Source organism: Castanea sativa, chromosome 8, assembly GCF_040712315.1.
Source record: "Castanea sativa cultivar Marrone di Chiusa Pesio chromosome 8, ASM4071231v1".
Classification (NCBI taxonomy): domain Eukaryota; kingdom Viridiplantae; phylum Streptophyta; class Magnoliopsida; order Fagales; family Fagaceae; genus Castanea; species Castanea sativa.
Window position 1 is genome coordinate 24,998,925 of NC_134020.1, and position 72,089 is coordinate 25,071,013.

The following is a 72,089-nucleotide window of genomic DNA, read 5'->3' on the forward strand; positions in this document are numbered from 1 at the left end:
TTGTTTACATATTTACGTATATAGTTTTGTAAGTGTAATACAATTAATTTGTTTAGTGTTTGCAGTTTCAAATAAATTATAAAAATACATTAAAAAAGGATTAAGATCCTCTAGATTTTTTAGGGTACTTTACCAATAGATTTCCTTAAATCTTAACCACTCTTTAATAATTTCATGATTTAGATTCTGTCATATCAACATTCTACTAATAATATTCTTAAAATAATAAAATAATGTTGCAAAAAAAACAATTAAGAATATAGTTAATGGAATGTTGACAGACCACTAAATCATTAAGGAATAATTAGAATTCAAGAAAATCTATTTGATAGAAAACCCTAGGAAATCTAGAGGATCTAAATTCATTAAAAAAATAATCATTTCCCTTTAGAATATGGTGAGATTTTTCGTAAAATTTATACTTGACTCAATAATAAATTTAGCTAAGAAAATTCAAATTAATTTAAAATGGGCTGGGTTAGTTTTTGTGGGGAGTAAAAAGACCCTGATGGGGATGTGGGCCTTTGGGCCATGCTAAGGAAGGCCGACCTGCTCTTGGGTTTAGAACTTGTTAGTGCTACGGGTCGGCCTATGCGCCGAGGATCCGAGGATCTAGCCGAGGGTGGATTTCCCTTCGGACGGACACTGGAGAACCCGGGACTTCATGGTAAAGGTTGGGGAATGACACGGTCAAGACCAATGGTTAAAGGAGGGGAACCCTTGAATGTCCTAGAAGCACCGATGTTTGAGAAATACCAAAGGTAAAGGCTGCCACCTCCACATTAAAGACCCTGCACCTACCACCCTGGCCGCATTAATGGGGAAGTGACACCTGAACGGTGGAAGGGAAACTTCTGGTTACTATTCAAAGGCACTGAGAAAAGAAATATCTAGGCTAAGGGGGAGTTGGGGCAACACGTGTACAAAGTATCAAAAAGAGGAGTATTTAAGGAGCAACCTAGAACAGGAATATGGGGTCCCTTCTTTGTAATCTAAAAGAAAAAGAAAAAAGATAAAGAGATAATATAAGAACAGCTCTCGGCTTACGTCCGAGCAGGTTGATTTACAATATTCCTTGTTGTTTTCAAGTATTTGCAATCTTTGGCTTGTCACTTAATCCTCAGACACTTCTAACCTGGGTTTCAAGCCCATACTCTACAAATTCATATTGTTTAAGGCTCATTGGGCCTGAGTCCGTAACTGTTCTTGGGGCCAGGTGCAATTGTGCACTTACAATTGGCGCCGTCTGTGGGAAAATCTAGTCTAGAAGAGGTAGGGATACTATGGCAGGCTTAGGTGCTCACCATGCAGAGTCACAGGGATCACAACCGGAGGATCATTTCGAGCGTCTTGAACGTCGAAGGGATCGTGAGGGAAGCTTCCATACAGAGTACCCAGGCGCCAGCCATACTCATGGTGGGGGTAGCGCCCCCCAGGAGGACGGTTCTAAAACCATGTAGAAGGAGATCAACCGTTTAAAGAGAAAGCTACGCCGCGCCAGACGCAGGCCTTCATCATCCTCACCTAATCCTTCCTCGGAAGAGGATAGGCGAGCTGGCTACAGTTCGAGATCGTGCTCACCTGCCCGGCTCGGTGTCCTCCGGTGAGGAGGACGGCCACGGCTCACGACGCAAGAATCTTCCTTCTAGGGGCTTAGGCAACGACGCTGAGTAGGGCGTTATACCAACTCTCCAAATCTCTGTTTTCATGGAGGATTGAGAGGGGAGGCTTCCGGGAGGTTCACCCGGCCCACCTTTACCATCTACAATGGCCGGACGTCCTGGAGCACGTGAGTCACTTCAACCAGAGGATGGCAGTGCATTCTCACAACGAGACTCTGATGTGTAAAGTTTTCCCCTCCAGCTTGGGACCTGTGGCTATGAGATGGTTTAACGGTCTCAAATCGGGGTCTGTAGGCTCATTCGGGGAGCTAACTAGGGCATTCGCTTCGCGGTTCATTACGTGTAGTAGAGTCCTTCGGCCATTGGACTCGCTGCTATCCATGGTCATGAAGGAAGGGGAGATGCTGAAAGCATACTCCGACCGATACTGGGAAATGTTTAATGAAATAGATGGTGATTTTGATGAAGTGGCGCTTAATACCTTTAAGGTAGGTCTTCCTACTGACCACGACCTAAGAAAGTCTTTGACGAAAAAGCCCGTCCGCAGCGTACGCCGCCTTATGGATCGTATTGATGAGTACAAAAGGGTAGAGGAAGACCGAGCGGCGGGGAAGGGAAAGGAGAAGGTTATCCCGCGGGAGAGAAGGGATTTCGGGTCGGACGGATATCACAACAACGAGCCGAGGAGGGATTACTTCGGGCAATACGGCTCGGCGGCACCTCGGTTAAATACCGTGTTCCGAGAACCAAGTGCATCGATTGCTAGAGAAAGTTCGTAAAGAGCCTTCCTTCGGATGGCCCGCAAGATGGCAGGGGACCTGCGAAAAGAAATCAAAACTTCTTTTGTCGGTACCATCAGGATGTGGGCCACACTACCGAGAATCCGGACCACGTGGAACCATCTGGAGCGACTCGTCAATGAGGGAAAGTTGAAGCAGCACTTGTGTCGGCCCGTTGGGCGGCCGGTCGATCTGGCTCAAACAACAGGAGGAACAATTCATCTCGGCTAGCATTGGGAACAATTAATGTTATCTTCGCTGCACCTGGTAGGACCGGCTCAGGTCCCACTAGGGTGATGGCGGTTTTCCATCCTCAGGCCGAGGATGTGGGTAGCAGGCCGAAGAGGTTGAAAGGCACTTTGCCCGTCTTAGGTTTCTCCGAGGAGGATAAGGACTATCCAGCCCCATGACGATGCTCTTGTGGTCACCCTCAGGATAGGGAACTATGATGTGAGAAGGGTGATGATAGACCAGGGCAGCGGTGCAGATATCATGTACCCTGATCTATTCAAGGGGTTAAGGTTGAAGTTGGAAGATCTTACTCCTTATGATTCGCCGCTTATAAGTTTTGAAGGGAGAGCCGTTGTGCCGAAGGGACGGATTCGTTTGCCCGTTCAATCCGGCTCAAAAACGGTTGAGGTAGACTTTATTGTGGTTGACGCGTACTCTCCATATACAGCCATCCTTGCCAGGCCATGGCTGCACGCTCTTGGAGCTGTCTCCTCTACCTTGCATGTTAAGGTTAAATTTCCCTCGGGGGAATGTGTTGAAGAGGTCCTCGGCAGCCAATCGGTGGCCGAGGCAATGCATATCGAGCTGCGTCCATCGGACGGAAGCCGACTTCGGCTCGATCACCAAAGGCTTATAGCAATTAACTGCTCTTGGTTCATCTGGGATGGTGACAGGAGAGGAGACACATTGTGAGGAGTTAGAGAAGTTTCCAGTAGCCGATGACCCAGAGAGATTCTTCCAAGTCGGTGTACTTTTGCCACACCAAGAGAAGATGAAATTGTTAGAATTCTTGAAGGACAATGTTGATGTTTTTGCGTGGGATCCTTATGAAGCTCCAGGCGTTGATCCGAGCTTCATTTGTCATCACTTAAATGTCAACCCAGCTATCGTTCCGAGAAGGCGGCCCACCTCGGCGATCTTCCGCAGAACATTCCGAGGGCTGTGAAGGAAGAGGTTCTTAAACTTAAGAGGGCTGGGGCTATCAAAGAGGTTTTCTACCCCGAGTGGTTGGCCCATACGGTTGTTGTTAAAAAGAAGAATGGAACGTGGAGGGTATGTGTGGACTTTACCGATCTGAACAAGGCCTGTCCCAAAGATTCGTTCCCAATGCCGCGTATTGATCAACTGGTGGACGCCACCGTCGGACATCCCAGGATGAGTTTTTTGGACGCTTTCCAAGGTTACCACCAGATTCCCTTGGCATTGGAGGACCAAGAGAAGACTGCCTTCATTACCCCGATCGGGAATTATCATTATAAGGTCATGCCATTTGGTTTGAAAAATGCTGGGGCTACTTACCAAAGAATGATGACCAGGATGTTCGAACAGCAGTTGGGGAAGACTATTGAGGTGTATGTAGACGATATGGTGGTGAAGAACAAAACGATACCTTCACACGTGAGAGACCTGGCTGACACCTTTCAGGTGTTAAGAAAGTATAAACTGCGCCTTAACGCCTAAAAATGCTCGTTCGGCGTTGGGTCTGGAAAATTCTTGGGGTACATGATCACTCATAGAGGCATAGAGGTAAACCCAACGCAGGTTAAGGCTATTTAGAACTTGCAGCCTCCTCGGAACCCAAAAGAAGTCCAGAAATTAACCGGAATGATTGCCGCCTTGAACAGATTTATATCTCGGTCGGCTGACCGATGTCGTCCTTTCTTTCAGTTGTTGAACAAATGGAAAGGGTTCCAATGGACCGAGGACTGCGCGTTAGCCTTCCAACAACTCAAGCAATATCTTTCTCGGCCGCCCATTTTGTCTCGTCCCGAGGCGGATGAGGTCTTATTTGCTTATCTGGCAGTGGCTGTCCATGCGGTCAGCCTGGTCCTTATAAGGAACGATGACGGGGTCCAAAGGCCGGTATACTACGTTAGCAAATCTTTAAACGAAGCCGAGGGGCGTTATCTACCCTTGGAGAAAGCACTTTTGGCCGTGGTTCATGCCACGCAAAAGCTTCCCTATTATTTTCAGTCTCACACAGTGGTTGTTCTGACCCAATTGCCCCTTAAGGCAGTGCTGCGTAGCGCCGACTACTCAGGAAGGGTAGCAAAGTGGGGAACCATCCTGGGGGGCTTTTGATGTTAAATACAAGCCTCGCACCTCGGTGAAGGGCCAGGTCCTCGCTGACTTGGTGGCAGAGTTTGCTGAACCATTGCTAGAAGAAGCTCTAAAGGAAGCACACATGGATGCAAAATCAGTTGGAGTGATCACGGCCGCAGTGCCCTCGGCTTGGAAAGTGTATGTGGATGGCCCTGCCAATCAGAGAGGGTCTGGTGTTGGACTTGTTCTAATGTCCCCTGAAGGAATTGTCTTCGAAAAATCTTTAAGATTGGCATTCTCGGCTACTAACAATGAGGCCGAGTATGAGGCAGTCTTGGTAGGCATACAGATGGTACGTAGAATGGGTGGAAGGGAAGTCCATGTGTTCTCGGACTCTCAGTTAGTGGTCGGCCAAGTCATGGGAACCATGGAGGCTAGAGACTCCAGAATGCAGGAATATTTGGTCCAGGTCAAACGTCAACAAGCTGAATTTGACTCCTTTTCCTTAGTTCACATTCCTAGGAGTGGAAACACCCATGTAGATTCTTTGGCCACATTGGCAACATCTTCGGCTCAGGGTTTACCCAGGATTATCCTTGTGGAGGATTTGCTAAAGCCAACTCTTACCCCCATCAATGTGGCTCGCATCCATCTAGTAAGGCTTGGACCTAGTTGGATTGACCCCGTCGTGTCTTTTCTTAAGAATGACATCCTTCCCGAGGACAAATCGGAAGCAGATAAGATACGTCGAAAGGCGCCACGCTTCTGGTTGTCTGAGGATCAGAAACTGTATAAACGATCCTTTTCAGGACCGTATTTGCTGTGTGTGCACCCTGACTCAACGGAAGCACTTTTGGAAGAACTGCATGAAGGAATTTGTGGTAGCCACACTGGGGGAAGGTCCTTGGCCCACAGAGCTCTGACTCAGGGTTATTGGTGGCCCAATATGCAAAGGGAGGCTCAAGACTACGCCAGGAAATGTGATCAATGCCAGAGGTTCGCCCCTAACATCCATCAACCTGGAGGAGTTCTTAACCCCCTCTCCAGTCCTTGGCCCTTCGCACAGTGGGGATTGGACATAGTGGGGCCGTTTCCGAGGGCAGCAGGTAACAAAAGATGGCTGCTTGTAGGAACAGATTATTTTACTAAATGGGTCGAGGCGGAGCCCTTGGCAAATATTAGAGATGTTGATTCCAAGAAGTTCGTGTGGAAGAACATCGTCACCAGATTTGGAATACCACATACACTTATATCAGATAATGGAGTTCAATTTGACAGCAAAGCTTTCAGGAAGTATTGCGGTGACATGGGTATCGTAAATAGGTACTCCACCCCATGTTATCCTTAGGGAAATGGGCAAGCCGAGGCTGTTAACAAGGTCATAGTCGGTGGGCTTAAGAAAAGGTTGGAAGATGCGAAAGAAAAATGGGTAGAAGAGCTCCCTCATGTCCTGTGGACGTATCGGACCACACCGCACAGGTCCACTGGAGAAACGCCATTCTCTATGACTTATGGGGCCGAGGCGGTGATACCTTTGGAATATGGTTTCCCCACCCTAAAGACAAGCTCTTTTAGCCCGGAGAATAACAAGGGACTCCTGGAGAAAGGTCTTGATTTACTTGAGGAACGGCGCGAGGCAGCTATGGTCCAAATGGCTTATTATCAACAGAAGCTAAAACGGGGATATGATGCCCATGTGAAGCTAAGGCCGCTTGCACCTAGTGATCTTGTACTCAGAAAAGTCGTAGGGACTTCTAAGAACCCAGCTTGGGGTAAACTAGGACCCAACTGGGAAGGCCTTTATCGCATTGTTTCAGTAGCCGGCATAGGGTCATATCGGCTAGCTGACCTAGATGAAAAAATTGTACCACGCCCATGGAATGTAAACAATCTTAGAAGGTATTATTATTAATAAAATGTGCTTTTGTCAGTGAACATTTTAAAGTTATGAGTATCTCTGACATTAGAAGCTATCGTTCTTAAGAATCAAACAGAAACTTGGTTAAGTGTAGTCCTCGGACCACAAACCTTGTGGAAATTGATGTCTTGTCATTTGTTAAACAGAACCTTAGTTATACCGGGTCCTCAGACCTCCTACTTTGGGAAAATTAACATTTGAAGTTATTATTCTTAAGAATCAAACAGAAACTCGGTTAAGTGTAGTCCTCGGACCACAAACCTTGTGGAAATTGATGTTTTGTCATTTGTTAAACAGAACCTTAGTTATGCCGGGTCCTCAGACCTCCTACTTTGGGAAAATTAACATTTGAAGTTATTATTCTTAAGAATCAAACAGAAACTTGGTTAAGTGTAGTCCTCGGACCACAAACCTTGTGGAAATTGATGTCTTGTCATTTGTTAAACAGAACCTTAGTTATGCCGGGTCCTCAGACCTCCTACTTTGGAAAAATTAACATTTGAAGTTATTATTCTTAAGAATCAAACAGAAACTCCTGCTAGTGTAGTCCTCGGACCACAAACCTTGTGGAAATTGATGTCTTGTCATTTGTTAAACAAAACCTTAGTTATGCCGGGTCCTCGGACCTCCTACTTTGGGAAAATTAACATTTGAAGTTATTGTTCTTAAGAATCAAACAGAAACTTGGTTAAGTGTAGTCCTCGGACCACAAACCTTGTGGAAATTGATGTCTTGTCATTTGTTAAATAGAACCTTAGTTATGCCGGGCCCTCAGACCTCCTACTTTGGGAAAATTAACATTTGAAGTTATTATTCTTAAGAATCAAACAGAAACTCGGTTAAGTGTAGTCCTCGGACCACAAACCTTGTGGAAATTGATGTCTTGTCATTTGTTAAACAAAACCTTAGTTATGCTGGGTCCTCGGACCTCCTACTTTGGGGAAATTAACATTTGAACTTACTGATCTAAATAATCAAACAGCAACTTGGTTAAGTCTTGTTCTCGGACTGCAAACTTGATTAAAGTTAATTTCTTATTGCGTCTGGAAATTAATGCCTTACTGTTTGTTAGATCGGATCTTAAAGTTCCATATCTTTAAGTGTAAAGTAAATTTATGTAAGGAATGGTTTTTGGATCTTACATCCTACTAAAAACAAAACCACACATTATAAGGGTTTAACCATTATATGAGGTTTTTCTTTTTTATCAAGGCATTGTTTAAAATATCTCAACCATATCATCTGCTGTTAAGTTTTTAATACTAAAACATGCGAATGACTGCGTGGAGGTTATGATTGTGCAATACTTGGAGTCAGACTTGTTTGTCCTGTCCCTTTTTGACTATATACTGTTGGCAATCTTTATGACAAATACAAAAAGAATAAAGTAAGATGGATGCAACATAAGTGAGAATTAAATGAAATTGTTCTTCATTAATCATTCGAATATACATTTCATATTTAATTCAAATGTGGAAAAAGCGAAGTCCTAAGCTAGGTCCTAAGCTTTTGGAGGGGGATCTTGCTGAGAGGTACTGGTGGCCTCGGTCTTTCTCAACTCCAGCTCAAAGGGAGTCAGGACTTGCTTTCCTTTGTCTGCTGTCTTCGTTGGAAGGACTTTGGGTTCCACTTTCTAGCTCAAGTTCTTCTCTGCATCCCCGCCTCCTTCCTTCTCTTTGTTGGAACCTGAAGGTTCTGTAGGATCTGGAATTAGCTGTGGGACCATCGGAGGCGGAAGCGGGGAGAGTTGACTGGGGGTAGGAGTAGCGGCGGAGCCTCTTCAATCTCCTGTATCTCCGGGGAAGCCAAACGTTCTCGGATTTCCTCGAATCCGAGGGATAGGAGGAACTCCGGCTACATTTAGGGCTTCCCCCGAGACTTTCGACAGTACTCCCGGCACAAAGCCGCGAAGGCCTCCTGTCGTGCTCGCTCCGTGGTTGCTACCCCGCCTCATAGCCTCGTACGCTTGCGGCTGTAAAAGTGTTGGAATGAGCCGCTTCTTCCTTCATCGGCGCAAGTTCCTTTTCCAAATCCGAGCGTTCCTTTTGGGCTTGGGAGAGCTCATCATCTTTTCGCGAAGGAGCTTGCGCCGCCCTTCTATGCGGGACTTCATGGTCTTCGATTCACCTCGACCCGTTCTTCTCTCTTTAGGTCAGCCACCTCCGAGGTAAGCTTCTCATTTTCGACAAAGTGTGCCCAAGGACTTCTCGAGTCTCCGACTTCGAACTTCGATTCGGCCTTCTTCCGAGTATCTTCTATAAATTTCTCGGCTACGAAGACTTCTTGAATGGCCTGCAGTAAAGTGCGAGGAAGTCAAATATAGCAAGGCACTTATGAATAATTTGATATTGTTAAAAATTGGAATCTTCCTAAAGGGGTTAAACTTACCAGCGCTAAGTCCCTTTTTAAAGAGAGGAATAGTTGTAGCTGGCTCATTTTCTCCAAGGTTTCCATGTCCTTGGGCAGCAGAAGGGGGCGTTCCAACACTTTGGCCAAATGGTGGGCATGGCCTTGTTGAACCGCCCTTATACTGGATTGGCAGGAGATGGGTGCACCGTCCAGCCTTAAGTTAGGGGACCAGGTGGTCGGTGCTCGGCGCACTTCGGCCTCGTCCCTGATCTCCCCGCTTTCAACTGAGCGGGCCCTACCCTTGCCTTTGTCCAGCTTCTGCTGCTGAACCGGTGGAAGTTGTTGTCGTGGTTTCTTGGGGTCCTTGCTGATCGTCCCCTCGGCCTCCCCCTTTCTCTTCTTTTTGGGATCCTCGGCTGGAGGAGGGGGAGGTGGCAAAGATGGAAGAGCTTGGGTTGCCCCCGTCTTTTTCTCAACAACCTTCGCAGCTCTATTGGTCAGGAGACCCTTCATCCTGTCCATTTCCTCCTCGGATTTGTCCTCTGGTTGGGCAACGATCAATCCTGCAATTCCAGAGGCCTCAGTGGCTTTTTCTTCCTCGTCAGAGAGTACGACGAACTGGCTCCCTCGAGGTCTTTCGGTGTCTTCAAGTTGGAATTGATCTATCTCTTCGTCTAGTGTATGTGAAGAAGACACCTGCTCTTCTAGAACAACAGTTGCCTGAGAGTGCACGGCGAGGGGAATTGCCGCTATGGGCTGGTTGTACAAAACGGTGTGAGGGGCGTTAGGGAGCTCGTGGTCGTCCAAAAGGTGGGGTCGGGCTACGTTTATTCTCCTTCGTCTTCGGTCACCCGCAATTATGGCGTTTTCTATCTCCTGGAAGTCCGAAGAGATGAGAGTGTACCCCAGAATCAGATGAGCAGCTCTAAGTTGTAAGTCCTCGCTAACAAACACCTCGGAGCGAAGCACTCGGTTTAGATCGGCAACGCTGCAGTGGCTCAAGCGTGGACGCACGTGTTGCTTATCTGTAAAGAAAGACGTGAAAGTAAACAACATGGTCAGATTCACATAGCAAGTGATAAAGTTAAACAAATGTAAATACATGTTAGTGTGCATGTTTGTGAGTATTAAGGGAAGTTGTGAGTTGGGGAGGTTAATCCTAAGGTGTCGCACCTGGATTTCCCCACTCAACTGGGTAGTGGAGGCCGTCGTGCCAGTTCCCAGAGATGATCAGGTAGTCATCCTTCATGCCTTTGTTGAATTTGGGCAGACAGGAGATTAGCCTAACGACGCTGGAGCGGGATTTAATGTAGTAACCTACGTTGGAGAGTTTATGGGATTCGTACAAAAAGACGACATCGTGCCAGGTGAGATTTAGACCCATTTGCTCGTTTAAGGCATCGACGCTACCCAAAACTCTAAAAACGTTTGGGAGGCACTGGTCGGGACACAACTGGTGGTTGCGAAGGTACTCCCTAGTTACAGGTTTCATTGGGAGGGTCATCCCACCCTCTATAAAGGCTATCATCGGGATGATAACCTCTCCCTCTTTTCTAGAACCAGCCATGGTTTCTGCCGGGCAATATTTTAAACCTACATCGCCGGGAATGTTATACTTGGCTCTGAAGCCTTCCATTCCAGCGGCGGTATCAACTAGACACTTAAACCTACCCATCAGAAAAGAACGAAAGGCTAAACTCTGAAGGGGAGAATATCTACGAGGACAGCGAGGACTCTATCCGAGGAGAAAAGGTTAAGAATAGAGAGAGAGCAAGAACTTACAAAGTTGAAGGTGTGCAAATTTCCACGGTTTTCTGGGCAAAGTATGATTGCTGATGTTTTGATGGGATTAGCCCCTGGGGAATTAAATGAAGGCGCAGGTTCCCGAAGCGTCACAATGTGCGGAAAAGCGGCCTCAAAATTACATTCGTCCCGCCCAAATTTTCGTGGAGTAACGAGGACCGTTGGATACCCATCTCGCCGTTGAACGTGGGGGACAAAGTGTAGCTTACAGCAATAAATGCGCGCGTTTTTGAAAATAAAACCGCCAAGTGGCATCTTCTGGGACGCGAAACGATTTCCACACGCGCAGTCACTCACAAAGTGTGTGGAGTAGGTTCTCGTCAGATCAAAACCCTATTTTTCTCCTCGGACGTTGAAAATTAGAGTTTTGAGGGGCTATTGTGGGGAGTAAAAAGACCCTGATGGGGATGTGGGCCTTTGGGCCATGCTAAGGAAGGCCAACCTGCTCTTGGGTTTAGAACTTGTTAGTGCTACGGGTCGGCCTATGCGCCGAGGATCCGAGAATCTAGCCGAGGGTGGATTTCCCTTCGGACGGACACTGGAGAACCCGGGACTTCATGGTAAAGGTTGGGGAATGACACGGTCAAGACCAATGGTTAAAAGGGGGGAACCCTTGAATGTCCTAGAAGCACCGATGTTTGAGAAATACCAAAGGTAAAGGCTGCCACCTCCACATTAAAGACCCTGCACCTACCACCCTGGCCGCATTAATGGGGAAGTGACACCTGAACGGTGGAAGGAAAACTTCTGGTTACTATTCAAAGGCACTGAGAAAAGAAATATCTAGGCTAAGGGGGAGTTGGGACAACACGTGTGCAAAGTATCAAAAAGAGGAGTATTTAAGGAGCAACCTAGAACAGGAATATGGGGTCCCTTCTTTGTAATCTAAAAGAAAAAGAAAAAAGATAAAGAGATAATATAAGAACAGCTCTCGGTTTACGTCCGAGCAGGTTGATTTACAATATTCCTTGTTGTTTTCAAGTATTTGCAATCTTTGGCTTGTCATTTAATCCTCAGACACTTCTAACCTGGGTTTCAAGCCCACACTCTACAAATTCATATTGTTTAAGGCTCATTGGGCTTGAGCCCGTAACTGTTCTTGGGGCCAGGTGCAATTGTGCACTTACAGTTTTTAAATGGGCTTGAAGTATGATGGAATTTTTAATTGGAGGACACTTGACACAAATTAAACTAGAGCATATAAAATATAGTTTGAATGACACTTAACACAAATTTCATGTAATTAAAATATAATTGAAATCGTTTATTGAGATTCCACTTTGCCTTGTGTTTGAGCGGTTTGTGTAAGTTTGGGATGGAAAATTATTCAATATTATGGAGCAATGCTCCATTCTTTCACATTAATGATAAACCTTATAATGAATTAATTAATGAAACTTATTATTATATGAGAAAATGGAATAATGCTCGTAAGATACTGAATACTTACTCTTTTGACATTGTCAAAGGCCAAAGGCCTTGTAGCTAAATTGACACCTCCTCATGTACAAAGTGCTTGGGGGTTTATGGGAGAAAGGGTTCGAGTTGCAGGGTTAATAGCATGTTGTAAATATCTCTCTCTAAAAAAAAAAAAAAAAAAAAAAGACATTGTCAAAGAGCCTTAAAAAAATCCACCATGATATATTAACCATTTTATGTTACCTCAACATCTACTTTTTTTTTTTTGATGAACGAAAGGACCTCAACATCTACTTCAAATAAAGTAATTTTTTTTAGTTACTATGTTCAAGATTACAAATTCTAATTTATTCTGCTCATCTTAAATGATAAGGTACCTTAGAAAACGTGAAACGCTATTATGTACATATATTATACACTTTATTGTGCTTTTTGGTAGATAAATACATATGGTGTGTCCAAACATAAAAAGCCTATGACCAGTCCCACGGTCACCCTGTATTATTAATAAAAGATGACATACAATTTGATGCAAATAGTATTTTTAATTGGAGATGAAGTATTGATAATACATTGTATTTTTGGGGCAATTCTAAGAATCAAAAACAAAATGCTCTCCTGATCATCTAGAAGGGAGAAAACAAATTCTCGGTTCATCCAAATAATGCATGCATTCAATTATGAGTGTGGAAACTTGAAAGGCTTTCTAAAAAAAAAAAAAAAAAAAAAAAGAGTGCGGAAAGAGAATGGTGAAATTATTATGTGTGAGGTTATTCAAATCAAAAGTTGGATTAATGCAAATAATTTGTCAATGGCCTATGCACTCAACTGATACTCTGTTAGTTTAGGTTTTTATTTTTATAATTTTTTAACTTATTATGTTTTTTTTAAACCCTTAAAACTATCGTCTTTAGCAGCTACTTTTCTTTAAATAAAAACTGATCTTTTAAGATCATTATATCAAATTTAAGGGTAAATTATAGTTTCAATCATATATTTTAGGGGGTTTAAAATCAAACCTTACAATTTCAAATGTTTTTCAATTAAACCTACCACTAAGATTGTTATAACTTAAATTGTATAATTTCGCCAGTGGCGGCTCAAAGCCCATGCTACTTTGGCCCCACTTGTCCCAATTTTTTAAAAAAGGTTTTAAGGCCTCCATTAATCAAACAGATTGTACACAAAATAATCCCAAAATTAGAGAATGATAATATATATGAGTTTTGCATTCTTTCCGATCTACAGAAGGTCTCCAAAATATTAGGCCAATAGAAATTAAACACATATGAAACCCTAAGTTGTTTTTTTAAAAAAGGGTTTTAAGTTTGTTATGAATATGTTGAATAATCATTGAAAATCAATTTTCTTAAAAACTTGTAAAAAGATATTAATAAAATCAAAATACAAAAAATATTAGCAATCTTGTTTCTTACAAAACAAGAACAGCTTTTAAACAAACAAATATAAAAAAAATTAAAAAAATATTATTGTCTTAAGTCCCAAACTATATTGAGTTGGAATTTCATTAGTCAAATTGAATCATAGAATTTTAAAATCATATTAATTTAAATCATTTTTTTTTCCGCTTTGACTTTGTAATAATTTTTAGGTTTGATGGAGGTTTTAATTGGTATGATCTTTAAAGTTTAGATTTCAATTTTAAGCTGTTAAATTTGTAATAGTTGGTTCAACTTAATATAATTAACCCTAACCTTTTAATTTGATAACTACTTTTCCAGCTTTCTCCCCAACTTCTTTTCTTTCCTTTTAGGCTTTGACTAGTGTCTTTTCTTTTTTCCTTTATCTCTCTCTACCTTCTCACTAAAATAATCATCAATTTTTTTGTTATTATAATAAAGCCACAGGTTCTATGATATTTCCTCAAATGACCAAATCTGCCCTGGGTGGGAAAATTCGTTCTTACCATGTAAAACTGAAATACAAACTCGCCTCCTTTTAGATACCAATAAAAAATAAAAAATAATTTTATTATTTAATTTATTTTTGCTACTAATTATGTTTTTATTACATTTTTGTATTATTTATGGGCTTATTGTATTATTTTAGCTAACTTTTACCTTTATGTACAATACTTTCAATAATAAATTTTCTGTCTCAACAAAATAAATAGTATCTAAACAGACCTTTGTTGCCATTTATGAAAAAACTAAAAAGAAAAAGAAAATATAACGGTATATATGTTTTTTTTTTTTTTTTTGGTGAACAGCGGAAATTTCGGTTAACCTGGTCCTTAATTTCCTTCAGCCTATTTTATATATATATATATATATATATATATATATATTATGCATAATAATAATAATAATAATAATAATAATAATCCTTGTGGCACGAGAAGATGCTCCTAGTTTTTCTTCATAAATTTGAGAGAAAGCCGAAAACTTTAACCAAATCTAGCAAACCTCAAAAAGCAAGGGAGAGCTCCTCTCTCTATGGAAATCTAAAAATAAACTGAGAAAGAGATACTGTGTGTGTTAAAAGTACCAATGTCTATGTCTTTCACTTCTCTTATCACATTGTCTTAAACCATCACCAACCCACATATGTAGCAACACAGTTTTTTTTTTTTTTCCTCTCTCTCTCTCTCTTTTTTTCCTCTTCCTATATTATCTAGCTCTTTCTTTTTTATTTTCTTCTTGCATGCTTCAAAGTTCAAACACCAATACATACAAACACACCTGCTATTACCACACTTGCAAGTAACAGTCTTCTATGCATGTTACGAGCCACTTCTACTTGTGTCATCATTCTTTCATGATCTTGCTGTGTTTGTGGTAAATATTAGTGTAATATCTCTAATGGGTTTTGGTTTTTTTTTTTTTTTTTTTTTTCTGTGATTCTTGTACAGTTTCTTTGGTTCTGATTTTATGGTTGTTTTGAAGCAGGTAGGTTTCTGGGTTTTGATTCAATTGGGTTGTTTTTAGTGATGGGTCCTGTAAGAGGGTTCAGAAAGAGGAAAAAGCCAGAGAAGAAGCATGAAGAGAATGCTTCTGCTTCTGGGTCCCCAGAGGAGGGACCTCTAGATTGGTGGGATGAGTTCTCAAGGAGAATTAATGGTATGTCTCATTTAAGATTATGTTTGTTTGTTTCCTTGGTTTACTGTTTCTATTTTGTTCTTGTTCAGCTATGAAAATGTTGATGTTGTTCTTAATGATCATTCTTGGTATAATGGGTATGTAGTTTTTTGATGAAATTTTGGTTCATTGGATGAATTTAATTTTGGCTAATTCAATTGGGTTTATTCTTTCTTTTCTTTTTTTTCTCATACAAGTTATATGCTGAAATATCACAGATACATTTAGGTATGTAAGAAGGATCCCTAATCTGACTTTGAGGTCGTCCCGTTTGCCTAACATTCTGGTTCTATTGTCTTAGTGAACGTGGGAAAGGATAAGGCTATATTATATATATATTAATGGGCACGCATGGTATCTTTGTTATTGAAGAATGCCTTTGGATTATTTGTTCTTATTGTTTTATAGGATATATAATTTTAGGTAGTTTATTTATTGGTTTTACGAAAGAGTCAAATTATATAATTTATTTTGAATATGTCAAGCAGTTGAAAATTTGAGAGTAACTGAGATTTTATTTTTTATTTATTTTAATAATCTTATTTTACTATGAAACAAATGTAATTCTCTTATATGGTGCTTAGGAAAAAGCAAAAGAAAAAAAAAAAAAAAAACTCAAATCCATATTTGGATGATTGCAGTTTGAATTTTTACTTTCGGGGAGTCATTACATAAAACTCTGCAGATACATGTTCAGTTTAATCTGCTTCCATTAAATCCCCTGCCCAAGTCCTGGGAGGTTTGAAATTAAGTTGTTGTTGTTGTTGTTTTTTTATATTTTTTATTTTAATAAAAAGGTGTCCAAATTATCAAATTGTTGTGTAACATCGTAATATATAGGTTTAGTGTTTATGTTTTCAAAACAAATTTGATAAACCACTACCATTAGGTCTTATGTCAAAAACCAAAATAAAGTTCTCAGATATTTTGCCTCTGAGCTGCAAGTAAATATTATTATGACCATCACTTGCAGTGGCAAATAAATAGACACTCTGCTACTAAATGGTGGAACTGGTTGTAAAGAAGCAGTTGTAGCAATTGGAGTAGGAAAGCATAAAAAAAAGAATGAATGGCTTATGTAGAATGAATGGCTTATGTAGGCAAGAGAAAGTCTTTGCTAACAATACCATCCAGAAGTTGTTTGTTGGTGATATTCTGGTCTTGTTCCCTAAAGCATGGTATAATGGTTGATTATGTTATGAGGCATATATAAAATAGTGTAGTCCATAGTATACAACAATTTCGATGTTTACCATAATCTAGGATGCTCCCTCAAACTCTTTGTTGGTTTCTGTTCTTCTATGTGTTGAGGTGATGGTTGAGAAATCAAGAATACATCATACATATTGGTTTGATCTATTAAATATTTCATCAAATTTAGACCTTTGCTTTTCCAAAAAAGAGGAAATTTTATCATATAGAAATTTGATTTGGAATATTAGTAGTTTCCATTAGGCCTTTAAGCATCCAATCATTACAATAAAGTTGTGAAAACTTGTAATTTAATCTTAAGTCCAGAGGCAGTCAGTAACTAGTTAAAAGATTGCAAGACTTAGACCTACTTGAAGATTTTCTAATGAAGAGGATAGAGCAGTATTTGCCTTTCTAGTTTCCAATAGATCAGCCAATTTGTTTATAACAGTGAGAACAGCATCATTGAGGTCACAACTTTGATATTATTGATTTGTATTAACATGGAACATTTTACTCATTGAGGGAAGTTCAGTTCTGATGCACAAAGGGATATCAGGCTGGCTAAACAAAATTTTCTTTCATCTTCACTTATTCATTAATGTTGTGTCAAAAATAAGCCACCTTGTTTGGTGTAGTAGAGATGGTAGGCCCATTCATTTTTGGGTTGTTTTGCTTGGAATTTTAGCTGTTGGTTTATTTATATGCAGTTATGAGGTCAGCCTCTAAAAGAATATTTATAATGGTATTTATGTTCATGCATGCTGTTGGAGTCTAAAAATTTATTTATCTCTGATATGTATTCACTGGTTAGATGTCCTACTGATCATATCTTAAGAGTTGTATCATCAATGAAAATGCTCATTCATTAGGCACATAGGGCAGGAAGAGGCATTTAGGAACAACTCTTTTATATGCTTTACATTTGCTGATAAATATCATTTTTTTGATAAGTGCTGATAAATTACATTTTAAGGTGTCTGTAGCATAATTGTCAAAATTATATTAGTCTAATTTTTCAAGAACCTAATTTTTCTTTTGAATATGTTTTCCTTGCCACCATTTCTTGGGTAGCGGTTTGGAGAAAGAACACATCATCATCATCATTACAAACCATAGGAAATCAGTATGCACTGCGCCCCATTTACATTCTGATAAGTGATGACTCTAAAAGCCCATTACTCAAACCAAAGAAAGGAAGAAAAGAAAAACACCACGAAAAACCCAATCCCATTCCAGTTCAGGTGAATCCTAAGTGTAGATTCAGATAAAACCTAAAATAGTCTCTAGAAAGAGAAGTGTCACATATGTATACATAACATGAGTGAATATGACAAAGCAGCTGTAGACATTATAGAATGTTGTGTGGTATATCACATTTATAGGACTTGTAAATTTTAATACGTCAATTTGGCATTCAGTTACTTGCTGCTCACTGATGAGGTCTCAATCAACCTTCAGCTAGAGTAAAATTCTCTATTGAGTCTATAACTAATTCAACATCTTTGCTCTAATGTTCAAGTGCAGCCCTATACTGTATTTTTTTCCCTTAGTGATAGGTTTGGAACTTAAAAAATTGCTTCAAGGATTTACCAAAAGTTAAGATTGTAAAGAACTTCAATGTATATTTATGGGTTTTTGATTGTGCTTGTACTTGAAAAGAAACTGGTGGTGTTCTAAAATTTGAAACTTTCAATGAGCCATAAATGGCAGGTATATAGGGCAAACTGCTACATGAGGTTGATGAGTTAAATTATTTGCAATTGAATACACACAGAGGGACATTTATGCACAGAAATCAATGAAATCAAATGAACAATTAGAGAAATTTTAAAAGACTTTAGGAAAATATAAGCTTATATAAATTAATTTGACATGGAATAAAAAATTGATATAATATACATGTAAGTGTTTAGTACACTAACTGATGGTTCCAAATGAGATTAGTTCTTGGCATGCTAGAAATGAGCTAGCTCCTACTCTGTATTGCTTGATGTTTTTTACCATTAATAATTCAAGTCTGGTAATCTTAAAGTTGGTGCACATATAGGTTATGAAACTTATTTGCTATGTTACTTTGTAGAAGAAAAGGGGAAAACATGGTGGGAAAATGAGGGAGAGAGACTTTCTTTTAAATCTCTCTCTTTCTTAAACTTTATTTATTTATTTTTTTGTCTGTGCAAAGTAAGTGTACCCTCTGGGAAATGGTGTGCATAACTCATTGTAAGAAAATTACTGAGGTTTTATTTTTGAAAATTTTTAAAGTTTTTCTTTCATGCTTCCTTCTCGTCTCCTTACCTCTGATTCAAATAATGAGAGCCAAAGAAAATCTAATTATTTCTCATCCCTTCACTTGCTTCCAAAACAGATTTGGAGCCTTTTTTATGATAATGGACAATATGGTGGGTACTTAGAAAAATAAAATAAAATAAAAGCTAATGAGATAGGTGGTTCTCTGATTTGGATCCTCTGCCCAAGAACTGTATGGGTATGTACTTGTACCTCTAAAAGTCATGTAGTCTTTAAACAATATTGAGTAATGATCCTTTTGATTCATCATGTACAAGAACTGGAATATTCACAGTAACCCAGGTATACTTGATTATACCACATTGGTTGTCAGCAGCCAGTATGCATGGTTTCACCTTACGGTATTCAAGTTTGAATTCTTTTGAAAGAAGCTGTTTAAAAATCTCTCCTTCAATGTTTAGAATGGAGGAGAATTTCACCTTGGTGAAAAAGAAAATGAAACCCATTCAACCTGCATCACACGTTTTATACTTTTGTAGATGAATATATGTTTCTCATCTATTGATCCCTTAACCTCAGAGCAGCCTAGCATGAGAGCTGGCACTTATCTGTATGTTTAACTATTTCTTTATTTTTGGAGAAGTTTGGGCTGGGTTTGCGTAAGTTGAAATGAATTCACTATAGAAATTTGGTTAGTCCAGAGTAGCAGCCAAATGTTATACCTGCAAGTTTACCTTGGAATGAATGTCAACTTAGTTGTTGAGTGATGAGGGGAAAAAATTATGTTATAACATGCCTCAACAATCACACCATGTCAATCTTCTTTATAATGCTTTCTTAGTTGTCTGCACCTTTTGTTGTTTTGCATGCTCAAAAGTCAAAACAAATCATGTCCGAATTAATCCATTAATTGATTATACCAGCTACATCAGTTTCAACCAGTTTGTTTGTTTTATTTTACATTAATATCAGTTCTGGGAATCCCTTTTGGTGTACCTAGCATACAAACTTGTACACTTCATTTTAAAATTCTATATATATGTGTTACATATGTTCTCTTAGTGTAGTTGAGGACAATGTTGGTTGCATGTGATTTACTGTTAATTTCTACAGAGGGCATTTGAACCAAATTTAAACACTGCTCATTCGAAAATAGTAAATTTCTCTCTTCCTTGGTCCTCACTGCAGGTCTTCAATCTCCGTCGAAGGGTTTAGATAGGTTTGAATCTGTTTTTAAGATATCCAGAAAAACCTTTGACTACATATGTTCACTTGTGAAGGAAGATATGATGGCTAAGTCTGCACATTATATGTTTACAAATGGCAAGCCTTTGTCTTTATGCGATCAAGTTGCTGTAGCTTTAAGAAGACTTAGCTCTGGTGAGTCACTAGTGACAATTGGTGATTCATTTGGGCTGAACCACTCAACTGTCTCCCAAGTGACCTGGCGTTTTGTGGAATCCATGGAAGAGAGGGGGCTTCACCACTTGAAGTGGCCTTCCACTGAAATTGAAACGACAGAAATAAAATCTAAATTTGAGAAAATACGTGGCCTTCCTAATTGCTGTGGTGTGATCGATACAACCCATATCATGATGTGTTTGCCTGCATCAGACCCCACAAGTAATGTGTGGCTTGATCCTGAGAAGAATCATAGCATGGTGTTGCAGGCAGTTGTAGACCCAGACATGAGGTTCCGAGACATAGTCACTGGATGGCCAGGAAAAATGAAGGACTGGTTAGTGTTTCAGAGTTCAAACTTCTGCAAACTATGTGATAAAGGAGAGAGGTTGAATGGGAAAAATTTAGAGCTCCCCGAAGGATCAGAAATAAGGGAATACATAATTGGGGATTTAGGCTATTCTTTACTTCCCTATCTTATCATCCCCTATGAAGGGAAAGAACTCCCTGAGTCAAAAGCTGAATTCAATAGGCGGCATCATGCCACTCAGATGGTGGCACACAGGGCATTGGCAAGGTTGAAAGACATGTGGAGAATTATTCAAGGAGTGATGTGGAGGCCTGACAAACATAGGTTGCCGAGGATTATTCTTGTTTGCTGCCTGCTTCATAACATTGTTATTGACATGGAAGATGAGGCACAGGACGAAGTACCTTTGTCTCATGACCATGACTCAGGTTACCACCAACAGGTTTGTGGAACTGAGGACATAAAGGGTATTCATATGAGAGATAGGTTGTCTCTCTACTTGTCTGGAAGGTTGCCACCTTAATCAACTTTCCATTTCTGATTTCGGACTTAGTTGGTTAAAGATTGCTGTCTTTTAATTTATGAGGAGCTTCTGGGTCAGGATCTCCTGAAAAATATAAAGTTGAATTCATATTTATTTGTTTTTGTCCGAAGTTGTAAATTATTTAAGGAAGACAGCGCATTACTGGTTAAGACTCAAGAAGGAACCAGATGGCAGGCTGAGACAACCAAAGTGAGAGCTCGAGATTTTGTATTAGAAAAAAAAAAAAATTGCTCCATTATTGGACGTGTCCAATAAATGCTGGAGAGATTTAGCACTCCCCATGTATTTTTGTTATGACCATCTCATATCTTTATATTTTTGAATGTGATTTTCTGTTTCAAATATTGGTGCACATTCAGTTTCTTTATCTTTTGTTGATGCTCTTAGTCCTGGAAGTATTAGAATTCATTAACCATGCCGGAGCAATTTTACTTGGGAGGCTATGGTTCTTGTGCCCAAATTTGTCCCCATTTTCTTTAACAGAAGTTGCTTTCACCTCTGCACTGATGGAAGTGACCAAGCTTCAATTGGAAGTTGCAGCATCAATGCTCAAAGCACGAATGATTAAAGGGCTGATAATTCCTTGACAATATATATTGTTGCTTGAAGGGGAAGGGAAGAACCGTTGAGCTAACTCAGATTTGCAAATAGAAATATCCACTTAGAAGAGAACATCGTGTGTGCGCGTGTGTTTGTATATACAGGCATATTCTGTGCTATGGCAATCAGGAAAATTCATATTTAAAAATTGTGAACATTGGGTTCAATAAAGGCTTCTCTTTTTTTGGAGCAAAAGAACCCTTAGAGCATTAGCAGTGGGCCCGGTATATGTCAAATGTAATTTACATTTGGCATTCAGGCCCAAAAATTGCTCAGCAACGGGAAGGCCAAATTGGAAAAGGCCAAATTTTTTTTGACATATAGCTATAGTACCATCTTAAATGTAAGATGATACTGTAGCTAAATGGGATAAAATAATAATTTTTTAATACTCTCTCCTCTTTTTTAACCCAGAAATTTCTCTCTCTTCTCTCATTATTTCTCTTCTTTTCTCTCTCTTCCTTCTCTCTTTCTCATCTGCTCTCTGCTCTCTTTAGACCCAAGACTCTCTCCGATGCCCTTCTCTCTCCGATAAGTTAGATGCTTCTCTCTCTCCGATGACCCTCTCTCTCCGATAGTGATTCCGATGAGGCATTGTTGCTCCGATCCCTTTACCGATTCACTCAACCGACGAGGCATCGGTGCCCCGATGACCCTCTTCAAACCGACATTCTTGCATGTGTAGATGACCCTTTCTCTTCAAACTGACAAAATCAACTTCCTTCAAGCTTCCCAGTGGCGAATCTGCTTCCTTGAAGCTTCAATAAAATTGAGCTACCTAGTGGCAAATTGAGCAATCCGGTTTTCATAAATTTTTTGTTGTGTTTGTGGGTGAAGATTATGTGGCTTTGCAGTGGTTAGCAATGGAGATCACGATGGGTTTGTATTGGGTCATGTGGGTCAGGTTGGTTGTGATTTGTGTTGGAGTGGGTTTTGGGTCGATGGGTGGCGGTGGGTTGATTTCAATAGGTGTGATTTTGGTGGGCAATGGTGTGGTCAGTGGATGCAGTGACGTGGGTCTGGTGGTGCAACGACTTGGGCAGTAGGTGCAGCGGCAAGGGTCTGGTTTTTGACCATGGGTTGCTGTGTTTTTTTTTTTTTTTTTTTGTGGTGTTGATGGTCAGAGAGGGTGGTGTTGATGGTCTGGTTTTTATTTATTTTTTAATTATTTTTTATTGTGGTGTTGACAGTAGATTATGGGTTGCTGGTGGTGGTAGTGGTGTGTAGTGCAGCGGTGGTGGTGATGGTGGTTCTTGAACAGAAAGAAAGAGAGAAAGAATAAAAAATATGTTGTATTGTAAATGATGGTGATTGTGGGATATATTATTTTATTGTGTAGAAATATTATTTTAATGAGTAGAATAGGAAAATAAAAGTTGAAATGTTGAGAGTATTGTAAAATTGTATTATATAATTGATAAAGTAGTTTTTTGAGATGGTAAAATAGGATGAGATAGAATTCCCAGCTGTGGAGACTCTTAGAAGTAATATTCAAATTTAAGAAAAGATAAAATGAACATGTGTGATATATATATATATACACACACACATACACTCACGGAGCATGAGCTTTGGCTGTCGATATAATTATCATGTTTACCGGCTCTTACCATTAGTTTTTAAAGAGAATAAGAGCATCAGTATCAGGTCTTTTCAAACTTATAATATGTTATATTGTAGCATCAAAGCACAAAATGAGTGCATTACCCGAGAGGCCAAATGTAAAAGTTTTTACAATCTTCCTATTCCCTACTTTGGCCCACACTTGCTTCGGTTTTTTTTTTTTTTTTTCTTCCTTACTTGTCCTACCGGGCACTTGGGGTACCCGCTCCACCACCCTCAAATTTTTTTTTTTGTATGATTTATAAAAAGTTTATTTAAAATATATCATAAGTTACATCCAAACTCATAAAACACAAAAAAAAAAAAAAGTTCTAACATTAGAAAACATCTTCAAAGTATAACAACACAACAACTCAAGTATAAAAAAAAAATACAAAAACAATTCAAACATAACAATATGGCAATATAAACAATTTAAATCTACAACAAAATATAATTTTAATAATACAATACCAAGCACCATAAATTTAAAGCTTGAAGACTAAAAGCACATATATATGCTTTATTAAGTGTCCGTTTAGCAAAAATTAATTTTGCTAACTTATTTTACTATTAATTTGCTTTTGCTATTATTCACGGGTTTCACTGCAATTTTTGATACTATTCATGGATCCCATTGTACTATTTTAGCTAACTTTTACTTTTATCTATAGTAACTTTTACCTTTTCATTTTAGCAAAATAAGTGAATCCCAAACATACCCTAAAACTTATAAAATTATATATATATATATATATATATATATATATATATATATATATATTTTAATTGTTATGAGGGGGGGGGGGGAGGTTTAAATTATCATCTCTAGTATTTTCTCTTCATTAATGAGGGGAATGGATCATTTATTCTACTTACAGAATGCATATATAAAAACAAAATAGAATAAGATTCTCATGCGCATTCCTTTTTTTTTAACAAAACTTCAATTAATGAGGGGAATAAATCACTTATAAAATTATATATATATATATTTTAATTGTTATGAGGGGGGGGGGGGGAGGTTTAAATTATCATCTCTAGTATTTTCTCTTCATTAATGAGGGGAATAGATCATTTATTCTACTTAGAGAATGCATATATAAAAACAAAATAGAATAAGATTCTCATGCGCATTCCTTTTTTTTTTAACAAAACTTCAATTAATGAGGGGAATAGATCATTTATTCAACTTAGAGAATGCATATATAAAAACAAAATAGAATAAGATTCCCATGCGCATTCCTTTTTTTTTTTTTTTTTTTAACAAAACTTCGAAACAAGAAAATATTTCATATATTTTCTAAAATCCATTTTAATCTATTCCGTTACATTAATTTTTTCCATAACAAAACTTTTCCAATTCAGGGTTTACACAGTCACGATCATGGATCAAATTAGAGGAACTCTCCCTTCAAAATCTTGAAAGTTTTCTATGTGAATTTGGTGTCCTACCTACATTACAACTAGGTGTAAAATAACTCTTACATGCATGTTTAGTCCATTAGTATGGATCTCACCTGGACGTGAGAGAAGTGTTGCATGTACCAATTGCATGAGATTCATGATCAAAATCCATCCTCTACTTTTTTATTTTGACAAAAAAAATTTCAGCATATACTCACACTCTAGAAAGTATATTAGGCAATGGTTATATGAAATATAAATTTTAATTTCTTTTCTTTTTCCTACCAGGTAGGAATGAAGCCATGATCACTTACTTTATTGTGATAGCTCGACCTAACTAAAATTGTTATTGTTGTTTTTATTTTTAATCAGAGATTAATTGCACATATGGGCCACACAATGCTTAGTACGTAGGCCACTTCCCTTAAAAATTAAAATCCCTGTTTTTCGATACTGGAGAAAATTTGCTCTCATTTCATTCTTATCGATTTTTTATTTTAGAGAAAATTTGATCCCATTTCACTCTTATCAACACGAAGGAAATTTATTGACTAAATTAGCTAACTTCCAAAGTGTTGGACCAAATTTAATGCCAAGGGAGTATCTTAGAGCATCACCATTAGCTATTCTATAAAAAATGTCATTTTGACATACCAAAAGCCTACTTTATTATTTTACCACATCATTTTACAATACACTATTCATCCCATGTTCTATTCTTTCTCTCTAAACATTAAAATAATATATTCAACATATTAAAATAATATATTTACTTAAAACCCAGCAGCATACAAACACACAACCTAGTGGCAGTTACCACCATCCAAGAACCAACAACCACCGCCACAACAACAACCACTACCACAAACTACAACAACAATCACCGGATCCTCTAACAAATTCCAAATCCAAAAACCACAACAAAAGAAAAAAAGAAAAAAACTCAAAATTTTCAACAAAACCCCACCATACACAGCACAGGCCGGCACCACCATACCCAAGCACAGCCCATAATCACAATCACATGGAATCCACCACCGAAGGGAAAAAGAAAAAGGGAAAAAAAAAAAAAAAACAGAGGGAGATCAGAATAAGAGACCTCCACGGCGGCCAATCTCAATGACAACAGCCTAGGTGGAGAAAAACAAAGACAGAGGAAGAGTGATAAGGAAAAAAAGAAGATAGAGAAGGTGCACAGAGAAAGTGACAGAAAAGAAAAAGGGGGGGGGGGGGGAAGAAAGAAAAATGGAGAGGTGGAGGTTTTGGAGAAAGAAATAAGAAAAAAAAGGAAGAGAAGAACTGAGAAGATGAAGTGAGGCGGAGAATGAAAGAAGAAAAGAAAGAGAGAGAAGAAAGAGTCATAAATGAAGAGAGAGGAAATGAATAAAAAAAAATTTAGCACATTTGTCCACACCATTCCAAAGAAAAGAAAACGGGGGTGGGGAAGGAAGTAAGAAAAATGGAGAGGTGGAGGTTTTGGAGAAAGAAATAAGAAAAAAAAGGAAGAGAAGAACTGAGAAGATGAAGTGAGGCGGAGAATGAAAGAAGAAAAGAAAGAGAGAGAAGAAAGAGTCATAAATGAAGAGAGAGGAAATGAATAAAAATTTTTTTTAGCACATTTGTCCACACCATTCCAAAGATGGAACGGTACTGTTCAAGTATGTCAAAATTTATAGAATTTAGAACACCTCTGAGAAGGGTTTTTTTTTTTTGGGTGCCAAATGCCAATTATTTTACATTTGGCACACCTAATGGTGATGCTCTTATGAGACAGTTTTATAGGACCCCCCCTCTTATGACACATTTAAGTCTCACATGCTGTGAGAAAGAGATGTCTCATAGCATTGCCTCATAAGATAATTTTCCTTTAATGACACACTACTCCTTATGCCGTTGATTTATAGCATTGAGTTTTGGGCTATAAGGGCCTGAACCCAAGGGAAGTCAGCCCATTGTGTAGACCAGGAGACCAATAAATTCTAAAAAAATTGATCTGCATCAACCCACTCTTGTAGTATGAGGAAGTACCATTTGAACTAGAGCTTATTAACAGGTTGGTTACTGGGCAATACAACTGGTGGAAATCAGCTCAAAATTCATCAAGAATAAATTAATACATTATCCAGTTAAAGTTGATAAGGGTTTCCTCATATTTTCCACTTTTGATCCATAGGTATTGCTCTATCTAATGGTTGGGAGAGTCCATCAGGATTTTTGTTAAACTGAATAAGAATCAAGTAGAATTAGTGGAAGCTCATCACAAGAAGCTCTGATATAACTTTTGATAGTACATCCAATCCTACTATGGATCCATGGACAGGCATGCTTAACATTTCTTTGCTCAGAATTTGTTTGAAGTCACACCAAGCATATGATTATCTTTGAGATGGATAGAAACATTATCACTACCTTCAGCAAAGGAAACAGCCAATTTATACAATGGTTGGCATAGTTAGAAATTTAATCTACACACTATATTAACACTGATATTTAAGCTTAAGATTAATCTGGACCTGGCTCATCAAATACTTGATAACCAACTTTCCTGCATCATGCATTATTTTTGTATTCCTCCTCTGCTAGTCATCACTGCAAAACAAAATAAATAACTGAAGGAATAAGAGATATTGTCATCCCATGAAAAATGAGTTTCTTAAAATCTGAGTTGAAAATTATTGTTATTTAGATATGCTCATAATTAAAATTTGTACTGTATATAAGACAATTTTTTTTTTCCCCGATGATGTAAAATCTCATAAAGGCAGGGCCCTTTGGACCCATTCCTGGGAGGTAAACCAAAATTAATTATAAGACAAGACAATATTGTATTTATGTTTAATCATTTAAAAATTTATACCATTGATAAATATACTAGCCTCATCGTAATGAAAAAATGCCCTTCAACATTGATAAACATTGATAACTTTGTGGTTTCTTTTTGAATGAAAAGTACAGTTTTAAGTGTCATATTAGTAATTGTCATGAAGACAAGACATACAAAAATCTAACCTTTTGAGAGTTTCATATGGATGAGGATATTTATAAAAATTGTATTCCCAAGAATTTTGTTAACAAATTATTGAACTTCCACGAATTTCCAAGAATTAACAATACGCATGAATGTGTAAAGGAGTATGCCACAAGAGGCAAAGATAGCAAAAGACATTATACCATTATAAGAACTCAGCTCTATTAAAACAGTAATACCTCAAAACTGCGCATTAAAAATTCCTGTCTTGAAAGGTTGTGATGAATGTCTCAGACCATTTTTGCTTTTCAGATTCAGGAACAATAGACTCATCCATGAAAGCACTCCATATAAGCCCCCCAGGACCAGACAGAACCCAATTTATCTTTTCAGGTGGGCTGGCAGAAGTACTAACCCCCTTGCTAGAATTATTGTTCTTCCGAGAAGCAGTTTTTTTTGAAGGCTGCAAAAGGCACAAATTTTTCATACAGAAAAAAATAATTCAACAGCAACAGAATTTTTGTTTTACCATAATTAATCCTTAAACTCACTGTTGAACTATTGTACAGTTTCAATGCCTTGAGTGTAACTGTATCTTCTTCATCTTCTAGGTCCTTGCTAACAACATCCAAAGAATGTATATCACTGGAAATATTTTTTTTCCATAAACCACAATAGTGTGAAGTCTGAAAAAGAAGCACAGATAGACACAGTTATGAATTGCAGAAGTGAAAATAAATTCTTGTTTAAGCAGTAACAATAACTAAACCCACACTAACCTGATCGCCTGGTTTCAATGCCTTGCGTGTTGCTGTATTTTCATTTGCTTGTGTTAGGTACCTCTCAACTGCTACTAAAGAACGAAACCGCTGCCCAGTCCCTGGCTCAATATAATACTGCATAAAAAGATAACATTTTCCATTTTCATGATTAAAGAAGTATGCTTATTAATGAAAGGTATTATGGACAAAGTAGCTGTGAAGCCTCTGAGTGCAAGCAAGAAGAGGAAGGTATGCTGGAACCAAACTTATATAGTTTCCTTTCAGGACAATGGATCATCCAAAAGTACAATATGCCATAGATTTTGGAGGAATACATGTAATAACTGTTCAATATAAAATAATTGGATAAACAATGCATGTTTAGCATAAGAAGGCAACCTTGGTATCCACCCTCAACTATTGAAAGGCCCAGAACAGGATTTATTAGAAACTCATCATTAGCAAGAATATTTTATTATATAAGGATGACAACTCCTTTATTGAGACCTTTAAAATTTCGGAAATGACATCACTTTCTTATCTTAAGCCCAATGTCATTGTTCTTGACCCTAGAGATTACAACCCAGGATAAATAAAGAGGTATTTAAACCTTATCTTACATTCATTTTTTTTTTAAAGGAAACAGAAAACAATGGTAAGCAAAACAGCTGTTTTTGACTTCAAATTTTTTCCCTGGGGTCCATTGGAAGTCAATTCAGGCACAAATCTAGATCCAAATTGTTAACATTCATTTGCATATTTGAGATATTCCCAGCAAATTTTTTTCATCACTAGACACTTTAAGCAAATAAAAGTTTCTACAATGCCAATACTAAATTCCCCTCAAATGGTCATATAAGATCAGTGAAAAGTGAAGTGACTTAACCCATATCAAGAATTCTGTAGTAACAAATTTACTACATATATATAAAGCATTCTGCTAAGACATAAAGCATATTATTTACCTTATACATAAATAAGTGTACATTAATACATACATAAAAGTACCTTGTCAATGATACCAGCATAGTTGGCATTGCAACGGGGCTTTTCTTCAATGACCCAATCATCAGGCAGCTTAAAGTGTGAGGTGCTCCTCATGGTGCGGACCACGATTTGCATCTGCAGCAGCTTCAGCATTATTATTAAGGAATTTACCTTCATAATTTGGGCACTTTAAGCCTTTCTGTTTTTACCAATCTTTCAAAGCAAGGGCATCACAACACAAGAGACCATTTAAATGGGCCAAATAATTAAATTTGTGTTACCTTCCATGGAAAAAGAAGAAAGAAACAAGATAAAAGGGAAAGTCAGCTGCTTCTGACTATATTTTGGAAAAATGGGTCCAGCGCTTAGAAACATCAAATCAAGTTACAAATCAACATATTAGATGTATTGAATGAAACTCATTCTATGGTGAGTCACAATTTTATTATTGTTTATGATCATGATAGACCCCTCAATCCATCCTGCACTTTCAAACAAATTCCCTGCCTACACCACTACACTAAATAGCTCTACTAAAATTTAGTAAATAGTCTAGCACAAGAGCGGGTTACAGATTTAAGAAAAAGTAGGAGGCATCTCCTCTCCCTCCCTAAGAATGGGGTAAAGCATGAATTCAAATTTTCAATCTTGTATGGGTGTGTAAGTCATAGAATTATCAAAAAACAATCTTTTTTCACCAACAATTCCCTTGGCTTGTAATATACTTAAGAGCAAGTTACCAGAAACAAAAGAAGTAAAGCCCCATCATCATGTACTTTATATGCCAAACTAATGATCAAATATAGTTTTTTTTTTTCCTCGATAGAAAGATGAGCATGTACATTTCCTGCATTTACAATAGTGATATTTTTTTTATCTGGAGTGAGCAAGTTTCAACCAAAAGTTCAAAAAATAAAAACCCACAATATTCTCAAAGCAACAAATCAAGCAAATTTTGAGGTCCTTTTATTAACAGAATTCTTGTTTATCCATATCTGCCAAGTAACTTTTAGAACTCACAGTATTTTCATTTCCTGCTTTCACTGCCTCAGGTGTAGGCGTATATTGATTCTCTTCTGTTAGATATCTCTTAACAGCTATCAGAGAACGAAACATCCGTCCAGTCCCAGGCTCATGATAATACTGCGCAATATCAGATGCATTATCAATTTTAGTTAAAGAAGTTCCAAAGAAAACAGCCCTAATATTCAACTTTCAAAATTAAGAAACACATTCCTATCCCCAAGGAACGGGATGGGCTAGGGGAGGGGGATGATAACAATGACCAGAGTTGCAAAAGTCTCATTTTAGAGAGAGAGAGAGAGAGAGGAAAAAAATGCATGCAGATTTAGGTTGTCATGATATCTGCAGGTTCTACATTATTGCAGGCAGCTAGAAAATAACACCATATGATATATGGCAGAAGAACTGTCATCACAGCAGATGCCTTGTTCAAACAATATGGGTCTTAAAAGTTGTTTTGAAAGAAATTAACAACTAGAATATCAGGAGTATGTTAGATTTTTATTATTGGTAACTTACTTTCTTCAAATGGGCAACATGCCCTTCCACCATCTCAACCTTTTCTCTGATGGAGTTTTTAGACCTTTACATTTGTATCGCTAAATCTTTTAGCTTTCCTTTCTTTCTTTTGTTTCTTTCTATTTTTCAAATCTCTTCCTGTATATGCTTTTCCAATTTTAATAAATTACAATTACTTATCATTAAGAGAAAAAAAGTTAAAATTACTACGCACCCAAAGGATCTTGAACCAACAACTTCACCTCCATCCCATAATTATGAGAGAGGGAAGTAACAGTTGAGCTGACAATGAGTACTGTTAGATTTATAATACCTCAATAATTTAACATGTTAAATAAAAACAGGACAATGTACCATAATCTAACATGCTAAAAAAGATACAAATCGTTAAAATTCATTGCTTGATCTTGAAAGAAATGACATGGACCATAATTTACTAGACAACCACTATTCATCAGGTGGTGTATTACATAAACAATTTTTTAAATTAAATGTCAAACAAGACTAATTTACTACTCTTGTACCTTTTGGTCTCCGATTTTTAGATGTATCTTGATTGAACCATATACATCATTTGATATAACTATCGTGGTTATGTTTTATTATATTATAGTACATTGTCAATTGTTTTCAATTAACTATATAAATATATTAAGAATTGAAATAAGTTAAGTAAAATTAGAACTTGAAAACATCACACAATTGCACTTACCTAATAGGTAAAATGTACAACTTTTGAGTTTTGATATAAATTTTTACTATATGTTAAGTTATTAAATTCATATTTGAAAAATGTACGCTTTTACTTCAACCAGGCGAGCGCTTGCACTTTGCGCTCTAATAAGAGACCCTATGTATGCGCACACTTTTACCAGCATTGCTTTCTATTCAATAACAAAATTTCATTCATTGTTCAATTAAAATCAGCAAAAGGATCTAACAATATGAAGCAAGAAATTAACATTAGCTAAAACCCTACTAAAATATCCCAAATACACTCAATCAATATGCATGTTAATCATACCATGCATACATCATTAACAATGTCAAGCAATTCCAACAAGCTCAAAGCTAAATAAACCCTATATTATAATTAAAAAAAAATGTGAGAGAGAGTACCTTGTCGACACGGCCAGGGGAGGCGGTGTTATTGCGACGGGTCTTAAACTCAACGAACCAATCATCGGGAAGTCTGAAGGGTGACGTGGAGACAATCTGCAATTCCCTTTTGGTAGTATCTGATTCTGATTGGGGTGGGCTTAGCATTTGTAGTGGAGTTGGCGTTGATGGTGACGCTTTGCCCCTCATTTTGGGGGGAATGTTGTCACTTTAGCTGCCTTGGTGTGGCTGTCACCGTTTCCGTCTCCTCTAAAAAGGAATAACCCAAGACTACGAGAATGTCAGTGAGTGTGTGAGTAAGTGTGTCACTAATACTGTATTTGTTAATTCGAGTCTCTACGAAAAACTGTGATTTTAGGGCTTCAAACGGTGTTGTTGTGACCACTGTCCTCCTTAATAAAAAGATCAAATTTAATAAGATATGATGTAAAAGCCCTTAGTTAAACCCCTGATAAAACAAAACCATTTCACATATTTTTCAAGTTTCTCAAAAAAAAAAAAAAATCACATATTTTTCAAATAAAGGAATGGTGATTAATACAAAAAAAAAAAGTTTAAGAAATATATTTATTTTTTTAGAGTAAAATACAAAAATTACTTCTGAAGTTTGGTTTAGCGTTTTTGGGAAAAGAGTCACTGTAGTACTTTTAATCCGTGGATTTTAGTGAAATAAGAAGTTTGGAACAAGCAACTTTCAAATTATGTAAGTGTTGTTTGTCCTTAGAGATCAAATTGAATATTTTAAAAAAAATCTTGATAATACATGATATTTGATGAAGCAGTATCTCGTTGATTTGCTTGGACTCGTCCAGAAGGCTCCTGAAAGTACTCTAACGAACCTGTGGGAGCAGGAATTCACTCAAGTGGTCACCGGTGTGGTGCCTGCCACAACGCCTCCGATGATAAAGTCAGTATCGAAGAAGATAATGATTGAAATACCAGAAAAAATGATTCAGGTGGTGATGTTGTTTTTTTTTATGTACCTTGTATTGGTGTTGTGAGGGTTTTATATACCCTTGGGGATTGTAGCAGTTGGAGTGTTAATGACTCCCTGATAACGTCTCTGGTGGAGTTATGGACTTTAATGCGTTCCCGTTGGTTCGTCCAGCTGGTCTTGTAACGGTTGGAGCTTTATTGGCAGCATTGAATGGCATTAATTCTTTTTGATGACGTAGATACTGGTCATGTTCGTCCGTGGAGGCAGCTTCGTCTATACTTATCCTCGTCAGTTACGTATTCGTCAGTACCATCAGATGCCCCCGGGCTTTATGGTCGTCAGTGACGATCGTGGAAGCCGAACAGTTTTTTTTTTCTTTTTCTCTTTGTTCTTTAGGATTTCGTGCCGCATTGAATGCGTTACGGCGGCGTTACGTGGGTCGTGGCCACGTGGCGTGATGGGGTTGGAAAGGGACTGACCCTTGGGTTTCCCGCCGATTTTCGGTTTTCACTTCTATTTTGGCTTTTAAACTCATTTCTCTGCACTTTACTTTTTCATTTCCTTCCAAACTCCAGTTTTTCTCCTCTAAGCATCCTCCTCGTACGTTTCTTTGCTCCTTTTTGGTTCTTGGCTGTTGGGCTCCTTGCTTTCTTCGAGGTAAGCTTCTTCAATCTCTCTCTTTTTTCTTTTTTTTCTTTGCAAGTATCTGATTTTTGTTTGTTTTTTTTTTGTGTGGTTCTCCCTGTTTGTTTCTCCCTTCTTTCTGTGGGAATCTTAGTATTCTTCTTTGTAGACTGGAAGTTCATGGTCAGTAATTTAGAGGTTAGGGAAACCTGTCCTTCAATTTCTTTTCTTTTTGCTCGCTTAGGAGGGTCATTAGGTGCTTTCCCCAATTTGAGGGGCTTTGTTTCTGAGGGTAGCAGTTTAGGTGTTGTTTTGGGTGATTTATTCCCATTGCTCCGAGAGTCCGTCGATTGGTTTGAAGATTTGGTGAAGAAGCTTAAGTTGATGTCAGAGGTTAGGTCTAGTGACCTCGATACTGGGTTGTCGTCTAGCGACGATCATATGGAGGGAGATACGGCCGTCTCGACTTTTAGAGAGGTTAGGGCTTTCCATGCCCTCGTGGAGCCGTGCGGATTAGATTCCGACGCCGTCAGTCGGTTTAGGGATAGATTTCAATTCCCAGAGCGGGTTCGTGTTCGTCGCCCCACTGACGACGACAGGGCTTGCTCGTTTTTCCCCGGTGAAGTGTGCTTCTATGAGGCCGCTTTCACTTGTGGACTTAGGCTCCCCGTCCACCCGTTTGTGATGGAGCTCCTGGCATATCTGGGGATTGCCCTCGGGCAGCTTATGCCCAATTCGTGGAGAATAGTGGTCAACTGTATGGAAATATGGTTGGCATCTAACGGGGATATGATTAAGGTAAACGAGCTCGTATATTTATACCGTCTAAAAGAGTCCAAAGAGTACGGGTATTACGAGCTAGTACCTTGGGAGAGAAGAACCAGGATCGTCAAGGGCTTACCTTCGTCCTTCAGGTACTGGAAGTCCAGATATGTGTTTGTGTCTGGGGACAATTTTGAGACTCCCTCCAGCCAGGACTGGGGTGAGATCCCCAGGTTGCTTCGTCGGTGGGGAACCCCGACCTTAGGTGCGTCAGTCTTCTTTCTCGCCCCCTTTTTTTTTTCTTACGTATGTATATATATATATATATATATTTTTGGGTGATTGTTGCTAATTTCCTTCGTCCTCGTGCAGCTAAACGAAGACCGAAGTTGAAAAGCAGGTACAAGGAGCGCGTTGAGGCGGCCATCACTTATTCCCAATCCATTGACAATTGGGACGACTTGGTAGACCCGAGGACACTCGCTTTCTACAACCTCGGCCCCGATCCGTCTCCCTACGTCTTACGAAGCCTTGATATCGAGGGAAAGAAGAGTAAGCTTCTAAGTTCGTCGGTCTTGACCCTGAGGCTGTACTTGTTCAATTTACTCTTTCTCTTACAAATTTTTCCCTTTTGCAGAGATGACGACGAAATTCAACAAGGGCATGTATGAAAAAATGAGGTCCAAGAAAGACGAACCCTTGTCGAGCCTTGGGAAGAAGGTGGTTCGAGTGAAGGGCAAGGTTGCTTCCGTTACTCCGACGGTCTCGACCACACCCGTGGTTTCGGGTGCCGAGACGACGAGGACGGCTTCTCCGGCCACCTCAGTAGAATAAATTCCGACACCTGCTTCTAAGAGGCCTCGTACATCGGATAAAGAAAAGGATGCCACCGGATCGTCCACTATTTGGGGTGACGGTAGGTTGGCAACGGATCGGGCTCGTGGGGTCGTGAATGCCGAGGACCTGAAGGTGCTTTCAGGCTCGACTCCAGCTGAGTTGATGGGTCGTCATATCCATAAACTCGTCCAGGTAAATCGTTTGTTTCTCATGGCGCCTTTACACATATGCCTCTCTCTTTCTTATTTATTCTTTTGCATGCCCTTTTTTTTTCTTTTTAGGTGTTGAGGGAAGCCGTCCATTTTTCAGTGGAGTATCAAGCTCAGGAGGCCAAGGTCGAGTCTTCGCTTTCTCGGATCAAAGTCCTGGAGATGGAGAACTCGAGGCTGAAGAGGGAGCTGACAACTGCGATGGAAGATGTTCACCAATATAAGGACGAGGTCAAAAAGCTGGGCGACGATCTTAAGGTTGAACAGCAGCTGGTTCTGGAAAAGGACGAGCAGCTCGCAGCCGCGAAGGAAAAAATCAAGGTCGTCGCCTCTAGGGCCATCGAGGGCTTCCAGCAGACTGAAGAGTACAACTCTGTGCTCTTCAGCTGGTACTTTAAGGGGTTTGAGCTCTTGAGGAGGTATTGCATCAAGCATCCTTCCGGGGTGGATTTGGAGGCGCTGGATATGGAGGAGGTCGACAAGGAGATCTCTGCTGACGAGGCTGCCCTAGCCGCCGTCGCCGAAGCTCCTGAGGACGTTCCTGATGCTCCCGTCAACGATGCCCCTGCCCTAGATGCCCCAGCTGGAGACGATGCCGACCCGGATGTCTGAACCTGTCATTAAAAAGTTTTTATTATATGTATTTTTTTTGAGGTGCCTGACATGTTTTTCAGGCTCAATTTCTTGGACAATTAGAAATTTTCATGTGTATTTTTAGCCCAGTGTTTATGGGTTTTTTTTTTTTTTTTTTTGAACAATGGCCTCAGGTTTTGGGCTTTTATAATATTACATCTACTTGGATACATTCTGCTATAAAATTTTTTTTCTGTATCCGTCAGTAATGTTCGCCCACTGGGTGGGAAAGTTATCACTTAAGCCTTCTCCTGTACTTAGGCGTTTTTTTTTTCTTCGTCAGTGATATGTCTCCGTCTACGCGGAACCTCATTACTTAGACAAAAGTTCTTGGCTTTTGTATTCGTCAGTAATATACTTCCGTCTATGCGGGATCTTATTACTTAGACAAAAGTTCTTTGCTTTTGTCTTCGTCAATAATGTACATCCGTCGATGCGGAATCTTATTACTTAGACAAAAGTTCTTGGCTTTTGTATTCGTTAGTAATACACTTCCGTCTATGCGGGATCTTATTACTTAGACAAAAGTTCTTTGCTTTTGTCTTCGTCAGTAATGTACATCCGTCGATGCGGAATCTTATTACTTAGACAAAAGTTCTTTGCTTTTGTCTTCGTCAGTAATGTACATCCGTCGATGCGGAATCTTATTACTTAGACAAAAGTTCTTTGCTTTTGTCTTCGTCAGTAATGTACATCCGTCGATGCGAAATCTTATTACTTAGACAAAAGTTCTTTGCTTTTGTCTTCGTCAGTAATGTACATCCGTCGATGCGGAATCTTATTACTTAGACAAAAGTTCTTTGCTTTTGTCTTCGTCAGTAATGTACATCCGTCTATGCGGAATCTTATTACTTAGACATTTTTTTTTAACTCTCCGATACTTGGTACCTGTATGAGCACATCATTTGAATCATCATTTCATTAATTTTCAGTAATTAGTACATTCTTGATCTATGTCTGTTGGTGGTACTTTTTCAAGTTTTCTATGTTCCAAGGTCGCAGGAGTTTTTGTCCGTCCAGGGTCTCCAAGTGATAGCTGCCTTGTCGGGAGTAGTGCATGACCTTGTAAGGTCCTTCCCATGTGGGGCCAAGTTTTCCGTGGGCGGGGTCTCTAGTTGCAGTCGTCACTTTACGTAAGACGAGATCGCCAATTTCTAGTCTTCTGAGCCTGATCCTTTTGTTGTAGTATTCAGTCATCTTACGCTGGTACTTCATCGTCATGTTCGAGGCTTTGTCCCTTACCTCGTCTAAGCAATCCAGATTGATTCGAAGCTGGTCGTCGTTGTTCTCCTCGCGGAAGACTTCTCGCCGGGTGCTGGTCATACCCACCTCGACTGGATTGCGCCGGTGCCATAAGTGAGCCTGAAAGGCGTCTCTCCCGTGGGGGTTCTTGCTGTCGTCCTGTAGGCCCACAAGACATTGGGCAATTCTTCTGGCCACGAGCCCTTAGCTTCGTCTAGTCGTGCTTTTATGATCTTGAGCAGCGTTCGATTAGTTACCTCCGTCTGTCCGTTAGACTGTGGGTGCCCAGGCGACGAGAACTTATTCTTGATACCCAGTCCCGAGCAAAAGTCTCTAAATCCCTGGCTGTCGAACTGTCGGCCATTGTCTGAAATGATCGTTTACGGGATCCCGAACCTGCAAATTATGTTTCTCCACACGAAGCTACGGATTCTTGCCTCTGTGATCGTTGCTATTGCTTCTGCTTCAACCCAATTAGTGAAGTAGTCGATAGCGACGAGCAAGAATCGTACTTGTCCTTTTCCCAGGGGTAACGGACCGATGATATCGATCCCCCATTGTGCGAATGGCCAGGGGGAGGTAATCGTTGTCATCTTCTCTGCTGGCAGCCTCTGGACGTTCCCGAACCTCTGGCACTTATCGCACCTCTTGACGAGCTCCATAGCGTCTTCTTGCATAGTTGGCCAGAAATACCCTGCTCTAATAACCTTACTTACCAAGGATCTGGGCCCAACGTGGTCCCCGCAAATCCCTTCGTGGACTTCGTGGAGGACGTACTTAGCTTCTTCCTCGTCGAGACACTTCAAATAAGGCAAGGAGAATCCTCTTTTGTATAAGGTATCATTCAAAATTGCGAATCTGGCCGCCCTTGCTTTAATCTTCCTGGCCTCCATTGAGTCATGAGGGAGATGTCCGTCTTGAAGATATGAGACGATCGGTTTCATCCAACCACCCGTGTTCTGGATGGGGAATACCGGGACTTCCTCGATGCTAGGGTATTTCTGAATCTCCATGAGAATCTCCTTGTTCGTTGGTTCTTCTATAGACGAGGCCATCTTGGCAACCTCGTCTGCCTCTGCATTTTGGTTTTTCGGGATCCTAACGAAATTCAACTTGTCGAACCCATGAGCTAGATGCCTGACCAACTTAAGGTACTTCTGCATCCTTTCTTCCTTCGCCTCATACTCTTCCCTGATCTGCCCTATCGCTAGTTTCGAGTCACTCTGAATGAGCAAGTTCTTAATCCCGAGAGCATTGCCAAGTCTTAGTCCCGTCAGTATGCCTTCGTATTCAGCCTCGTTGTTGGTTGCCGGGAATTTTAATTGGACTCCATATTGGAGTTTTTCTCCATTGGGGGTGTTTATAATAATCCCTACTCCTCCCCTCTTTCGGGCTGACGATCCGTCAGTCTGAATCGTCCACTGTTCCGCCTCGTCCATGCTGTCACCATCGTCTGGGAGGGTGAATTCTGCTATAAAGTCTGCTAGAGCTTGTGCCTTGATGGCCGTTCTGGGATGGTATTCGATGTCGAACTGGCTGAGTTCGATTGCCCACTGGACCATTCTCCCAGCTGCTTCAGGCTTGCTCATGGATTTCCTGATGGGTTGATCCGTCATTACAAGGATAGGGTGTGCTTCGAAGTATGGTCGTAGCTTTCGTGAAGCCACTATTAGGACGAAGACAATCTTCTCAATCCTGGGGTATTTGGCCTCTGCTCCTTGGAAGGCTTGGCTGACATAATAAACTGGGAGCTGCTTCTTGTCTTCTTCTCGGATTAAGGCAGCACTGACGGCTGTGGGTGAGGCTGCTAGGTATAAATAAAAAATCTCTCCTGCTTTTGAGGGACTCAAGACGGGCGGGCTGCTTAAGTAGCGCTTGAGTTCTTGAAAAGCTGCTTCACACTCGTCAATCCAGGAGAAAGCTTGCTTCAACGTTTTGAAAAATGGGAGGCACTTGTCCGTCGCTTTAGAGACGAACCTATTTAGTGCAGCTATTCTTCCCGTGAGCTTTTGGACATCTTTGATGGTTCTGGGGGATGCCATGTCGAGTATCGCTTGCACCTTCTCCGGATTTGCTTCTATTCCCCTTTGGGATACCATGAACCCTAAGAACTTTCCTGAAGCTACCCCAAAAACACACTTACTAGGGTTGAGCTTCATCTGGTATCTTCGGAGGGTATTAAATGTCTCTCCCAGGTCGTCCAGGTGAGTTAACTCTTCTTTGCTCTTGACGAGCATATCGTCCACATACACTTCCATATTTCTTCCAATTTGCTTGTTAAACATCTTGTTCACCAATCTTTGGTACATTGCTCCTGCGTTCTTCAGTCCGAAGGGCATTACCTTATAGCAGTAGAGTCCTTGGCTTGTGATGAATGCGGTTTTTTCCTGATCTTCCTCAGCCATCTTTATCTGGTTGTAACCTGAAAATGCGTCCATGAATGTTAGTAATTTATGTCCAGCCGTAGAGTCCACCAACTGATCTATCCTCGGCAGGGGAAAACTATCTTTTGGGCAGGCTTTGTTTAGGTCCGTGAAGTCTACACACATTCTCCATTTTCCATTTGCTTTCTTCACTAACACGACGTTGGCCAGCCATTCGGGATAATAAACTTCTCGGATGAAGTCTGCCTGCAACAACCTGTTGACTTCTTCCATGATTGCTTGGTTTCGTTCGGGGGCAAAGACCCGTCGTTTCTGCTGGACGGGTTTCTTCTCAGGATCTGTCTTCAACTCGTGCTGGATTACCTGGCATGGTATGCCCGGCATATCTTCGTGACTCCATGCAAATACGTCCAAATTTCCTTTAAGGAAACGGACGAGCTCATCCCTCATCTCGGGGCTTATAGTTGTACCTATTCTCGTCACCTTCGAGCTTTCCCCCTTAACGAGTTCTACCGTTTCTAGGGCTTCCATGTTGTCTTCTTTTTCTCTTTCAATCGTCCATGTGTGGTTTTCTCCTGCAGCCAACACGGCTTGATAGCACTCTCTGGCTAAGACTTGATCTCCTTTTACCTCACCGACCCCTTCTTCAGTCGGGAATTTTATCTTTAGGCAGTAGGTGGACGTTGCTGCCCTCCATTGGTTGAGCGTGGGCCTTCCAATGATCACATTGTACGAAGAGGGACAGTCTACAACCAGGAAGTCCAGATGACGGGTCTGCTGCTTCGGGTAGGCGCCTATCGTGACTTTTAGTGTCACAATGCCCTTGGCGTATACCTGGTCACCGCTAAAGCTAACGAGGGGGGACTCAAACGGACGCAATTTACCAGGACCTAGTTTCAATTGTTGGAAGGCCGATAGGTACATAATGTCTGCAGAGCTACCGTTGTCGATGAGAATCCTTTTAGTATTGAACCCTTCAATTGTGAGTGCTATCACCAGAGGGTCGTTATGGGGCTGCCTGACTCCCCTCGCGTCCTCTTCGCTGAAGAATATATCTTGGTTCGTCCGTCTGTGTTTCAACGGGGGTTCCATGTGGACACTGTTTACTTGTCTCTGGTATGTTTTCCTGAGGGACCTGTACGACCCCCCCATGAAAGGTCCTCCTGCTATCGTGCTTATCTCCCCAATTACTTCTTGTGGTTGAGATCGGCGATTCTCGTTTTTGGACGAGGGTTCTCGTTGGCTCGTGTCACCCTCCCTGAACCTGCTGGAGTCCCCTTTCTTGAAAAACTTCTGAAGTTTTCCTTTCTGTATCAGTTCTTCTATCTGTCCCCTCAGATCTCGGCAATCTTCTGTGTAATGGCCGTGGTCCTTGTGGAATCGGCAGTATTTGCTCTTGTCCCGTACACTTGGTGACGAGTGCAAGGGCTTTGGCCACTTTAGGTGGTGTTAATCCTGGATCTGTGTCAAAATTTTGTCAACAGGCATAATTAGGGGTGTGAATTTTACCGGTCGTGAAGCTTTCTCGTCTTTCCATCTGTCGGTGTCACCTCTCCGACGGCTCGGACGCTCCCTCTTTTGTCCCTTGTGTTCGTCTTCCTTCCTTCATTTCGTCTTTAGCTTCCCCTCGTCTACGATGGCTGCCAGTGCGTCCTCAGCGTTCATGTACTTTTGAGCTTTCAATAACATCTCTGCCATCGTCCGGGGTGGATTCTTTGCTAACGAGATGACGAATTCTCTGGACTTAAGCCCTGCCTTAAATGTCGTCAGCTGGACCTTATCGTTTGCATCGTCCACCTCTAGGGTCTCCCGAGTGAAGCGTTTTACATATGATCGCAAGGTCTCCCTCTCTCCTTGCTTAATAGTGAGTAGATGATCCGCTGGTCTTTTGGGTCGTTGCCCCCCGACGAAATGGCACAGGAAAGCACTACTTAACTGCTCAAAGTTATCGATGGAAGAAGTGGGCAATCTCGTGAACCACTCTCGTCCAGCTCCCTTCAGCGTAGTTGGGAATGAGCGACACATGATCTCGTCAGGGGGATGTTGAAGGCCTAAGGTCGTCTTAAAGGTGTTAAGGTGATCTTGGGGGTCCTTGAGCCCGTCAAAAGGCTCAAGCTGAGGTAGCCGAAATTTCGCTGGTACCGGTCTTTCTAGGACTGCCATGGTAAAAGGAGAGTCTGTCGCTCTGACCATTTTATCCAGGCTTCGATCAGTCTTCTCTTTGATGGCGTTTCTTAATTCATCCATCTCCTTCCTCATCTCTTGGAGGATGTCGGAATGCTGCTCTTCTGGGGTTATCGTTCTCCGTCGGTCGCTCCTCCCATGGCTATCCCCTTCGTCTTCTTGAACAGCTCTTGACCGGTTTTCTTCTTGCTGTAACCTCTGTCTCATCTCCTGATTCTGTCTTGTAAGTTCTTCGACGGTGGCTGCGAGATTCCGGACTTGCTGTGCCAAGGCCGCTGAGTCTTGGTTGGATTCCATCTGGAGCTGGTAGGAACTGCGTTCTCGTTGTATGACAAAGTCGTTCCCACAGACGGCGCCAAACTGATGAAGCAGTATCTCGTTGATTTGCTTGGACTCGTCCAGAAGGCTCCTGAAAGTACTCTGACGAACCTGTGGGAGCAGGAATTCACTCAAGTGGTCACCGGTGTGGTGCCTGCCACAACGCCTCCGATGATAAAGTCAGTATCGAAGAAGATAATGATTGAAATACCAGAAAAAATGATTCAGGTGGTGATGTTGTTTTTTTTATGTACCTTGTATTGGTGTTGTGAGGGTTTTATATACCCTTGGGGATTGTAGCCGTTGGAGTGTTAATGACTCCCTGATAACGTCTCTGGTGGAGTTGTGGATTTTAATGCGTTCCCGTCGGTTCGTCCAGCTGGTCTTGTAATGGTTGGAGCTTTATTGGCAGCATTGAATGCCATTAATTCTTTTTGATGACGCGGATACTGGTCATGTTCGTCCGTGAAGGCAACTTCGTCTATAATTATCCTCGTCAGTTCTGTATTCGTCAGTACCATCAATATTAATTCAAACCTTAGAAATGGTAACTATATTTTAGTAATTAATCTTTATTAACAAAATAAAAATAAAAATCAATCACAGACTGGTGTAAATAGGGGTTCTCCCTGCTTTGCTCTCAAACTTGAAGATGAGGTTGGTGTACCATCATATCATGATGTACCTGATTAGCAATTAAGTTGTAATTTTATTGTTTCTTGCATTAGTGCTCTGTTTCTTAAAGATTAGTAGATACTTTGTTCTGATACTGGTTCTTCATTGAAAAAAAAATTCTCATGTCAAGCAAAAATTTCAGGTGAGTATAACATACTTTGAAAACCAATTACGTGTGTGTTTGGCTCCATATTAAAAAGTCAACTTATTTTACTATTCAGCTTATTTTTGCTACTATTCATGGGCTTCATTGCATTTTTTGATACTATTCATAGGTTCCACAGTACTAGTTCAACTAATTTTTACCTTTGTTTATAGTACTTTCAGCAAAAAATTTTCAATTTCAACAAAAAGTTTTCAGTTTCTTAAAATTTTTCCTGAAATTGGCTTGAGTGAGTTTTTCATTGGAGAGAGCAAATTTCAGTTTTTCTCTGCTACTCCTTTATCCAATTAAAGGTCCGTTTGGATAGAACTTATTGCTAAAAACTAAAAACTAAAAACTGAAAACTGAAAATACTGTAGCAAAATAATTTTTAAATGTGTGAATAGTGATGCGGGACCCATTTTTAATGAAAAAGTACATAAACAGTGTTGTGAATAGTGTAGTGAACAGTGCCCGTCAGTGGTGAACAGTTTTTTTGTCCCTTAAAAGCTGAAAAGTTGCCAAAAAAAAAAAAAGAGCTGAAACGTGAACAGCCAAAACATAGACGCAGATAATCTGGATCCAAACACATTCTAAATCTCGTTTATGACACTTATATCTACGAAAATAATCCCTAAAAAATGAGAGAGAAGGCTAAGACTACCTAATTTCCATTGGGTTGAATCCCTTGTAGCTTCCGTACTTTCACCCTCTCCAAATTATCAAACCATTGAGGAGAGACCCAAATCAAACACGCTTTATTCTTTTGTGCGTCTTGAATTGGACTTGGAAATCATAGAATCTATCCCAAACCTTCAACTGGCCTTGAAGTTTCCAATATATTGGATTTGGTTGGCATCACAACTTATGGAAAGCTATTGAAGAATATCGGCTAGTGCAACTGGTTCATAGTAGGAATAGAGAGCTTGGTTCATAGTGTTTTTAAATATTGTTTTGTACTCAGTTTCTATTTTTTTTTTTTTGAGAGAGAGTTTTAACCTATGGTGTCCGCTCCTAATGATACTCTTTATCATCAAATTAAGATATCAATCAGTTTTTGATGCAGGCGGGGATTGAATCTCAAATCTCTTATTTAACAATTAGAGACTTTACCAGTTGAGCTAACTGGAACCCACGTTTTGTAGGTGGTTGGTTCCACTAATATTTTTCAAATTGTTACCAAAATCAGTATAAGAAAATTCCGTGTTTTGCGTTGTTAAAATATGGAGTGGTATCGTTCAATATCGATTTATACAGGGTCAATTACAGAAAATACTAGGCAAAACACATGGGAATTACCATTTTGATGTGATAGAGAAAAGTTAACAAGTTTAAAAAAGTTAATGGGTTAATTTTTTTTTTTCATCCAAATGTTAAGATTAAAAATGAATTTCTTAAATTTTAGTCTCAACCATAAAAGTGTTACTGCATGGTGGAATAGACCTATACCAAATCTCAATCCACAACGTTGTACCAATTAACATCAGGTATATGAGCTAATTGATAATTTTTATTGTTAATAATAATAATAATAATAATAATATCGATTTCCTTACTATTTGGTTTTAAAGGGATAATATATAAGCATATTATATTTCATTTAATTTGGGGAAAGTATTTTGAATATATATGTACATATATATATTAGACTCACTACACGCACTTTGCGAGTGCAATAATTTTCTTTTTGATTTATTTGTTTTTTTGGTTTAGTGTTATAATGTTTAAAAGTGATATATAAATAGCCGTGTGTGTTTTGTTTTTTAAAAAAAGAGACAAGAGAATGTAGAATAATGTTTAAAAATGAAATAGAGATAGGAGGCCAGAATGAAGAAGATAAAGAAAAAAAACTAAAACTTAGAAAAACTAAATTACTCTTTTAACTAGTTTGTGTTTTTTAATTTAAAATTATTTAAAAAAATGATAGAGATATTTAAGAGAGTTTAAGAAGTTGTGTGAGGGTATTTTAATACCTAAAAAAGTTGAAAACCAAACAGAAAATCATGTTATTAGTAATAGTATAGAAGATATATATATATATAAAATATTTAGTTCCAACATAGAAATTAGAATAATCACCATAATGAATTTTAAAATAATGAATTTTAAAATTTACCTTCAATTTTTGGGCCAATCAAGATTTTCAGATTTAGATCTCATGCAATTGTGTATTTCAGTTAGCTCAACTGGTAAAGTTTCTGATAGTTGAATAAGAGATTTGGGGTTCAATCCCCACTTATACCAAAAACCAATTGATGTCTTGGTCTAATGATAAATAGTTATCGTTAAGAGCAAATGTCATAAGTTAAAACTCTCTCTTTGAAAAAAAAAAAAAACAAATATATATATATATATCAACTTTTTAACTTCTAAATTCTAATCCGAATGTTAATACAATTGCACAATGCGGGATTTCAATCCTGTCTGAATTCTCATAACTTCTGCATGTTACCACAGACATATAAATTCTAGAACCAAGCAAGGACATGTAAAGACGTGTGATTAAATTGACTAATATATCTCTATATGTCTGCGTTCAACGAAGTGCTTAGTAAGAAACTAGACCATGTCAAGTGTCAACTCCCTTGCACAAAGGAGCATGCCTTAATTAAGCTGATCGAGCGTCATAGCTTACGGTTGCAATGTACGGTTGGAATATATGTGGCGTGTGAGAAAGAGATACTATATATAAAACTTGGTACGCATTTGACTTCATTGGATTCAATTTTTGTTAGCATCACCGTGTGCGCAAGGGTTTACACAGGACTTTATATATAATGTGAAAAAAAAAGGGTTGAGACAAGGTACGTACAGAGATCATGGGGAAGAATTGACTAAAATAATATCAACTTAAGCCTGTTTCTGCAGACAACAAACACTCTCCTAACTCTTTAGAGTGTAAACACCAAATCTGTTGTTTCAAGCCGCCATGCGTGCATGTCTAGCACAAGCAGCACACGACTGACTCATGAGGAAATACATATAGTCCACCACGATTGTTGATTGGTGAAAGTTGATACCTAACCTTACTGTTGTTGGATGGTCGGTCATTACTATAATGCAAGCTTGATGTCATAAAATAAAGATTAAATATGCATCATTAGCTAAATCGTTACTCATGAGCTTTTGGACTTTCTAGTTTCTCTTCCCATCTCTATCAGTGGGGTCGAGCTTAATAGATAAATAAAAAAAAATTAGAAAAGCATGAGTAAATAGTAGCAGTACAACTTGTACTGATGTACGTCACGTTATTGTCATTTCGAAATTAGTTTATTTGAGGAATTTTTTATTTTACATATAAATAGTAGCAGTATGACTAGTGTTGGCTGCACGTTAAAGGCACGTGCTGCCCAGTAGTGAGAAAATTAATACAGATTTTATATGTAAAATTGTGAATTTTGGTTCACCTAATTTGATTATATAAAAAAAAAGTCTAAAAATACAACAAAATATCACAATATTTTTACAATATCTTCATTTTTAGGATCCGAATAGGTATTTTTTTTTTATTTGAGAGAAATGCTACATTCATAACATTTTTAGAAAAAATTCTAAATGACAAGTTATTATTGGTTCTAAATTGATAACATTATTATTGTTATTCTCAAAACATTTATTTTTAGTTGTGGTTGGTCACAGTCTCATATTTTATTTTTTTATTTCGACTTGTAAGAAATTGATACTTCAATATTTGTAAAAATATTGTGAAATTTGTTGTGTCAGTATAACAATATATATGTCAGCTTACATAAATATTTAAAAGAAAAAAAAACACAAATTGATTACTGGGAAAAAAAAACTTTAGGCACAGTAGAAATTAATGTTAAAATGTTGTGAATTTAGCATTTTTTTTATTTGATCTATAAGAAACTGAGATCTCAACAATTGTGAAAATATTGTGATAATAATAAGTGTTGTAACATTTTCTCAAAACATTTATTTTCAGTTGTGGTTAGTCACAGTCTCATATTTTATTATTTTATTTTGACTTGTAAGAAATTGACATGTCAATAATTGTGAAAATATTGTTAAATTTGTAATGTCAGTATAACAATATATGCCAGCTTACATAAATATTTCAAAGAAAAAAAAAACACAAACTGATTACTAGAAAAAAAAAAAAAATTTAGGCATTGTAGCTACAATGCCAGTTGAATAAACCAAAAGCACTGTAGCTCCAGTGCTATTCATCAATAATAGCTTACCTATGATTTGTTGTGAAATTAATGTTAAAATGTTGTGAATTTAGCATTTTTTTTATTTGATATGTAAGAAACTGAGATCTCAACAATTGTGAAAATATTGTGATAACAATAAGTGTTGTAACATTTTCTTAAAACATTTATTTTCAATTGTGGTCACAGTCTCATATTTTATTTTTTTATTTCGATTTGTAAGAAATTGATACCTCAATAATTGTGAAAATATTGTAAAATTTGTTATGTCAATATAACAATATATATGCCAACTTATATAAATATTTAAAAGAAAAAAAAACACAAACCGATTACTGGGAAAAAAAAAAAAACTTTAGGCACTGTAGAAATTAATGTTAAAATGTTGTGGACTTAGCATTTTTTTTATTTGATCTATAAGAAACTGAGATCTCAATAATTGTGAAAATATTGTGATAACAATAAGTGTTGTAACATTTTTTAAAACATTTATTTTCAGTTGTGGTTGGCTACAGTCTCATATTTTATTATGTTATTTCGACTTGTAAGAAATTGACACGACAATAATTGTGAAAATATTGTGAAATTTTTTGTGTCAGTATAACAATATAAATGTCAGCTTACATCAATATTTAAAAAAAAAAAAAAACACAAACCGATTACTAAAAAAAAAAAAGACTAACTAAACCAAAGCATTGTTGTAGTTACAGTGCTACAGTGTATTGTGATAACAATAAGTGTTGTAACATTTTTTTTAAACATTTATTTTCAGTTTTGGTTGGCTACAGTCTCATATTTTATTATTTTATTTCGAGTTGTAAGAAATTGACACGTCAATAATTGTAAAAAAATATTGAGATCAAGAATTTTTTAAAAAACACATGAACTCAACCTAGATCTTTAAAACAAAGATTTTCAAACTCTTAACCATATTTTGCATCAAACACCATAGAACACATAATCTTGGATGGCCACAACAAGATCACATACAATAACGTGTACCAAGTTTAGCAAAGAATAATTTGTGAAGTGTGTGCAATTAGCAAAAGTTTGAGATACATGTGAGGTGATAAGTAGATAGTAATCAATCACAATTTCTACAAAATTCATCACATAAATTTAAAAGAGACTATCTCTTAAAGAGTTACATCATATAACTCTCATATGTCCTAAAAAATAAGCTTGCAATCATGTAAGTTTCTTGATTTGCCTCATAATGTACACCCCAATTTTATATGATAAAAACTTATTAAAAAAAATAACCAGGATAATGTACACACCAATTTTATTTGATTGATTTAATTATAGTCCAATAAGGTACACACCAATTTTATCATTTAAACCGAGGCTACACCTTGTGTTCTTTTTGTACATGTGCTACACTTTCTCGAGCACAAAATCTTACGATATACACTAAGGTGTTCATGATTGGCTAGTAAACAGTGGTGAGATGGTTATTTATGCATTTCTCAATAAGTTGAAGTCCAACAATCAAAAGCATGTGACTTCAAGATTAAGATCAAGTGATTAAAAACTATAAACATCTTCCCACACAACATGCACTACAATGCTCAAACTAGTAAAGTGTAATAAAATAAGCTCATCCAAGCTAAACAAGGTACATAAACATGTTATGTAAAGATAATATGACCAACCTCAATTACAAATCCATGATATGTAATACAAAACAAATAAAAATCTTTTTGGTTTAAAAAATATTTATGACCAAAAGCAAAAAGCACACATTATGCTAAATGAACTATGCAAAGCTATGCATGATAGTGCTTAACTAAGCTATAAAGGGTACACAAACAAGAAATATCAATTTCTTAATTAACCCATAAGTACATGTACAAAATAGTACATACTCACACAAAATCAGAAATAGCTTAGCACTTATATAACACATACTATTCAAGTTTATCCACAATGTCAAGCATGTTCTAAATTAAGAGAGAAATATTATAAATCATGTAATCCTCAAGAAAAATAAAACAAGACTCAAAATAAAATATTTTTGTTTTTTTGAAAATTTTCAATGTTTTTGGATTTTTTTAAAAAAAATAAATAAAACAACCAAAAACTAAAAGAAAACATATCCACAATTAATTGAAAGAATTAAATCAAGGACAAGTAAACAACACTCACCTTAGAGAATCTTTTCTCGCCCATATAGTACGAGTCTTCGGCTTTGTAGGTGAAAATCCATATGAAGCAGGGTGTATTTGAGAGATTATACCAATCTTCTAAGAAATACTAAGATCCTGCAATTTCCTTTCACAAGCTAACAAGCTTAAATTTTTCAAAAGCATATGAAATAGTTTATTTAGACTTATGGCAGGAGAAATATCATCACATATCCTAAATTGAAATACAGAATGTTTAAATTTCAATTTATGATAATTAAGACGAATGTGACCGGAGACATCACAAAAGTGACAAACAGGAACAAATTTAGGAACATCAGTATTCCTAACAGCAAATCTAGTCTCAGATTTTGGTTTTTGCTTCAACAAAGGACAATTTGGTCTAATATGACCAACAACACCACAAAGATAACAAGTAGGCACAAAAACATATTTATTATGCTCTCTAACAGTAGGTTTAGACATAGGTTTAGAAACTTCAGCGTCTACATCAGAACTTTTACCTTTGTCTAACCTAACAAAATAAGCCTTTTCTTTATAATTCCTCTTGAAAGGAGGGATATAAACTTTTTCAGCTTTAGGCTTAAAAGATCTGTTATCAACAACAGGCTTGGTACTAGTTAAATTTTCAATTTTAGTTTTAGATTCAACTAACTCTTGTTCCAAACTTTTCATCTTCTCATCTTGAGAGGAAATTTGATTTCTCAAAAATTCATTCTTTTTATTAGATTCATCTAATCTAACAATCAATTCATCTTTTTCAAGATTAGCCAATTTTAACTCTTCCTTAAATTTCTTAGCGATTTCAAAGATTTCAATAATTCCTTACGGAGAGTTTCACAGGTACCAATAAAATCAACGGAAACAATAGTGTCTTATTTATTCAAATCATCACAGTCAAAAACAGTAAGACACTTAAAATTGTCCATGATAACAGGGATCAATGATCAACTCTTAGATCAAAAGATCTAAACACTAGAGCTAACTCGCTCTGATACCACTTGTATGTTTTTAGACCCCTTAAAACATAATAGGATTAACCTAGTTATTTAGCCAAGTTATTAACTTAGGTAAATTAAGTAGATCTAGGTTAACACAAATATATCATATCATGTAAAGCAGCGAAAATATAAAGAACACAATGATATGATGACCCCGGAAAACTAAACCGGTAAAAAACCTGGGGAGGATTTAACTTAGCTATCCTCAAGGTAAAACTGAATTCACTATGAAAGAATCGAAGTTTGTACGATAGCGACTTAGACCACTAACATCCTATTGCTACCCACCAGTAGAAAACTTACTAATATGACCACGTGCAAACTCCGAGACCACGGACTCCTTCTTTCTTGGATTCTCCAGCAAGTACAAGCACTCCCGCTTGTGTATTGTTAAGCTCTTAATGCAGCACTGAATGATTATCAAGTTCTTAACATAATCTTGATTCTTGATAACCCTAAGTATATGTGAAGGCAAAAACCTCTAGATCTCATAAGAGATTCGCACATACAGCATAAAACAAAAAGACTCTAGAGAGCTTTTGGGTACAAATCTTAGATACAAAAAAAACACACTCTTCTCTCTCTTAGAAGCCTTTAAAAATGTGCTTAGGGTTTCCTTTATATAGTGGGAGAAGTAGATTTGAAACCCTAATCCTTAATGGGCTTGGACTGAGTTGGAAAAATCTGCAGAAAAATAATCTGCACGACTTTCGATCGGTCGAGTCTAATTCTCGATCGATCGAGCCAGGCAGAATTGCACAATAAATTCTGCAGCAACTCAATTCCAACTTTATATATAAGACACATACTTTAAGCAGTCTAAATAAGACTAAAACGTTTTGATCATGGTTTGCCAACATTACAAATTAGTGTTCTAATACATTTAAACCTAAAGGTCTTAGAACCTAACAATAATATCAACTTAAGCCCATTTCTACAGACAACAAACACTCTCCTAACTCTTTAGAGTGTAAACACCAAATTTGTTGTTTCAAGCCACCATGCGTGCATGTCTAGCTAGGAACGGAGCCAAAACTTGGTATTAGGGGGCCAAGGTATAACAAAAAAAAAATTTCTATATATATATATATGGATTGGGTTCAAGTAACACCTAGTGTAACTCTAAGCAATATTACACCACCCAATAACTTGTTATTAAATTCATATTTTGAAAATCTCACCGTTGAATTACATGTTTTATATGTTTTTAACATTTTTGCCAATTTTCATGTCAATTGGATATTATTTACTATTTGATCAATAAATTCATCTTTTATGCATTATTTTAAACTACAAAAATTTGAATTTAAATAATTGATTGATGACATGACTATTAATCTTTGATCACCATGAAAATTTGCAAGCATGGAGAATATACGAAGATAATGTAATCTAACGATGGATTTGTCAAAATTTGCATCCAATTAAAAAATATTGAGTGGTGTAACATTGTTTAGAGTTACACCAGGTGTAACTTGAACCCAACTCTAAAATCCCCACCTCAATAGCTAGTTTCCCTTTACGTCCACACTCGTTTCCTTGAAGTCTCACCATCGACTCGCTCTTCTTCACACTGAAATTCCCACTCTTCGCCGCCATCTCCTCCAGCATTGATATCACACTACTCGTCGGCTGTGCTGTCGCCAGCGGCAACTATAACTTGGGCTATTGCCGACGGCGGCAAGGGCATGGGATTTCAAGCGGCGGCTGGGTTTAGCTTCTTCCCTCTCTCACCTTCTCTCTCGTTGTGGGTTCTAAGTTCTTACAATAGATAGAAACTAATTTTTTTTTGATTTACCTGTGAATAATTTTTCCATCAAAGAGATTAGTCTCGTTGAGGAGATGGTTTCCCTTCTTGACTTAGACCTAGCAACGTAACTTGATACGGCAGACTGACATTTTTCTTTTAATAAGCTTATTACTATTCATTTGATACTTATCCTTTGTCGCTGTTCCATAAAACGAGTATTCATTATCAAAGCCCATTATTCGCCTTTGTCTGGATAGTGAAAGAATTTTTATTATTGTCTTTATTATATCTACCTATCGTAACTATTATAACAGCTCTGCCTGCCATGGGCAAGTGATAAGCAATCCTGGCAAACGGGGGGATCGTTTGCGCACAAGTCGGACCAAGGAGGGTTGCTATTGGACCGGTCCCAACTTTCTAATCCAGAAAACTTTGGGGCCAAGTGCAGCAGGAGGCGGCTTAGCCCAACATTTGCAAAAAAGGCCCCCATAGTGTTTAAACACCTTAAAATGATAAACACAACTCAAACACTCTTAAAAAAAAAATCTCTTAGCAAACACCCTTTTTTTTTCCCCCACAGTATTTAGTGTTTAAATACTAAAAACTGGTATTTGACTTACCTTACCAAACATGCCCAAAAATTCTTGCAGTAAAAGCTGATTTCGTCGAGTATCTTTTATAAATTATCTTATTTTTGAGTTACAAGTATCTTTTCGTCCACTTCTAGTTCTGGCAAAACGAAAGAAGAAATTTTCTGTATGACAGATGGCATATGTTAATTAAATTTCAGCCTTCAACGTAGGGCAACTGAAGGAAAAAAAAAAGCGTCAGTGTCAAATCAATACAAGAAAATGGTTTCTTCAATAGCTGGCTATAATAAAGCAAGATCGGCTAATATTCTATACCATGACCTATCGATATCAAGGTTTTCAGACTCGGACTGGATCAGGAGGTCAGACTGTAAAAATCGGGAATCAGATGAAAATTCGATTTTTTAAATATAGAGAACCGGGCATATGTGGCAATTCTGTGAACCTCTAAAACCGTGGTTGAACCCCTGAAATCGGGGTTGGACCGCACTGTCCAACCCCTTAGCAATTTTTTTTTATATAAAAAAAACAACTTAACATAATTTTATTCTACTTAATTAAATTATCCATCTCTTACAAGGAATAAAAAAAATTTTAATTAAAATCTTTCAAAGATATTCAACTTTATTTCAAAAATTAATCATAAATTTTAATGTTTTCATGGTTATTATTTTATTTTATAACTTTCTTATTTAATTATAAAATATATGTTTGAAAATCATTAAATTTCTCTCACATATATAGATATATTAGTCAATTTTGCTAGTTTTATAAATTTAATATCTATATTTAGGCTTTAATTAATTATGATGTTATCACGGTTCGACTCCGGTTCGACCTCAAAAACCTTGAATCTTTTCCTTTTACGGTTCAATTTATGGTCTGGGCCTGAAAACCTTGCGATATATGCACTTGCAAAGATTAGGGAAGCAGCAAGTATGTAAGAAAAAGTATATTAATCTTTTTAATTCATGCAAATTAACTTTAAAAATTCGTCAAAATCATTCAGGACTTCTGCTTTTAATATATATAACTTGCAAAGATTAGGGAAGCAGCAAATATGTAAGAAAAAGTATATTAATCTTTTTAATTCATGCAAATTAACTTTAAAAATTCGCCAAAATCATTCAGGACTTTTGCTTTTAATATATATTTATATACACACACAGTGAATTATTATGAGTCAAAACAACATTGCCAACCAGCCTCTTAGAAGTTAGAAGTAACCACTTAACCATATGCACACCCATGACACCACACCACATACCATATGTATGTATATATATATATAAAAGTGAATTATGGGGAGGCTGAACTAAGACATGCATTATTGTGAGCGGTTGACAATGATATAAACAAACATTTTTAGGTAATTAAAATATAAAACATTAATTAAAACTAGAACTTACTAAATATTTTAACACCTCTTTTGGGCACGAGATAGGGAGAATGACCCTAGTAGCATTTCCTGGACTACAATTTATTATTGATTTCAATTGTTCCAATCCTGGTTTTGGAAATTTTTTTCAAGGAGATCATTAAAAAACTTAAATTAAATAAAATTTGAATATATTGACTTCACAAAAAAAAAAAAAAAAAAAAACAAGTGCAAATACACAAAGTTTAGGATTAAATCGATTCAATACTCCACTTATTTCTTTTTTAGGAAAATTATGGCCAAGAGGTTGAAAAAACCTCTTTGTAAATATACTATTTTTATTTTATCCTTATCATTGATATGAAAAGATGAGACATTTTCTCATAGTTTAATTAGGGTCTAAAAGAAGATTATTTAAGTCAATATGAATTTGATTATAAGATGAATCTTACAATATAAGTGATTTCCTTATAACAAATTTGTTCATAGTGCTAGCAAAAGAATAAAGGATAAAGTATAAATTCAGTCAACATATTCAACTTAGACACTCAACCGTTATATTGTTCTTGTTCAATAACATATTCAAGCATTATTTTAGTGCATATGCATATATATATATATATATATATATATATATATATATATATATATATATATAAAATGTATCATATAAATCCAACAAATTCAGTTAAAGACTAAACTAAGCACTAATAGACTAGCTATTTGAAAATGTGCATTTAAAAAATAAAAATAAAACATTTAATTTGGGCTTTTAGGCTAATTTGTTTGTTTGACCAATTTTTAATAAGTGCTATGTCCACAACATTTTTGCAACATTTTCACAATGAAGTCTAAATGATAAGTTATTGTTGATTCTAATTTAATCCTACAATTGAAATTACTTTTTTGTCCACATGTAATAACATGCTACTTAGGATTTGTTGTGAAATTAGTATGAAAAAGTTGTAAAAGTATTATGAAAATGTTGTGAATATAGCATTTTTTGCAATTTTTTGGTTCAACCTTCAATGGTCAAAAATTTTGGAGAGGTCAAATTTTTATTTAAGGTGTTCAAGATTTTTTTTTTAACGGTGGTCAAGTTTGTTTTCTAGGGTGTTCATTAACCCATATTAGTTTAAAAATCAATTTTTTAAGTAGTTGAGGAGAAAATTTTACTAACAAAAGAATGAGATACAAAAGTGGAAACAAAACACTCTTAGAAAATCAAACCTGAATCCCAAAGGAAGGAAATTATGTTTACAAACAAATTCCAATTCTTAGAATTGTGTTTTCAAAACAAAATTTTATGAAGAGGCAATTGAATTGTCCAAAATATTTTTCTCATAACACAATTTTTAATAAAATAATATTATGAGTCCGTTTAGATACAACTGAAAACTGAAAAACACTATAGCAAAATAATTTTAAATGTGTGAAAAGTTACTGTTCACGCCTAAAATCACTGTTCATGGCCAATGAACAGTGGCAGACGTGCGTCCAGGAAAAAAAAAAGGGTTGAAACGCAGACGCTTTACGTTTCAGCCCAATCCAAACGTTACCTATATTTTAAAAAATAAAATATAAAAAAAACGTCAATGACAGTATGAACTCCCACCAAAAAATTGCTCCAAAAAAAAAAAAAAAAAATTTGGTAGCACCATATTCCCCTTAGAAATAGATTAATTGTTCCATAAATTTTTAACCTGGGTAATAATTTTTAGCTTGAATTTTCATTACCTCCTGACACCTCGTTATGCCTATAAATTAAAGTACGTAACCTGTGAAACATCACAAAAGTTCAGCCAAAAATTCAGCGAAAAAAAGCTCCAGCGAAAAAAAGCTCTTTCACGTAGAGATCTAATAGCCCAAATCTCTCTCTCACCCCTTCTGATCAGAATCTCTCTCACTTACTCTGTCACTCACAGGTTCTCTCTCACTCACTCCCGAAAGGGCCAAATTTCTTTTTTTTTTTTTTTTTCTTTTCTTCCATGCACATAATTACTAATATTTTGGTAACATAGGTAACAACAGGGGAACTTTCCTTGTATCGTTGGATCAAACGGAAAGAAAAAAGTTTTTCATGTGTTCCACTTGCCACGCACCTATCGCATTGTGGCAAGATTACATTGCGAAGGTAAAAAAGTTCATCACTTCTTTTTACTTCTTGTATTGAATATCTTGAAACATGTTCTTGAACACTTGAAATTAGAGATAATTTTGGATCGAATTTTGTACTTGTAGGGTTTCTATAACCTCAACTTGATAGGAGGAAGCCTTGAAAATGCGTAAGTTTTAAACTCAATATTTTTAATTGTTTAAAATCTTTTTAATGCATATATATATTTTTATAAGATTTAATGCATATTTGTTTATATACTGTTTAATGCATATTTGTATATTGAAAATTATTGTTGTTAACGGATCATCCACAAAAACTGTAGTTTTGTCATTAACTCTACTTCTAGTTTCATCCACAAACTATATGATCTACAAAAAACATATACTAAAGTACTTTTTCTTTAATCGACTTAGTGAGCTCATGCATCACTAGTGCAAAGAGATATGGACTTAATGATAAACATTAATTGTTGCAAACTTATAGTGATATGAAACTCACTTATGATGTCTTCACTCCTTCGCACATTAGCTAGTTCCAACTATGTCATACGAGATGGTATCTCATATGTCCAACACATACAAAACTTTTGCATGTCATACATATCCTTAATCAACTTAATATAGACTTACTTGTGTTTTTCAAATTCACCATTTAACTACCCTAGGGATCCTTCTCAAAAAAAAAAAAAAAAAAAAAAAAAAAAAAAAAAAAAAAAAAAACTTTAGGGATCCCATCATATGCTTTTCCTACGTTAATGAAAACCATATCTACGTTAGATGGTTTTCCTACATATGCTTTTCCTTCATATGTCTCTCTCTATATTTATCCACTAGATGTTTAAATAAGAAACTAGCTTTTATTGTAGATTGTTTTGTCATAAAGCCAAATCGATTCTCCAAAATTTTTATTTAATCTCTTGACTTATTTTCAATCACCCTTTTCCAAAGTTTCATGGTAGACTCGTAACTTTAATTGCAAGGTAATTTTTGTAGTTTTGAATATCTCCTTACTATTGTAAATAGGTAATTAAAGTACTTTTTTTTTTGAGAGAGTTCACTCACTAGTAACACTTTTATTTGGAACTGTAGCATGAACGTGGTACTGGCTAATCCTGAGACCGATCCTATGTTTGGAAGTAATGTGGTGGCCGTGGTCAATTGTATACAATGCCATGCAAATTTGGGCGCAAAATTCGTAATTGTCAAATTCAACCTATTTTTTGTTTTAAATGCTTTCGATTCTTTAGAACTATTCTTGAAATCATTATTTTTTTCAGATTCGACTTAACGTGGAGCAGGATGTAAGAGTGAAGGATGGTTGATACTTTCTATCCTTGTAAGTCTCATTTTATGACCAATAATCGGTTTAGGTACAAAATTTAGCTACTAGCTATAAAATTAGTTATAACCTAAGTTTACAACTTTTTTTAAAAAAATTGATATTACTACATATTTTGAAAATCTATCCGTTGGATTGCATGTTCTTTACGTTTTTAATACTTATGTCAAATTTTGTGTCAATTGGATATTATTTACTATATGATCTATAAACTTATATTTTATACATAATTTTAAATTACAAAAACTTGCAATTTAAAAAATTTATTGATGACATAGGTATTGATTTTTAATTTTCTAGATATTTTACAAGTATGGAGGATAAAAGAAGAAAATGTAATCTAATTGTGGATTTGTCAAAATTTATTTCTAACAAAAAGATATTGAGTAAAATTGTAGCTTTAAGTTACGGCCAATTGTGTAATTTTGTGTGCAGAAATGAGTTATCTTTTTGGAATGGTTTGCAGCTGGTGGATCTGAATTAGGTAGTGTGCTGTAGAGGAGTGATACACTTCTAAAATAGCTTAGGTGAGAAAAAAAATGATAGGCCAAAAACGCATTGACCCATTGTGATGGATTAATTAATTAATTAACTAAGTTCAATTAATTAACCAATTTAACATGCAAAGCGTGGTAGCACAAACAAGTCACTAATTAAACTAAGTATGCAGCGGAAAATAAATGACACGGTGATTTGTTTACGAATGGGAAAAACTTACACGACAAAAACCCCACCGGGTGAATTTAAGGTCACCACTCCCAAAACTCCACTATTATCACAATAAGCGGTTACAAGTAAAGGAATCCCAAGTACCTTACCAACTTACAGTTGAACCCTTACCCCAATACCCAATTGGACTTATTCTGTAGTGACAGTTTCTCCTTTCGATGCACGGCTCCCAAGTATGTGACTAATCGATTGTGCGGATCCCAGTACGCGACTTCAATCACTAAGTAGAGAAGATTTTTGGCTGCAAAGTTCTTCAATTCATCCACACGATGAAGATCAAGAAGATGCTTGGTTACAAAACCCTACGGTGCAAAGACACAGCAACTTCTTCACAAGAGAGTTGAACCAGGGCAAGAACTTTGTCTCAAGTCACAATTTGCATGAACAAGGATTTCTCAATACTTGTGCAACTTGCATACTCTTGACGGCCCGTAAAACAATCTTTTTATATGTCTAGGGTTAGGAGAAAAGAAGGCACAAAGACACATCCACGGATTGGAATCAAAACAGAACTCAGAATATGTTTTTCATAAACCTCAACAGATAGAAGTATCGAGAAGCTGTCGAGCAACTGTCGAGCCATGGGGCTGGAACAACTCTTTAAACCTCGACACATGCTAGCTGTCGAGCTAGCTATCGAGCTTTAATGAACTTGCACTATTCAGCTTGATTCTTGGATAGACTTGATGACTTCAACACTTGATCTTGAAACACAGTTTCTTGAAGGATAAAACTCATCCTAATTCTACCCAATTACAAGTAAAGTGCGTTTTGTCAAAGGATTAGCCAATTACATAAAATTATGACATATGTTCTAAACAACTTAAACACACATGCCCTAACAAAAAACAATATTAGGCATGGGCTAGTAATTTTGTTAAATTACTAGCTAGCCCATGCCTAATATCCTTGGTTTGACAAAACAAAGTCATGTAGCTATTTATTGGGAGTTTTCTACTCATATTTCTTTCATTCTTGTTCATAATATGATTAACTGAGACGTCTGGGGGGACCAAGCTACCTCTGATTCTTGACAGTCCACTGACCATCTAAACCTAGTGGCGGCTCTAGGATTTTTTTCTAGGGGGGTTAGCAGTGGTGAAGTTATAAATTTTATCATGGGGGCAAATAAAAAAATTAAATTTCTTTTTTACATGTGCAACTTCCATATTATATACATTATACAATAATCTAAAATACTATTCTAAATATAATTTAGTATAAATATTGGTAAGAAAACAACCATTGAATGCATAAACAAATATAATTAAATTAACTAATAATACACGTGGTTAGTTTCTTAGAATTAGACTAACGGTAAATGTGAAACTAAGAAGAAAAAAAATAGTAACCAATATAAGTTTTAACTTTTGAAGTGTATGACTTCTTAACCATACACGTGATTGGTTTCTTGAAATTGGAGCAAACACTAAAAGACTTTTTGGGTTTGGAAATCTATAGAACATTTATCAAATTACTTGATCAAATAGAGAGAAAAACTAAGAAAACATAGAAGGGAAAAAGAAAGATAGAGAGAATGGGGGAAGAATTACAAATATAGATACAGATCTGTTGGTTTTAACAATAGTGTACTTTTTTTTGATGAAAAAGAAAAGTGCAGGGAAAAACAACTTTTTTCTGCTGTCAATGGAAAAGTAAGCCAAAGTCTTAGAAAAAAAAGGTTTTTTTTTTTTATAACAAATGAGCAAAAATTTGAAACATTTTTTTTCTTTCTTATAAAATTAAATATTTTAAGAGTAATGCTATTGACACAACAATTTCACAACAAAACCTATGTGGCAAGTTGTTAAAGGTAGGAAAAAAGTGATGTTATTTGTAAGTCCTGATAAAAACCAGTTACAACTTGTCACCTAACCTTTATTGTTAAATTATCGTGAAAATATTATGAAAATAACATTAAAATGATCATATCCAAACTTATATTAACTAAGTTTAAACAAAATTTGGGGTTGGGGGTTCAAAATTTTATTTTAAGGGATAAAAAAATTTATTAAAAATTATATATACATATATATATATATATATATATATATATATATATATATATATATAAAAATTATGGCCTGGTCAGGGGGTTCATTTGAACCCCCTGGCCCTATGCTTAAGCCGCCCCTATCTAAACCATCCAGTTGGATGATTGTAGAAAGGGGGGGAACTGATAGCTAATGCTCGTCCATCACCTAATTAATTGCCATTAATTAACAACCGGGATGATATGATTTGTTCAATCCTTTAGACGACTAGTGAGTGGTGAAGGTATCGTTTAATTAAGGAAAATTTGATTCTATAGCGAGTCATCTTTACCCACCAACCTATGTTGTTAAGTTATGGGCACAGCATAATTATATTATTAAGAGCATTAACATCTGGTTTCTACAAAATATCTCATTTTAACATCTCAAAAGCTGCTTTATTTATTATACCTTACCATTTTACAATACACCCAACATCCCAACTTTTATATTCCTATACAACACATTAAAATAATATATTTACACTAAAATATACAATCCAAAACAAGAAAACACATTACTAAATTTTGCGGTGATCAAGGAGAGAGAGAAAGAATAGATGCTTTTGAGGTGAATGAATAAAAAATATTATTTTAATTTTGCAAGTGAACTACAGTACCATCATAAATTTAGGATAATACTATAGCACAATTGCAAGATTGATTAATGGGCTATTGTTGTGCTTTAATGCTAAAATATAGCATATGCAAAACCAAGTACTGATGCTCTAATAACTCCACTCATTCCATCATGTTATAGTTAAGGAAGATGGGAAAAATAATCAGGACAAGCAGTGACAGAGCCAAGTCTTTATATATACAAACACTCAAACTACACACACACACACACATAAAGTATGTTTGTAATTTTTTTAATAAATATTTATAATTTTAATTTAACAAATGATATTTTTCTTACATATAACAAAAATATTTACATCAAGTCTTTATATGTCTAAAAATAGTCTAGTTAATTTAATGAAAATATACAGAATTTAAAGGATTTTTAACTCATAACTATGAAATACACATTTGCCAAAATTGTTATTTAAATAAATAAATAAATACATATTGTAGGCTTTATTTGTTTCGATGGAAAACCTTATGTAAAGATAGATTTCCGTATTTTCTAATTTTTGGTAGTATTAAAAAAAATGAGTTAAAGAAAATTATCTTTGGTAAACAGAAAAAGTATAACTTATTTTTAGAGATTGTTTTCCACTATTTTTTTTTGTGTGGAAAACAACTCAATCTCATAGTAAGCTAAATAAGGAAAGTTAGAAGATTATTTTTGAACTCATTTAAGGTTACTACTAAACATAAAAAAGAAGAAGAGATAGTTATAGTAAATACTTTTTGAAAAATGACTTATTTTCTAGAAAATATTATCGCCGAAACAAACATAGCAGTATATATCTCTAATTTTCTAAATGGAAAACAATGAAGGTTTTACTTAATGAGATGTAATTATTTATTTCTAAAAACACATCTCCTAAATATAAGGTAAAACCGTATAAGGGTGAAAAAAATGCACTAATATATAAATACTATATAATAGAAATCTGGCTTTTTGTTGATCCACAAATTTCAACATCTGCCATATTTTTCTTTAAATTTTAACATTTTATTTTATAAAGAAAACAATTCAACTCTCCCAAAAAAACCAAATCGACTCAAAAAACCAAATCGACTCTCTTTCATCTCTCTTCAAACGAAGCATGCTCTCTCCCTCCCCTGTTTGCTCCCCTAGTATGTTTCTTTTCTCTCTCATGGAAAACACAGTAGATCCACTCCTTCCTATGCATGCTTGATAATCAATGTTTGCAATCCAATTTTGTTATCTCAGAAGCCAACTGAAATTGAGAATAAAACATTAAGGGGGCGTTTGGTTCAAAGTGATGTTACATTATGCCGTAATATTATATTAATATAATCTCAATATAAAAATACAACATTAAATTATTTAGGAATGTGATGAGGTTAATGTGATGTGATATATTTTATAATTTTAGATTATGGTAATGTTAGAAAAAATAAAATAAACCAAAAAACTTAATGTCATATCATCGTAATGTGCATCACATTAAGGGTACATCATAGCAAACCAAACTCCCCATAAGAGTTAACCACTATCTTCTAGCATGCATTAATTGAAACATGAGGTCTAGGATAAAACATTCATTGGCTTCAATATGCTAAGAAAAATGGTATTTTGTCCAACAGATTCACTAATTTCTCACTTTGTTCCTATAATTTTTCTCTCTCTCATGTTTTTGTTGAGGCAATGTTTGAAAGAAAGAAAAAAAATTGGTATCTTTTATGAAGACAAGAAGTTTGTTTTACGAAAATCATCTATTTTCACTTGGATTATTTATTGTTTCTTTTCATGCCAATACAACATGATATTTGTTTTGTTGAAAAATTTGATGATGAGTGTTATGCCTTGATGTTTTTTTGTTGATTCTTCCAACTATAGCGATAATACTGTTCAAAATCCCAACCAAAGTTGCCATAACTTGCACCCAAGTTGTCCACCTATTTCAAACCTTTGTACAACTCTTTTCAATTTTCGGTTCAAACCATTGATATTTGCATTACCTGTAAAGTCACTGTCTTTCTCCATGTATATGTGTATGTATATGTGTAAAATCAACTCCTTTACTATTTTTTGCAGCTATTGGTTGGTAAGTGTGAGTGTGTATATATTTGTACGAATTTTTTTACCGAATTGTACAACTTGGTATAACTAAAAAGGAAATCCTCTTAATATGTAGTTAAATCTAAATAAAAATTGGGGTTTTTTCTTTTCCTTCATTCAAATACCCTGAAAATTTAGGGAATGCAAGGGTTGTTTAAAAAGAGAAATTTCAATTTTGCTATGACAAAAGGTAATCAATTTGGTCTTTTAGTCTTTTTAATGCTTTGCTTGTGATGATTGATGCTGAATTTAACTTTAGTTCAATTTAGAGTTTTAGGCATTAATTTTGTTTCTGTTTTATTCGGTTGTATGTTTGAGCTTTTAGATTATGTTTGCTATAATTGATTGCATCATTGTGGTGCCCTCCAACTATTTTTCACATTGCTTCTTTGAATTAAAATCTCATGCTAATGGTGTTAATGATGAGCAATGCTATAAGATGCTGAAATCCAAGAAAGTCTAGACTCTTTCTTTCTTTCTTTCTTTCTTCTTCTTTTTACTCTAAACCACTTGCTAAAACTTTCTAACTTAAAATTGTTAACGTGCAAGTTCATAAAATTTAAATTTAAAAAAGAAAAAAGAGAAGAAGAAGAAGAGAGAGATGAGATTCTAGAAGAAGCATGCTTAGGTGAAGATTGTCAAGTGGAATGCTATCAAAGCATTGAGCAACTTTGATAGCTCTTGCGATTGCAATTGGATTTTATGTAGATTGCATGCCTAGAATAGAGAATTAGAGATAGAATAGATGCAATCGTGTTTTGAAAAGCAAGGTGAATTATTTGAAAAATACATTGATATGGGGAGTGGATTTGTGTGGTGAGGCTGATTAGTTGACAATTAAACTGAACTTGTATGTTTTTATTTAATCTCTTACTTACTTCTTGCTTTTTCTAACATCTAGGTTTAAAAAGAATAGATAAGGTTCTAGAATGATATTTAGATTAGGTTTTGAAAATCCTTCATTTTGTGATCTCTTCTACTTTTGGTCTATTTTAGAATAGCCTTTCCATGCAATTAGATTCCTTTATACAAATGTTATCTTTTATTTATTAACAAAATTACTTGTAGATGAATATGGGGTTGATTAATGATCATTCCCTAATCATATTTCTTGCTTGATTATATATCATGATGATTGTACCTTCAAGCAAAACAAATATGTGATTATTATCAAACTATCACACTTATTACATGAGTTAGCAACTAGTAATTTATATAAACATCTCTATTTTTATTAAAAAAATTATACCTTAAATACACTTTGATTTTATGAGCTAATTATGGTATAGGAGTAATTAGAATGGAAGTAATGATGCATTAGTCATCTATATAATTGCATTACACTTTTTAAGGAAATAATCTAGGGGGCCATTATTTAAATTTATAACTTAAACTTTTTTTTTACCAAAAATATAAGAGAGAGTGGAGAAATTTTAAAGGAAAGCGCCCCCCCCCCCCTCCCACCCACCGCGGGCGATGAAAAGATAGATAGGCCAAGCTCTTATTTAAACCCCCCCTACACTTTATGGATTTGAGTGAAAAATCCGAAGAATTACATTATTTTTATTTTCTTAGGTATTTTGTGAGTTCCAAATTTAAGCATTAAGAGGTGTTTGGTACATGCACTTAAAAACTAAAAATTGTTGTTTGAAAACATGTGTGGAAATACATGGGTGAAAAAGTGTGTAGAAATACGTGTAATGTTGTTTAAAAACTAAAAATTGTTGTTTAAAAACATGTACCAAACACCCCTAGGCTAGCATGATATAGGTACCTTCCAATAATGTGATTTATTTTTGTAAGTCTTCCAAAGTAGCTGTTTGAAAGAGTGGCCCATTGATTTTTTTGTATCCTCCGACAATGTGATTCCATTTGTCCCTTGCATTGGGATGAATGCAAAATTTTGAAGGAAAAAAAAAAAAAACTACCTCATCTCACATACGAGGGGTCATATGTAAAAGGTTGTGAGAGAAGTCACCTATCCTCAATTTATTGAAGATGTTGATTTCCAAACTCAAACTCGCAACCAATCACTTTTGGTGGAAGAGTATATATATGCTTAATTTTATAACAAAAATTTGGAAATATATATAATATATATATATAAAAGAGAATTCTCCTATTTAGACTAGGCTTTTATGTCATTTAGAAGTACCCTTAAACCTTAGGTTTAAAGGGAAAAAAACTTGAGGACAACTTGATAAAAATATATCTCTAACTTCGATTAAAATACCTACAAAATAAACACTCTCCTACTAATCTATATCTTCAAAACAAACTTATTTAATATATATATATATATATATATATATATATATATATATGACATTAGACCAAATGTGTCATTTGAGTTAATGAATGCCAGAAGGGAAAATTATTGAATACTCCGAGAGTATCATAAATGCATACTCCTCCCTCTCACATGAATTATGAGTTTCACCATAAATTTAATTAGTAGGACCCAAAGTTATGTGAGATGGGGAAGTACACATTTATAATACTTTGAGAGTACCCAATAATTACCCAAGGAAGGGAACCAAATAGTACGCTACAAATATTTCCTTTTTACTGAAATAAAGGAAGCTTTTATTTGTCTGTATATATCAAGAGGATTCTAAAAGTTAGTTATTGTTTTTTTTTTCCTGTAAAAAATACTCCTAAATTAATTAACCAACAATTTAAAAATAGGGTTAAACTAGTAAATTGGCAAAAGAAAGTTAGTTATTGCTTTTTTTATTGTCAAAAATACCTTTATCTAAAACTTAAAAATGAGGTTAAAATAGTAAATTGACAAAAATAATAAATTCCTACGTTTGAAATGCCTTCCTGCTTTTAATAAATTCCTACTTTTATGTTGATTTAAATTCCTACATCTACTCACTAACTCCCTACAAAATAGGATCACTCTTTTGTTAGTTTTAAAACTCTTTCAATGTACAAAACTCATCTCACGTATTTATCACACCCTTAGATTTTTAAACTTCTCACAAACACAAACTCTTCCTAGCAGTCTCAATCATTTGTTACATCTATTCCTATTCCTAATTGATAACCAAATTCTATCAGCTACTTCTTTATATTAAGGCAAAATTATAATGTTGGACCCTCAAGTTTACACTGTGTGCGCAATTAGTCCCTTAAGTTTGAAGCGAGCACAATTGGTCCCTCAAGTTTTAAAACTAAGTTATATTAATTCTTTTATTAACTGCTGTTAGTAATGCTACTTACGTGGCTAACAAAACAATAACTAACCATTTTTTTTAATGATGTGGCAAATTTTTAACTAAAAAAATTAGTTTTCACATTAGAATTTTAGCAGGACTCACCTTCTAAAATTATCCAGATCCACAATCAGGCCCGGCTCCCTTTATAATTTCTTCCATTGTCTCCCATTTTTACACAAATGAAAGACACATGGCTAACAACAAATCCAATGCTTAAACATGAGCCACGTCTAAGATAATGCCCTCTCTCTCCAACCCTTTTTAGTAGCTTCCTAATTCCTTAGAAAAACCACCTCCCCTCCCACACTCCACCAAAACTTGCTCTCCACTGAGTTGAAGCCAGCGAAGAAGATCTTCGTCGTTTTGTTAATGGATGAGACTTCATCGGAATCGTTTACTGAGCTGTGAAAGAATCAATCATGGAAGCTTTAAAAGTTTCCTCTCCTTCTTGAAAGCTGCCATGATATATGCTCTGCCGAAACCACTCCTTCACCCAACTCATGGTTTCTTTCACAAGTTCTAATCTTTTATTCATTAATTTTTTATTCATTTATCCAATTAATTGCCCTTTCTCTTCGCATTTGTATCACAATTAATAAAACCCAATTCAAAGACCCAATTCATTGTTCCGTTCCCCATTAAAATGTTGAAGCTCCTGAAAGAGTTTTGAGCATGCTGGAGATGGGTTTGGAATGGCTGATCATTCTATACTAGTGGAAACCATCAAAGATCATTTTGAAGGATCAATTTTTGTTACAGGTTATACAAACCCAGAAAAAAAAAATGATGGAACTTCAATAGTATAACCTCTATTTTAAATTTTAATTTTGACTTGGTTTTGTTTAATTGGTCACCACCCAAAGAAATATGCTTGATAATAGCTGGCTTCATGTGTCCCCGTGACTCCGATCAAGTTTTGATCTTGTTGGAGAAAGGCATTACGGTGGCATGTGGACAGCGGTTTTTCTATTGAGCTGCTAAAAAGGATTGAGAAAGAATGAGAGGGTATAATGTTAGACGTGGCTTATTTTTACCTTCAATGTTTTGAAAATCAACCAACAAACCAAGCCCATAGTAAACCATAATCACGAAAACTGAGATGAAAGAACCAAACCCATAGCTGTCGTGGCAGTGGTGGTCAACAGCCAAAGAGAGAGAGGGTAAGGCCAAAACATTAGAGAGGAAGATTTGGGTTTAAGAACCACCATATCTGGTGCTGGTGGACAGAGGCAACGAGCTTGAGGAGCTCGGTGACCATGAGTTTCGATCCATTTTGTGTGTCCTGATTCAGCTCCTCTTTTTACCTTTTTTGTTTTACTATTTTGTTCTTTCTTTTCTGCTACAACAATGGAAGAAATTAGAACAGGAGGGAGCCGGGCCTGATTGTGGATCTGGATAATTAAGAATCATAATTAAGAATCGGTGCATCATTTTTACTTTTAATATTTTTATTTATTGTGTTATTTTGGCGTTTGAACTATTTTTTTTCCTCACATATCTCTACATTGTATTTTTTTCCTTTTAATCATAGACTTTCCTCAGCACTAATTTCTAACATGGTCAAAAAATAATAAAAAATAAAAACATAACAACCATGTATTTGTTTCAAAGTCCAAAAACATAAAACAAATTTAACTCATATAATTTTTTTTTTAATGCAAGGTGATTTTTTAGTGGATTGCATAAAGTCGAAGTATCAAATTTTTGTGTTAGTTGAGTTCGGCTGAGAGAAGTTAAAACTTGCATGCAATCATGCACAACTCTTTAATAATTCTTTTTTTTGTAAAATAAACTAACCTTTAAGCACGACCTCACGTGTATGCTCAGAGGCTCTTTTATTTTTGGGTAAATTTTAATAATTTGCGTCCATTATAATTTGAAATTACTACATTTTTTCATCACAAAAAATTCTTAGGGACGTGATGAGTATTATGCATTTGTGGGTGAAATAATTTTTTCATCACACCCCCAAATTTTTTTGTGATTGAAAAATATAATAATGTCAAATTATAATGGATGCAAATAATTAAAATTTCATAAAAAAAATAGAAGAGCATCTGAGTACATGCGTGAGTGCGTGCTTAAAGGCTAATATGTATAATGCTTATTACTTTGCTTAATTTAAAAATAATAATAAAAAAAAAAACATTCATAAACAAATTAAATCTTTAATTTGAAATACTATCGCATCTACAAGATTAAATAAATTATAAATAGTCATGAGAAAAGCCTCATGCTGAATTTAGTCAACACCATCAGGGTCATCCATGCTATATTTGACATGGAGTACTGGAAATTAGTAATATGTGAAGCAAGCTTCAGCAACTGGTCATCAGATTCAAACCATAAAGAACCCCTGCCATCCAAATGCACAAGCTCCTTGCAACCCTGCATAATTGCTATGAAGCACGGGTGCGTTTCGGGATTTGGGTGCGGGTGTGGGAGCGGGTGCGGGATTCGGCAATTTTTGAAAAAATAGGGTGCGGGTGCGGCGGGGTGCGGCGATTAAAAAATTATTAAAAATATTTTTATTTATATTTTTAATATATTGCTAAACATATTTTTTTCACATTATATAAATATATACCAAATTTCAGAGCAATGGTAAATAATAACTAGAATACAGAGAATAGGAGAGAGCCTAGCTGAAGAGTGAAGGTAGAGAGTGGGAGAGAGGCGCAAGAAAAATGAAGAGGGAGAGGGTTGGGTCTTGGTTTTTTTCGAAACGGTGCGTTTGCACCTTTTTTTTTTTTTTTTTTTTTCCAGCCATACGCACCTGTTGTTGTTGTTTTTTTTTTTTTTTTTTGAATTTCGGCCGGTATCGGCATATTTCGGCCGGTATCGGCAGATTTCGGCCGGTATCGGCATATTTCGGCCGATATCGGCCGATTTCGCCGGTATCGGCCGATTTCACCCGATACTGACCGATTCGGGCCGAATCGGCGCGATTTCGCGTGCGTCGGCCCGAATCGGCGCCGTATCGGTGCGAATTGCGCCGAAAAAAATGTTTTTTTATTGCCGGACGCGGCACGGACGCGCAGGCAGCGGCGTCGCCTGCGCGTTGCCGCGTCCGGCCGCGTCCGACGCGGGTGCGGCGGCCCAAACGCCGCACCCGTGCTTCATAGCATAATTGTCTCTAAATTCTTCCTATCAATGCGTCCATTCCTTATATGTAAGTACTTTATGTTTGGCAGAAAGGTGACAATGGCTGACGCTGCTTCTCTCCCAATATCTGCCCCAGCATCAATCTCTAAATGACAGAAATTCTTGCAGTGAAGGCTGATTTCTTCAAGCATCTTCCGTTTCTTTTCCATGTTAGTGCTATACGGTACTCCAAGTTTCAATAGTTCTAAATTTTTCCACTTATTATTTCTGGCAAAACGAATGAATGAAAGTCCCCCATCACAGATGGCGAATATAAAGCCTTCAACGCAGGGCACCTGAAAATAAAAATGAAATTAATGCATCAGTGTCAATATAAGAAAATGGTTTCTTCAATATCTGGCTATAAGCAAGATCGGCTAATCTTAAAAAGATTAGGGAAGTAGAAAATATGTTAGAAAAAGTAAATTAATGTTTTTCAATCATGCAAATTAAGTTTGAAAATTCTCAATTTGTAATATACTACTGTGAGTGAGTTAGAACAACATTGCCAACCAGCCTTTTAGAAGTAACCACTTAAACATATCCATGAAGCCAAACCCCATATTTCATCTTTCCGGTAAAAGATCTTTTCTTGACATTAAGAGCATCCACAGCAGTGGAGTTAAAAAATTAGTTTTTTAGCTCCACCAAAAGTTACTTTATCTATTTTACCTATACATATCTACACACATGCTACAGCAGTGAATCTATTTTAGCTTTCAACACAATAAAATAATATAAACATCACAATAAAATAATATATCTTCTACAATAAAATAAAATATCCCACAACTCAAAAAACATTCATAGCACCAACTACAATAAAATAATATTTTTTTTGTTTAGCTCTTATGAACAGTGCTGTTCATTAGAGCTAAAAAAAAAAAAAAAAGATTTAGCTCCACTGCTGGAGCATGCTTTTTGGTGTTTGAAGAGCTAAAAAATACCAATATACCAATATACCACCACTGCTGTGAGTGTTCTAAGTATCTTGTAAAAAACGATAACTCTAACAATTTATTTGTTCTTAACAAGAGAGGATAGGTTTATTTTATATATATATATATATATATATATATATATATATATATATATTATTAATTAAAAAATGAAGGGAATTTCTCACAAATAATTGAAGTAATTGGGTCTCAAGTCTCAGAGTCGATGTTTTACTATCAACCACAAGGACGAAGTACTCATTGAAAATTATGAATTACGATCTAACAATAATAATAATTTTTCAAATTCAAGAGGAGTTCAGTATCTTCCCCCAAGTGAATTAGGGTGGATTTTTTTAACATTTTTAAAATAATAACTAACAATAATTTTCACAAATTTCATCATAAATGAAATAGAAACAAATAAAAGTTTTATACAAATCAAAAATTCCTAGAAATTGAGATTGATGAAAATTATTGTTTGTTATTATCAGAATACTGTTTCAATTCATCCTATTTCATCCAATCTGGAATGTGATATGGTGCATATCATAGCTTGTATAGTTTGTGTACATGTAGAATCGAGTTTGTAAAAGTAAATGAAAAAAGTCAATTCTACATTGCAAGCAGTTGAGAATGTAATAAAACAAACATTTTTAGATAATTAAGGTATAAGACTATAGAACTCACTCGTCTACTACATATCTCAACTCCTCGTCTGAGCACAAGCTAGGAAGCATGACCGTAGTAGCATTTCCTTGACTACGATTGATTATTGACTTCAAATACTCATCCACTAAAGGCAACTGACGAACAAATTCTTGAAAATTAATAATTTTCCAGCATGAAGGATCAAGGCCTGCTCTATACCAGGACTTGCACACAAGAGGAATGTCATATAGAAGTGACTCCATGCCCACTCTTGTAAAAATATTCACCAAACAATCCTTTTCCAAATCCTCCCATTTTTTTCCAGCCATCTATAATATTAATTTTTCAATACAAATATAGAAATATAAAAAGAAGAACCATGAATGAGATAGCATAGTGTAGAGATTGTACCTATTAAACCAAGAACTATGAGGGAGGGGCTATATTGAAACAGAAGAGTAAATTCTATACACAAAAGAAGGATTGGTATCAAAACCCAAATCTTATATATCCCTCAAAAGATTATAAAGGATAGAGAAAATTCTCATCTAAAACTATGCAGTTCATATTTCTAAATGTTGCACCGAACATATGTATTTATAGCAAGGGATGAGGGCTTTGTCATGGAGCACAATACTGATGTTGATAAAAAATAAAAAATAAAGATGTTCCTATTTTTTATATAGTCTGTTGTCTACATTCTCAAAAAAAAAAAAAAAAAAAAAGATGGTCTATTGTGTACAGACCTCTGTATGGGCACTACTTAAGTCAGTTACACAATCCACACGTACCGATGCTGATGTTAATAAAATAATAATAATAACTAGCCTTACACCCCTGGTTTTTTTTTTTTTTTTTGTAATTCAAAAATGTAGTAATTTCAAATTATAATAGATGTAAATTATTAAAAAATTACCCAAAAAATAAAAGAGCATTTGAACGCGTACTTAGAGGCTAATATTAACGTAGAATTCCCAATTACATAAACACCCGCAAATTATAAAACTAAGAAAAATCTCTCCCTCCAACACTTTCTGGGTTTTTCTTAAAAATATTCAACTCTCTCCCCTCTCACTTTTTTTTTCCCCCTTTCTTGGGATCCCCATCTTCTCTTCAAGATCCTAATATCTATAGGGAAGTGAGGGTCGGACTTTTATTGTGGTAGTGTACCTCATCAAATCATCTTCATCACCATCAGTTCTAGGAATAGAGGATAGGTTTGGTTCAACTTTCCTAGTTCCTACCCCTAGATAAGTCGTTCAACATTTATTGTGGCTAGTCGGT

General features: G+C 36.4%; 2 protein-coding genes and 1 pseudogene across 3 annotated transcripts; 1 reads left to right on the forward strand and 2 right to left on the reverse strand.

Annotated features, from left to right (window-relative positions):
- The first annotated feature begins 14,750 nt into the window (after window positions 1–14,750).
- LOC142606780 (protein ALP1-like) lies at window positions 14,751–21,301 on the forward strand. 2 transcript variants are annotated; one of them, XM_075778118.1, is made up of 3 exons: window positions 14,751–14,962; window positions 15,074–15,244; window positions 19,892–21,301. In XM_075778118.1, exons 2-3 carry the CDS (start codon window positions 15,115–15,117, stop codon window positions 20,935–20,937), a joined length of 1,176 nt encoding a protein of 391 aa, XP_075634233.1. In that variant the 5' UTR covers window positions 14,751–14,962; window positions 15,074–15,114; the 3' UTR covers window positions 20,938–21,301. The 2 variants fall into 2 exon arrangements, with proteins under 2 accessions (XP_075634233.1, XP_075634234.1); XM_075778119.1 differs by having other exon boundaries at window positions 14,763–14,962; window positions 15,071–15,244.
- A 5,509-nt stretch (window positions 21,302–26,810) lies between these two features.
- Window positions 26,811–32,238, reverse strand: LOC142606983 (methyl-CpG-binding domain-containing protein 7-like). The gene is made up of 7 exons (XM_075778371.1): window positions 31,945–32,238; window positions 30,304–30,426; window positions 29,305–29,418; window positions 28,315–28,431; window positions 28,087–28,221; window positions 27,775–27,998; window positions 26,811–27,156 (listed from the first exon to the last, which is right to left on the reverse strand). The coding sequence occupies exons 1-6, from the start codon at window positions 32,131–32,133 to the stop codon at window positions 27,789–27,791; spliced, it is 888 nt and encodes a 295-aa protein (XP_075634486.1). The 5' UTR covers window positions 32,134–32,238; the 3' UTR covers window positions 26,811–27,156; window positions 27,775–27,788.
- A 36,051-nt stretch (window positions 32,239–68,289) lies between these two features.
- On the reverse strand, window positions 68,290–71,134 carry LOC142606069 (F-box/LRR-repeat protein At3g48880-like; annotated as a pseudogene).
- Between the last annotated feature and the right edge of the window lie 955 nt (window positions 71,135–72,089).

Excerpts from the sequence above, each read along its gene's own strand:
- LOC142606983 (XM_075778371.1), bottom strand. The coding sequence starts at position 32,133 with ATGAGGGGCAAAGCGTCACCATCAACGCCAACTCCACTACAAATGCTA. Across the intron at positions 30,427-31,944 it reads CCCCTGGCCGTGTCGACAAG|TATTATCATGAGCCTGGGAC; the intron begins GTACTCTCTCTC and ends GATATTGCGCAG. Across the intron at positions 27,999-28,086 it reads AACTGTACAATAGTTCAACA|CCTTCAAAAAAAACTGCTTC; the intron begins GTGAGTTTAAGG and ends TGCCTTTTGCAG.
- LOC142606780 (XM_075778118.1), top strand. The coding sequence starts at position 15,115 with ATGGGTCCTGTAAGAGGGTTCAGAAAGAGGAAAAAGCCAGAGAAGAAG. Across the intron at positions 15,245-19,891 it reads GTTCTCAAGGAGAATTAATG|GTCTTCAATCTCCGTCGAAG; the intron begins GTATGTCTCATT and ends TCCTCACTGCAG.